This window comes from Populus trichocarpa, chromosome 8, assembly GCF_000002775.5.
Source record: "Populus trichocarpa isolate Nisqually-1 chromosome 8, P.trichocarpa_v4.1, whole genome shotgun sequence".
NCBI classification, from domain to species: Eukaryota; Viridiplantae; Streptophyta; class Magnoliopsida; order Malpighiales; family Salicaceae; genus Populus; species Populus trichocarpa.
In genome coordinates, this window is record NC_037292.2 from 14,330,234 (window position 1) to 14,402,322 (window position 72,089).

At 33.7% G+C, this 72,089-nt stretch overlaps 5 protein-coding genes across 9 annotated transcripts in view; 2 read left to right on the top strand and 3 right to left on the bottom strand.

The window, feature by feature from the left end:
- The window catches only part of LOC7481625 (endo-1,3;1,4-beta-D-glucanase), a 3,364-nt gene extending 2,635 nt beyond the window's left edge, over positions 1–729 (bottom strand). The window contains exons 1-2 of the mRNA XM_002312704.4: positions 466–729; positions 299–320 (exon numbers count right to left, since the gene is read on the bottom strand). Of these exons, the coding sequence (XP_002312740.1) occupies positions 299–320; positions 466–613 (170 nt within the window). The 5' untranslated portion in view covers positions 614–729. The remainder of the gene's footprint in view (positions 1–298; positions 321–465) is intronic.
- Positions 730–10,293: 9,564 nt separating this feature from the next.
- On the top strand, positions 10,294–15,749 carry LOC7481626 (ribonucleoside-diphosphate reductase small chain A). 5 transcript variants are annotated; one of them, XM_024606335.2, is made up of 10 exons: positions 10,294–10,659; positions 12,409–12,569; positions 12,862–12,910; positions 13,001–13,127; positions 13,264–13,329; positions 13,468–13,584; positions 13,738–13,900; positions 13,987–14,057; positions 14,693–14,811; positions 15,427–15,749. In XM_024606335.2, exons 1-9 carry the CDS (start codon positions 10,500–10,502, stop codon positions 14,805–14,807), a joined length of 1,029 nt encoding a protein of 342 aa, XP_024462103.1. In that variant the 5' UTR covers positions 10,294–10,499; the 3' UTR covers positions 14,808–14,811; positions 15,427–15,749. The 5 variants fall into 5 exon arrangements, 4 of the variants coding, with proteins under 4 accessions (XP_024462103.1, XP_052310792.1, XP_024462104.1 ...); XM_052454832.1 differs by lacking the exon at positions 15,427–15,749 and adding an exon at positions 15,269–15,383; XR_002983160.2 differs by lacking the exon at positions 15,427–15,749 and having other exon boundaries at positions 13,738–13,878; positions 14,693–14,771.
- A 3,612-nt stretch (positions 15,750–19,361) lies between these two features.
- Positions 19,362–29,184, top strand: LOC7454243 (mediator of RNA polymerase II transcription subunit 33A). The gene is made up of 12 exons (XM_024606539.2): positions 19,362–19,788; positions 20,580–20,690; positions 21,281–21,628; positions 21,975–22,300; positions 22,403–22,494; positions 22,859–23,219; positions 24,449–24,659; positions 25,274–25,388; positions 25,497–25,658; positions 26,384–27,044; positions 27,351–27,557; positions 27,803–29,184. Exons 1-12 carry the CDS (start codon positions 19,514–19,516, stop codon positions 28,906–28,908), a joined length of 3,975 nt encoding a protein of 1,324 aa, XP_024462307.2. The 5' UTR covers positions 19,362–19,513; the 3' UTR covers positions 28,909–29,184.
- A 1,371-nt stretch (positions 29,185–30,555) lies between these two features.
- Positions 30,556–35,688, bottom strand: LOC18108743 (uncharacterized protein At5g19025). The gene is made up of 2 exons (XM_024606017.2): positions 34,963–35,688; positions 30,556–31,247 (listed from the first exon to the last, which is right to left on the bottom strand). Exons 1-2 carry the CDS (start codon positions 35,616–35,618, stop codon positions 31,205–31,207), a joined length of 699 nt encoding a protein of 232 aa, XP_024461785.2. The 5' UTR covers positions 35,619–35,688; the 3' UTR covers positions 30,556–31,204.
- Positions 35,689–39,805: 4,117 nt separating this feature from the next.
- LOC7481627 (uncharacterized) lies at positions 39,806–43,734 on the bottom strand. The gene is made up of 6 exons (XM_002312706.4): positions 43,373–43,734; positions 42,320–42,556; positions 41,513–41,624; positions 41,256–41,430; positions 40,443–40,686; positions 39,806–40,340 (listed from the first exon to the last, which is right to left on the bottom strand). Exons 1-6 carry the CDS (start codon positions 43,557–43,559, stop codon positions 40,042–40,044), a joined length of 1,254 nt encoding a protein of 417 aa, XP_002312742.1. The 5' UTR covers positions 43,560–43,734; the 3' UTR covers positions 39,806–40,041.
- Between the last annotated feature and the right edge of the window lie 28,355 nt (positions 43,735–72,089).

Consider the following 72,089-nt stretch of genomic DNA (forward strand, 5'->3'; position numbering starts at 1 on the left):
CTGTATTTGGAATGTTTTGACACCAAATGGCCTTGGAAAATCATGACCACACAGAAAATCCATAATATATCCTTTTCTTTTCCGAAGTTTTATTTAATATTTCTTCTTCTTCAATAGATCCACTGTAACTTTAATAATTTAACTAGCATCAAGGTTAGCTTTGAGTCACAAGATTGACATACAAAAGAATTTGCAAAACAAATATTAAGCATCTCAAATAAATTGTGTTTTCTAGGTACTAAAAACAAGAGGGTTATGACACATCAAAAATAGAAAAGAAAAGGATGATCAACCATACCTCAAGTTCGGCGCTTCATATCCTGCAGATCAAGCCATAAATGCAGGATTAGATCACAATAATCAAGACAATGGAAGTCAAACCCTAAAACAACAACAAAAACGAAAAAAGAAACAACCTTGACGCAGCTTTAAACAAGATTTTCTTGGGGGGAAATCATAGCTTACCATAAACATCAGAGACAAGAAGAATGGCAAGTTTAGAGTCAGGAGAGCCAGAGACATAAGTGTCAAGGCCACCAACTTTCTCAACATGGCCAGCTCCAACGCTTGGGTTTAGGGTTGGTGGGTGAGCACAGCACTGAGGCCCTGCCATTTTTTCTTGATTCAACACAGCAACGGAGAACAGTAAAGAGATGATGATCAGTGACTGATAGAAGGCAAAGATTCAAGAAAGGTATGGATATAAAGTAATTGCCTTTTTGAGGTATAGGACCTTCCACTTGTCACTCTCAAATATTAATTATCTGAATATTTATTCGCGTCATCTCTTATGTTACTATTTCTTCCTTTTTCTTTTTCTTTTTCTTTTCTTTTTTATAATACTTTTTTTTTCCAACCTTTGAAAATACCCTCCTCTAGTGTTTTTGAAAAAAATTAATTTTTTAATTTTTAATTTTTGAATCGTTTTAATATGTTAATATCAAGAATAAATTTTATAAAATAAAAAATATATTTTTAAATAAAAAATACTTTAAAAAATAATATATATCACAATCTCAAACACTATATATATATATATATATACACACACCATCTCAATTGTACCACCAAACAATTTTAAGTATGATTTTAATTTCAAACTTCAAGAAATTCTCAATTAAGAACTTCCATTCATTTTAAGGCATTTCATCTATATTATTGTCCAAATTATACATTTTTTAATAAAAAAATAAATTTGTATTTTTTAAATGTGTTTTTTATTAAAAAAAAAATCTAAAGCATAAATTAAAAAGTTTATGAATGCATTTAATTAAATAAATTGAGAATCATTTATAACAAAAAAATACAAAAAACTATTAGCACATCTATTCAACTCAAGTCGGATAATTTTTTTTCAACGCAAAAAAATAATCATACATGTGTTGTTAATATATTTTTTGACATCAAGAAAAAAATATAACTATAAATCCAAAAGTTAATGCTTGAATATAATAAAACATAATGATTATCACATGTATACACTCTGCTCTGACTTAGGTCTTAAGAGTATAACAATCTTGTAAAAGTAAATCGGGATGGATTAATCATACAAAAACAAACACGAAACATATCAAAAAGATCAATTTAAAATAAACGAAATGATTTTGAAAACAAAATAAATATGACACTTTTTAAAATATATATATACACACACACACGACGATATATTAGATTGACAAAAGCTTTGTGGGTCAACCCGTCAAATTTGCAACTAGAGTCATGAACTCCATTGGGTTTAATAATTCTTTTACTAAATATATAATTAAAAAATGAAAAAATAATAAAACAGGGAAAAACTAATGGGAAAAGGAGACCATGCCTAGGCACGCTAACCTGGCTCGAGAGGCCCAACACTCTAGGGCCTTTACAAAACTAGGCTCATGCGCCTAAGCCTCTCCACCCATGCCGGCGTGACTAGGCCTATTTATTTTATAGAAAAAAACAGATTTGTAAGGGGTTGATGACTTGTCATCCACCCCTTTAAAAATATAAAATAAAGTAGATGATACATTGTTTATCAGCCCAGAATCTTGCTAATAACAATATTATTTTATTATCCCCTTTACAAGTTCACAAGTCTTTCCACTTTTATAATAATAATAATAATAATAATGTAGCTCCTCGTCAATTAATTTTGTAATTTGGTTCCTCTACTTAAACCCACTGCCATTAACATACATATTAAAATAATTAAAGTTTTTCCAGGTATTTCACTATTCAAATGAATGGTGAAACACCTCGGAATGTTTTGTTTTTATTTTGAAACCTTTTTTTTTCTTTTTCAATCGAGACATTTTATAGTCTAATTAGATAAATTCAAACTTGAAATTATAGAAAAATAACACCAAATTGAAAGATAGATGACTGAAAATTAAAACATGAAGAAAATACATAACTCACTCTAAATTTATGATAATTTTTATTTTGGTAATTTTTCAATCCTTGTGTTAGAGAGGGGATGGAGAAAGTCATGGGAAAAAAAAACAAAAGAGAAAAAAAATAGTTGGTTGTCACTTGTCATTGTTATTACCTATTTTTGGACCCCACATAAATATACAAAAAATACATAATACAAAAACAAATTAAAAGGTTGGAAAAAAAATATATATATACACACACACACACACACATCAATAGGAAGAATGGATAATGTTCATAAAATTGTCAAATACTAGTGAAGGAGGATCAAAATACCCAAATTTATAGTTCAATTTTAACTGATGAAAGCCTTATTAACAAGAAAAATTCAATTCAGGGAAAAACAATTTTAAATTAGATATTTAAGGACTCAATTGGAATTTTTCCAGGTTTAATTAAGTTTATCAAGGGCCTAATTGCAAGAAAAAATTGTTTTTAAAGTCATTTTAGGTTTTAATTGGAAGAAATTAAAGTTTGAGAGTCAAATTGTAATTTTAAAGAGTTAGTTTGGTCAAATCAATGGTTTAATTGCATAAATATTGAATTTTGATGAACAATTAGGAACTTGATTTAAGAAATCCAAAACTAAGGACCAAACCAAAAAAGCATGTGAATAAAAGGGTCGAAATTGATCAAATTAAAGACCAAATTTAAGAAATTGAAAGTTTGATGGTTGATTGAGGGTCAATTTTCATAAATCATGAACCAACGATCTAATTGGAAAAGGCGATAAACTTTAGGGTTGATAATTGAGTTTGTCAGGGATGAAATTGTAGAAAAATTAAAAGTTGAGAGGCAATCATGAGTGCAATTAAAAACAATTGGAAGAAAATGGATTAAATTGAAATTTATCAAAATCTCAAATTAAAAACTCTAATTTTTATGGTTTAGCCTAGATGATGCGTCGTTCGGGCACTGTGTATTTTTTTCTTTAGTAGTTTTAGTTGATCGAGTAGGCAGCTTCAAGCGAATGAATGTGATGTTTTTTACCACCTCATGGGTTGTAACCACCACCATTCGACTGAGAAACACCTCCTCTATAAACATCAGCTACTTCTATCAAATATTTGCATCCCATTTTCCCCAATGATCTTAGCAACATCTTGTCACTGATTAGCCTTATTACATTAATCAACCTCACTATATTAGCAGATTCTGGGTTGATCAAGTTGACACCTTCAAGCGAATGATTGTGAAGTTATAGGCCTCCAAATCGAGCAAGGTTGGATCCAAACGAAAGGTGTGCACCTCATCTACCAACTTTAGGTAGTCTTCAATGACGATGACATTAAAGTTGCTCCGACGAAGACTTGAAAGTGGTTGACTCAATCATCAATGGTTGTAATACGTATTTTGCAAAACCACTAATCTTTTTTGTGTGTTCACACTTCAAGTCTTCTTAATGAGTTCTTGTCAAAAGTTGGTCATGTTTCTCTCAAGATCAAAAAGCCAAAAACAATCTTTTTGGTCTCAAAGTTTGTGAAAACCATCAAAATCTTCAAAACTAAGTTTGTTACAAAACCACCATTGTAAAACCAATATAGGTACAGAGTTCAAAACTATAAAACGTACCCAAAACTCACATATTTTGATTAGAGGGCCAAGTTTTGATGAAGAATGATCAATCTTTGATTGAATCTAACAAAATCTTAGCTTGAAACCCTATAAATACCCCTAGAAAATCAAGACAGAGCGACAACAATGAGGAGAGAAAGAAAATGAGAGGAAGATAGGATAGAGAGATTCCAAGTGTGAAGGTTTAAGAGCTTAGCAAGAAGATTTCCTCAACTTTAAGAGAAAGTAGCAAGCTTGGGAAAGAAAATGCAACAACCATTGTAAGAGCTTGAAAGGTATAAAAAAAACTCTTCTAATCTAGCTGGTGATGTTCATGAGGCACACATCTAGCTTTCCATTGCATGTTTCAATGATGTTTTGAACTTGTTTTTTGTGATACACTGTGTTGCTCTTGTATTTTGATTAATGCATGAAATGTTGTATTTCTTTGCTTAATTTTGATCCGAGTTGTTTGTTATGGTTTACTGAATGTTTTGGAAATATTTTGATGTTTATTTTGCTGAAATAAAATGGTTTTTGTATACTACCGGCAATAGGTGTTTGATGTTTTTTTTTATTAGTGTACGATCTTGGTTCCTGAGCTTGATTGGGGTCCCAAGTTTATTTAAAGAGTCAGTTTTGAATTGAAATTTGATATTGTTGTTGACTGTCATTAGGGCTGCAATTATAAAGGTGGAATCTAATGTATAATTTTGATGATTTGATATTTTTTATTAGTTCTTTTGATTCAACTATGTTTGGTATTGGTAATGTGGTTCATAAGGACCAAAAACAGTGTTTGGAGGTCTAAAGGGTCATTTCTAAGGTTTAACAATGTATTAATTTGTTCTAGGTTGAAGGAGAGTGTTCTTTATGTTCTTGAAAAGAACATTGTCATAGATCTATAATTTGGATTAATTTTAGTCTATTTATTTGCACTAAACACTCTGTGATACTTAATTATTGATAATCTAGGGTTCATTGAGATCAATAACAAGTTTTTAATGGGTTTTAATTCTAGGATTTTGGTTTGAAACCATAATCCATTTTAATCAAATCGTGATGATTCTTTGATAATCGAAGTGAATGCATGATAGATTATTGATCCTTGTATGATTCACAACATGTTTGTAGCCTTGTTTTGATCATATCTGGTCTGGCTGGAGAGTCATGTTGCTGGAGTTGATATGAATGTTCTTCATTTTTTTCTGCATTTGATCCGTTTTTGGTCAAACATTTTTTAGTTTTTTTATTTTTTTAAGTTTAATTCATTTTAAGTTTTGGTTTTGTTTTTTGTTTGGTTTTCAGGTCAACCTAGTAGTCTTTCGTTCAGTTTATAGTTGAACCAAAGCTTTTGGGTCAACTTGATCGGGTCAAATGGCTAAGGCTTTGTCTGGCTTGCAATGTTTTTGCTAAAGTTTTTTTTTTTACGGGTGTGTTTGGAAAACACCCCTTAAACCAGTTTTAGGTAGTTTTATTTCAAGAAAAATAGGTTTTCGTCAAATAAAGCCTAAATAAAAAAAAATAAAAAGTAAAAAAAAAATATTTTCTTTTTTCATTGCATATGGCCAAAAATCCTAAAAATTATTTGAGTATTTTTTTAAAAAAAAATCTAAAACATTTTGGCATGTTTTAAAAATATTTCATGGATTTTACAACAAGTTTGTAAAATTCTTAAAGATGTTGGCCTATATTTCAAAAATATTAAAAACTTATTTTTGACAAAAAAAATATTATTCACTTTTAATATAAGGATAAAAAACTTAAAAGGGGTTAACATCTAAAATATTATTAGGGATAATAGTTTATTATTACTCACTTCAACATAAGGATAAAAAAACTTGTATGGGATTAATATCCAGAATATTATTTAGAAAAATACAACTCATTCACTCATAATTTAAGGATAAAACTATAAGGAATTTTATTTGAAATATTATTTGGAATGATGTAATAGCTAAATTTTTTTTTTTTTACCTTAAATAAGCCTCAACGATAATTGAGAATATTTCACCATCCTAGATCAAGTTCTTGACCTAGAAAGCTAGGGTTTGTTCATCGTAGCAAACTCGTCATTGTAGATTAGTAGAAATAGAAACATCATCAGACCATAGCAAAACAAAAAAGATGATGTAGCCTACCTTAGGTGTGGCCTATTAGGAGTGCTAATATATTCCCTTTACACAACCAATCACTTGCCTAGAATCTTTAAAAGATCAGTTGGGGTTTCTAATAACTATAATACTAGGTAACGACTCCCTTAATCAACCAAAGACCCTTCCAGAACACCGCTCGGAAAGTGTTGCCGCGACGTCGTGCCCCACGAAGAGGGTACAACAGTCATGAATTTGACAACCAAAAGGCCAAACTTGGTGTTAAAGGATTTCATTTAACAAAAGGAGTTTAATAATGATGGTTTTTTCCTCTAAAAATGTTAGGAATGGTAGAACATATTCAATTTTGATTTTTGATATTCATTTAGTTTTTATTTTTTTTGAGTAATTTTGGGTTTTTAATATGGTTTATATTGGTTATTACGATATTCTAGAGATTTTTTTTTTAATTTATCAAAATGGCTTGAAAACAGAATTTTAAGCCAAAACATCTCTCCCCTTGATTTTTCAGGCATCACTATGTTATCCAGATTATAGGAACAGTAGGCAACTTGTCACATGCTTGATTAAAAAAGATAGGACCTTATTTCTCCCATAAAAAAATAAACCAATTAAATTCAGCCATGTAAAAAAAAATGACATCAAACTCGTTAAAGAAAAAATAAAACACTTATTTCTCGCACTTTAATACAATTGGCTTTTCATATGGCTTTTTCTCATTGGAGTATATATTATAAAAAGCCATATTTGTACTATTCAAAATGTTATTTTATTAATATAGCTCTTACAACTCCTAAGGGAAAAAAAAAATCATATACATGAGCTTATGCTTTTTAATTTAGGTCAGCCTTAAGTGCGTGGCATTTTTTCATTGATTTAGATTTTTAAAAAATAGTTTATTTAAAATATTAACAATGTGTTAATTTATTAAATTCTTAAATTAATTAAAAATAGATTTTATATGTTATTTTATTAAATACCATTTACTTTTTTATTTGTTTTTTGATATAAGCATAGCATTCTTATTATAATATTAGCAAGATTCTTTTTACAATCCGATATTATTTGTCTTAAAATTTGTATCTAGTTATTTTTCTAATAGTGTATATTTTTATTATTATATAATTAAATAAAAATAATTTCAAAAAATTGATGTTATTAAGCCAAGTTAGGTCCATGACTTGAGTCGCTAATGCGACAGGTTTGCTTGAGTTAACTCAAGTTGATAAAAAATGTCGTTATCTTGATATTTAAATTTTTTTTACTTTATATACATTAAATTTTGAGGTTATAGTTAAAATTTCAATTATAAATAAAAAAAACAACATATACACTTTTTTTACATCTAAAAATAATGGTACTACTCAACGAAATTGGTTCCAATTACTATAATTTAGACATATATGCAAAATGCATAAAAGCATGCGAACTTGACATCCCATGAATAACAATGACAATAAACATTTAATGTAACACCCTATCTTCCATGACACATTAAGTCCATTAATCATAGTAATATGACTCCTTTAGAATTTTTTTTTCTTTTTTATTTTATAAAAGATTCACCTTGACACGTTATCATATTTGTATTCTCATATGGAAAGAGTCTACCGAAATTTCAGCAGAGTTTTCTTTATATTTAGAATGTATCAAGTTATCGACTAATTCATAATTATTCAAACCACCATCATTACATAGTCCAACCATCCTGAACTTACTTCTATCATCATTACTCAACACATCACACAATTCATCTATCCATCATATATACCTTATGAACAAGAACAATATAAAAGTAGTATACATATCATCAATTGAAGTCTAGAAGAAAGAAAATGGTACTCATGTGTAATATGAAAATTTAAAATACCGCACAAGAATTACTAAGAGTTATAAAAAGGATTATTTACAAGATAACTAATGAATTCTAATTAATACACCTAGGAATATACCAGTATAAAAGATACATAACACTACTAATTATTATAATAACCAATTAGCTTTATCATGCTGCACATGATGGTCCAACACCTATATACAACAAAACAAAATAAAAAATACATGAATAAATAATTTACTACTACTAAAGATTATCCTCGAATCATTTTGAAAAATATAAATAATTTAATAAGTATAAATATGTATATTAAGTACGAGATAAAGTCAGAAAAAAAAGCTCTCAGGCTATGAAAACAAAAATTAATGTTTAAAAAATAAAAATGAATTTCGATTTTTTTCTAAAAAAAAACCCAAAGTCCTCGATTACTGTAAAAACACTAGAGAAATTTCAAAAATCAGAAAAAATGGGTTTAGCAAAGGTAATTTTATGGGCTGGTGAATAACTCACAACTTTACTCGTGCTCTATTACAGGTCTTAGAAAATTAGTTTTTTAATGCAAAATAAAGAAGTTATGAGCATTGTCAATGCTTTTTATAACTTCAATTTTTATTTAATTGTGAATAGAACAGTTGATGAATGTATTTAAATAAATAAATCAATTAAACTGATAAACAAAATTTCTGCATAAAAGCCAAAACAAACAGAATTTATGAAGAAAAAAAATACAAATCACGAAGGACTATATAAAAAAAAAGTTTCCACAGAAACTGGTATTTTTAATATATTTAAAAGTTATTTATTTTTATATAAAAAAGAAAATAAATAAAGATATGCATAACATGCCCAATATACAGAGGCTAGGCTTTGTGCCTTTTGTTTTATGGTAAAAAAGCCAATTGACACGTAGTTTATCTTTTTTTAAAAAAAAATAAATTTGATGATGTGTTGGATTATTATAATAATAATAAAAAATAATAAAAAACATATTTATCTTGTCAATGAATCAATTTCTTAATTCAAAGCACTCATGAAACGGTTTAAAAACATAAAATCAAATTAAAAAATATTTCTCTCAATCATGATCTATCTTTTCTAGTAATATAAAAATCTAAAAACATCTTAATAGACATTTTATTATCGAATGAAACTTATTAACATCAAAATTAATATTTTTGTTACAAAAAATATGATCAACTAACAACTTTCTATATCATTTGTTGTTTTCTAGCAAGTTTCTCTCAACTTTTATAAGCCTAAATGAACAAAATAAATTCTTAAATTAAAATTAAAATTATAAAAACTAAAGGAATTTAAGTGAAGGAGAAAGAAAAATAAACAGGCTAGAAAGCATTTTTTCATTGATTTTGAATTTCCCCACTTTCTCTTTTAGTTTTATTTTGGGACTTGAAATTTTATCTCTTGAAATTAAATAATAAAAAATTAAACGAAGAAAAAAAAATTTAAAGAGGAAAAGAAAAATTATGAACATGAAGTTGATTGAATTGGAGGAGAAAGAAAATAGATGGGTTTAAAAATATTTTTTTCACCGACTTTACAAGTTTTTCTTCTTATTTTACATTGTGGTCCATTTTTTTTATAATTTTATTTTTTTAACTATAATGTAAATTCTAGTTTAATAAAGTTAGGTAATAAAATAATTAAAATAAAAAAATAAAAAAATAAAAAAGTAACTTTACTGTGTTTACATGAATATAAATGTTTGAGCGTTTAAGAATGTTGTAACTTTTATTTTTTAATGTGTTTTAAAAGTATGTTTTATTTAAAATAATATTAAATCAATACTTTTAAGTTATTTTTATTTTAATATTAAAAAAAATTAATATATTTTAACCCAAAAAACAGTAACTTGCACCCGGCAGCAAAGACACTTTATTATTGGAGTAACTAGTAATAAAAACTGTGAATATGTTTTACTTCAAAGTTCAAACGAGACTGTATTCCAAAATTCCCTGTTTTTTTAGATTAGACAAGTGTTTTTTATTTTTATTTTACATTGTGATATTTTTTTTTATAATTTTATCTTTTAACTATAATTTAAATTTTTGTTTAATAAAATTAGGTAATAAAATAATTAAATTAAAAAATAAAAAATGAAAAAAAAGTTAATAAAAAAGGGTAACCTTACTGTGTACATGAATAAAGATGTTTGAGTGTTTAAGAAGAGTGTTATAATTTTTGTTTTTGGATGTGTTTTAAAAGTATATTTTATTTAAAATAATATTTTAGTTTTTTTTTAATTATTATTAAAAAAATATTTTTAATATATTTTAACATGAAAAACAGTACCTTGCACCCGGTAGCAAAGACACACTAAAGTATTCGAGTAAATAATAATAAAAACTGTGAATATTTTTTACTTCAAAGTTCAAACGAGACTGTTTTCCAAAATTCCCTGTGCCTTCCCATTGCACAAAAACAAAGGAAGAAGCAAAAAGGTTAAAATCAGTCACAAATGACTTCTGACGGTGTCTCTTTGTAGGCAAGAAGGGTTTTTGTAGGGTTTCTCTTCTTTATTTTCCTTTCTCCACAAAAGAAAAACTGTAAAAAAGAAAATGGGTTCTTTAAGAAATGGAACAGAGAGTGAAAGAATCAGGGAAGAAGACAAACAGGAGCCAATACTGAAGGAACAAAACCAGAGGTTTTGCATGTTTCCAATCAGATATAAGGAGCTTTGGGAGATGTATAAGAAGGCTGAGGCCAGTTTCTGGACAGGTAATTCTCTCCTTTATTCTCTCTCTTAATTTGTTAACTGTCTCTCGCTCTGGTTTGGTTGTTTCTTTGTAGTGGGCATGTGCAATTGCATGGCTAGATAGTTTGATGGAAAGAGGGAGTTTTTATTTTTTGGAAAGTGGGTTTCCTTTGTTGTATTTTAAAAATGCTTCCTTTCATCAAATTTCTATTAAATTTGGAACCGTTTTCCGTATCAATTTATAGGAAAAACCTTCTTTCCTTTAAATACTATGTCTTTCCATAAGTGGGCTTTCGAGGATTGCTGAGATGGAAAATCCGAATGTGAACTTGTTGCTTCTGTATAAGAAGAAGCCAGCCAACCCCTTTATTTTATGTGCAGAGAATTGGAGAAGTGTGCACATGTCTTTTCTTCCTTATCTACTACTAGGTAGTTCAAATATTTGGAAGCATGGTTCACAGTCAGGGTGTGGTAATATATAATTAATCTGGATTCAATTCATCAACATCTGTCCTGCCAACTTGGTTTAGAGTGGTACATGAGATGTGACTGTCTCAGGTCTGATAGGAATGTGAGTTTATATGTAATTTTGCAGAGTTTACTGGATTGATTATAGAGATAGTGTCCTTTTGCTTTAAACAATGATTTGGCATGTTATTAGTTAGGATATCTGATGGCGCATCCAACTTGATGATGATGTTACACATGATTGGAGATGAGTGCTCAGAAGTTGGAGGTTTTACCCTACACTGAACTAAATGGTAATATATATGCATTTCAAATTTAGCGAAAACCAAGAGTTGAGAAAGAAATGGTGTTGGTTTGGATGGAACAGAGTTGTCTTATGGGGGCCTTTTTCTGTACTTTTGTTGCATCTCGCCAATAGAACGAGACAATGAAGAAGACATTGTCCATGGAATCAAAGCAGGGTGGTAGATATGGAGAAGATGATGTGAGCACTATGCGATTGAGAAGTCTCATTATGCTAAAGAGTAAATTCTAAAAATCTCATGTATATTAGCTGTGGTTTATGGTAATGGGTGAAGATGTTTTCTATAGAATCAAAGCAGGGTAGTAGATATAGGCAAGATTGTGAGCTATGCAATTGAGAAGTCTTGTCATGCCAAAAAGTAAGTTCGACAAATTCAAGTATGTTAGCTATGCTTAACAGCAATGAGTGGTAGGCAGTAATTTGTAGAAAGGTGGATGTGGTGAAGCTGATTTTTTTCCATTTCAGTACACAATAAGCTGCTTGTTCAAAAGTTAAATCATTTTGATTTCATGGGTACCCTCTGTCCATCCAACAATGTTGGAGGGAGCTGTATTGGTTACAATAGGTGAAGTTTGTTTTACTGCTGTGTGAAGAAGATCAATGCACTCTTCTGCAATGATAATGTTGGGGCTCTCATGAACATGGATTAATGAAGTATATTACAGTAAACAGGTTGATCGCTTCTGGCAAGACAATAATCATTCTACTGATATTTTGTAAGAAGAAGGCAGTGCCAACTGCCATGTTGTGAGTATTGTTAGTGTGTTGGTGGAAATGATACGAAAGAATGCTTTTGAGTTTATGAGAGTGATGGTATGAGAGAATGCAGCCCCTCCTTCCCCTCTCCTTTTGTGTTACTGATGAATGTTTTCTTGATATCTCTGTTTGTTGAAATTTCAGGTTCCCTACATGCTGTTTCTTCTTGAGAGCTCATTTTTTTATTTGCCTTGTTTACCTTTTATCATCAATTTGTTTAATTAACTTGTTAGTGTTATTACAGCTGAGGAGGTTGATCTCTCCCGGGACATGCAGCAATGGGAAGCACTGTCTGATTCAGAGAAACACTTCATAAGCCACGTGCTGGCATTTTTTGCTGCATCTGATGGGATTGTTTTGGAAAATTTGGCTGCAAGATTTCTATATGATGTTCAAATTCCAGAGGTGAGTTTATTGGCTAAGCTCCTAAGAATCTTTTGTTACCTTTTCAGTTATGGGTATATTCATGCTCTACCTGTATTTGGATCTCATTTTAAATATCATGCTTGCTTCAAGTTGTTTATTGTGTGTTGAATTCAATCACCCAATACTGCTTCTGACAATCTGTGACCACTTCATATTCATTTTAAGCTGATTCTTTGTGGTCTAGGTGTAGTCAAGGATGCATATTTTGAGCAATCAGCTTCTGGTTTTTCCAAGCTGACTGTCTAATAATAAGGCATTTTCTTTGTCTCAGGCCCGGGCATTCTATGGATTTCAAATTGCAATGGAGAACATTCATTCTGGTAGAGTTTTGTGAGTGAAGTTAGTGGAATTTTCTCTTATGGTGCATTACAAACATCGTGATTCGGAAAATTTATGTTTCTCATCTTTAGAGATGTATAGTTTGCTTTTGGAGACATACATCAAGGACTCAAGGGAGAAGCATAGGTTGTTTAATGCTATTGAAAACATTCCTTGTGTGGCTGAGAAGGCAAAGTGGGCATTGGATTGGATCCAGAGGTGTACAACATTCTTCTCTGATACTTTTAAAACAGTAAATAAAAACTTTGCTAAGAGGATTAGAAGTGCTTTGCGAGCTTGTGTTCCTGCTGAAACACATGCTTTCAATAATTTCTCACTCTTCTCCGTTTTTCAGTTCCATGGTTTTTGCAGAGAGACTTGTTGCTTTTGCTTGTATTGAAGGAATCTTTTTCTCAGGAAGGTAATGATCTTCAAATATTACAACAAAAATACTGCTATATGTTATTTGTGATATTTGATATTTGTTTCTTCATTCCTCTGTTGGCATTCATATCGCATATTAAGATTATATACGATGTTTGTATATTGTCGGTCTCAGCTTCTGCGCCATTTTCTGGCTTAAAAAGAGAGGCTTGATGCCAGGTTTGACATTCTCGAATGAACTAATATCTAGAGACGAGGGGCTGCATTGTGACTTTGCTTGCCTTCTTTATAGGTTAGATTTTTCTCTCTTGTTTGTTTTTCTTTATATATATATTTTAATTGTCGACTTTAATACTTGAGCCACATCGATGCACAGATCTCCTGGTGTTTCTAATATAATGGGAAAAACATTTACTGGAAACATCTATGTTTTTGTTGTTTACAGTTTGTTGCAGAGGCAACTTCATTGGCAAAAAGTTTATCATATTGTTGGTGAAGCAGTGGAAATTGAGACCAAGTTTGTCTGTGAGGCCTTGCCATGTGCATTGATTGGCATGAATGCCACACTGATGGGCGACTACATAAAGTTTGTTGCTGACCGTCTTTTGGTATTTCTTCATTGATATCCTGCCCTTCTTTTTCGTCATTCATCGTCAGAAAAGGAAATTTACATGTTTGTATTCTTTATTTTCAGGTTGCCTTAGGTTATCAGAAGAAGTACAATGTTGAAAATCCCTTTGATTGGATGGAATTCATATCCTTGCAGTGAGTATAGTAACCTTGTGAATGCATTGCAAAATGGCTGGGACATCCTCACCTGATTCCTTTGTCTTAACTTTTTGTTTCTTTGCCCTTTGGCAGAACTGGTTTATCATTTTCAACAAAGCACCAAATGCCTCTGCTCGGTGCCTCTTAGAAATTAGTCTATTTTAAAACCCATCAACCATGGAGTCCAAACTTCTATCATAAATTGCGTGGACAAAAAAAAGTGTTTCTTTTTAGAAGCATTGGTCCGTAGTGGGTCTGTGGTTTCAGCACATTAAGTGTGGGAGTGAGAAAAATAAGGAGTCTGACCTTGTAAAAGAATGGGACAGGGTAGTAATGGTCGAAACTGATATTGAAAAACAACTTGTGCAAATAACGTGTCTACAGATTGTTTCCACCATATTAAATGTTAGCCTGAGTTGTGCAAAAATGGGATTAGGTGGTAATGTCACTAAGGGCTTTTCACATATAAATTGGTGGGCATTTTAAAGAAAGAAAAAAAGTCCATGTTTTGACCTTGCACGTTTTGAATTTTGATGTTGTAGCTTTTGGGGGGGTGGGGATCAAGTATGGTGTCCTCTACTTGGAACTCAAATTTCACTGTTTTATTTTTACCTGCTTGTTTCATTGTGCAGAGGGAAAGCAAATTTCTTTGAGAGAAGGGTAGGGGACTATCAAAAGGCTTCTGTTATGTCAAGCCTGCAAGATGGTGGGAAAAACTATGTTTTCAAGATGGACGAGGACTTCTAGTCTAGTATGTCATGACTCCCTCAAGTATCATAAAATTTCGTTACTATTCTTTAGAAGTCCTCGTCTGTCATGACTCCCTCATGTATCATAAAATTTGGTTGCTATTCTTTGTGGTGACATTTTGTCCATAGTCTACTTGGTAGCAAATCCAAGGCATGTAGTCCACGGTGCAAACTGATATTGTTTATTTATACTGGGCCGTTTCTAAACTTGTCATATGTTTTATCATTTCTGGTTGGTATATCTTTTACTTTTAGTGGATGTCGTAATCCAGGAGGTGTCATGCCCTAATATTGCACTATTTTATGGTCTCAAGGTGGAATGTCAGTATCATATTTTGTTTGTTCTTTATAGTTCATCTAAACAAATTGAAATTATTACTTAAATCTTAGAGATTTTGAACTGTCATTGTGTCATGAAGCCTTCCCATATATTTTGACATGCTTGTGGACCTGTGTAAGTTTGTTAGTGAAATTCCTACTTGGAAGTGAAACTCTGCACCGCGTGTTGCGGCTCGAATGCAGCTGTATCCATAAAATTCTTGAACATGATAGAGCTTTTGAAGAATCAAAAATATTCAGAATGCATGATAGGAAATGTTGCCTTCTCCGTTTGCTAGGAGGGAAGATGTCAATGAGTAATTGTTCAATCAGGTGCCTTCTTCCAATCATGCTGCTAACCCACCACTTCACTATAAAGTCGTTTGATGTACAGGGTGGAAAGAGAAAAGATGCTGCCTAGATGACTCCATCAGAAGCATTCATGATCAAAGAAACACTTATCCACTGCCTCTATAACTGATGAATTGATGCTGGGGTGGTAGTGTAATCATGATTAAATGAATAAGTGATGTTTTATCATAATCTTTTAATCAATTTTCTTTTTGTCAAAGTAGTAATTATTGTAATCATGATTAAATGAGTATTGAGTTGTTTACCATTTGATCTGAGGATTTTTCTTTCTGCATAGCCTGGTAATCTTCTGGTCAATTATAAATTTGTAAGGAATTTCAAATCTGCAAAAGGACAGATGATGGGAAAAAACCAATTTTTTTGTTTGTTTGTGGATTGAACTATAGGGTTTTTCAAGTAATCAAAGTTAATTACAAGTTTAGCTTGTTTGGTTAATGAATATAATTAAATCAAAGACCTTAAGAAACTGAATCCTCATGTTGAGGGGAGTTGCTAGAGCCTTGTCTGGGAGGAGGCTTATGCTCAAGGTCTGGACTTCATCTCTAATGGAATCTCTGGGAAGGAAAACCAGAAAATTCTCAATAAGAGCCACATCCATTGCAGCCTTAGCCTTTAATCTATCACTGTCTGAAGTGTATCATGTCCCTCTCCTCTCCACTCCTTTCATCTGTCAGTTTGGTGTAAGGGTGTCATGTTTGGCAACAAGAGTGGTTGTGAGGTATAAACTTCTGTCTGGTAACCTATCACCATACCCGCACCAAAGCTGGGAAAGTCTTGGTTTTTTACATAATTTATTAGGGTGTTATAGCTGATAGGTTCTTCAATCATGTTTGCTTGCCTTGGACGTCAGATAGGTGGGGCTGGCAACTGTATATTTTGAGTTTATTGCGCTAATTGTTGTTTTTTAAAGTGTTTTTTTCTTGAAATTATATTAAAATAATATATATATTTTTATTTTTAATTTTAATACATAAAAAATGATACGAAAACAAAAAAAAAAATTAAATTTTTACAAAAGGACAAAGTCTCAACCTCAAGCATGTTAGCAATTTGTTACCTCTCTTCGAAGAGCCAGATTCTAAAACAAATTAACAACTTTATCATCCACTTAACCACTTCCTAATCAGATTACCAACCTTCATCTGCAGGAACACGGATGACTAACCCATTTCACCTACCTCGCTTTATTAATCAATACTATTGAGTATTGGCTCTTAGATATTATTTTATGAACTGTTTTTTTATATATTAAAATTATAATTTTTTATTATTTAATATTAATACATCAAAACGACAAAAAATACATTAAAAATATATTACTTTGAACTTAAGAGAATAAAATAAAAAATTCAAAAGCATAATTTGTAACAGCCCAGCCTGTCCGTTTTGGGCATTACCGTCCTCACGGTTTTGTTCCTAATGACGCGAGTCCACTTCTGAGTCTGACGTCCCAATACGCGTACAACATGTTAGCAACCAGCACTACTAATAAGATCAGCTATCAAACCCTCATCCGTCGATATAGGATATTACATAATTAGATTGTAAAGTTAAATAATCTCTTAGTAATTATGGGGTATGATTCAAATTATATTTTGCCTCGAGTGTGATTTTAAAACTATTGAGTTAATCAATTTATTTTATAATTTTATATGAATTTTATTAAAAACTCTTTGTTGGAGCATCGGTTATGAAAACTCTATAATTTATATAATTTTTTAAATCTATTTATTTTTTAAAATGAAACCATAGAAGCTAGCATGTGTTTACACAGTCATCTTAAACATCCCATAAGCCCCCTTTCTGCATGCTTTACCGTTTTCTTACACTGTAAGTCACCAAAAGTGGATAAACATCGAATTTGTTCATGCAAGAATTAAATGCCCTTTGAAAATTTACGTGAACCCTATTCGATAACAAACACTTTCTTTACTCTCTCTCTTTTTCGATAATATTTGGTGGAAATGTTGAGCCTTTGGACGAAGATTGTCCCACTTTTCATAATTAATAATACATGCTTGATAATTGTCCTTTCACTTCATTTAATATTTTTAAATACCCCTACAATATATTATCACATATGCTTAGTATGCTTGTCTTTTTTCGAACCCTAACTTTTACTAACTTGTTTGGATAATAAAGTGATTTAATTATGGGATAGCTTAATTAATCAGGTTTTAAATTTGATTTTTAATGATTATGAGTTTAAATTTTTTTAAAATCATTAAAGATTTATATAATTATTAATTTTAAAATTTATAAAATTAATAAAAAAAAACATACAAACTAGTACAAACATGCTCGTTAAAAAAAATCAAGTGATTCTGAAATCATAATCAATTTAAAAACAGAAACCGCGGATAATAAAAAAGGGAAGCCTGCAGGCAGGAGTGCTTACCTACCCCGGAGGGGATGCGCATCAATATCGGCGTAACATCAAGAGGCAGAAGCAGACAATAATGTTAGAGGACAAAAAGCAGCCCCCTACTGGCATTACTACCAAACTCCCCCTCGAAGTGGAACCGAAAAGGTTAACTGTCCAAACGTGACACAAAGTAGTACTGTGCTATGATCACATAACATGCTGTTGGGCCAACTCCTGGTGATGCGATGGGATCGGAAAACTCACCCCTTGTCATCATCTCCACCTACCCCCTAACCACTAGTTATCTTCTTCTTTTTTTAGGGTTTTTTCCGTCAAAATACCCTTGCCACCACCCCCCTCCTCCTCCTCCTCCTCTTTTCCTTCCTTTTTTTTTTTTAAAAAAAAAAAAACAAATTTGGAAACACGTGGATGGATGGGTTGGAACTTGGAGGTGATACGTCATCTTCAATTGGGATGTGAGTTTGGTGTTACAGTAGATCTTAGGGTTGTGCTTTCAAAAGAATTATAATTTATGAGAAAACACTTGTATTCAAAAAAAAAAAAAAACTAGACTGCAAATATTTTTTTTTATTAATATGAATGTTCAAACAGTTTATTTATACCTCGACTAATTCCACAAATCTTAAAGTTAATGGCTATATAAATATCCAGTGACCCTGAGAGGACTCGAACTCGTGACTATTAAGAAGCAAACTCAATGTCTGACCAGTTAAGCTATTCATCAGGTTAGACTGCAAACATATTTGATCATACATGTTATTGAGTAAAACAAATATATGAGAAAAGATACACAAATATATGTATTGAAAAATATCTGTTTATTGATAACTTTAAGGACTTGTAAGCTTAGTTATGACACGCAGGTCGGTTCGACTGATCGACTTCGACCCTGTTAATCTAAGTTGAAGAAAAATGGGTTAAAAGACTGACCTGATAAAAAAAATTAGGTCAACTACTCATAACCAGAGATAAAATTCATTGATTTTCTTTTTAAAAAAATAATCAAAATAACGTTATTTTGATATTTTCTAAATAGAAAATTTAAATCAAATCATATTAAACTCCTGACTTGTTATGAATTTATTTTTAAAAACACATTAGTAATAATTAAAAAAAAATTAATCATTAAAAAAATTAATCAACCAACAATCTAGTCCTTACTAAAGTCTAGCTTTCCATAAAATTTAATAACAGGATTTATCAGATTGATCACTACAATTCACAAGTGATTTTTTTTCAAAATATGATAATATCTACGTACATATATAGTATAGTACCCAAAATTAGGATTTATTTATTGAAAAAAAAGGTTAGGCCAATTTAGATCCAATGAAATTAAGATTCCTTTGGTGGGCCATATCTCTGAAGAGACGGGTTTAGTTGTCCTCACATGGACCCCAGATATTTTTAAATCTCCACCACTACCCCTATCTCTGTTTGACTTTTACATTTGTCACCAACTAAAACTCACACACCTCCCAACACGTCCACAGAGTTCAGTTTTCTAGTTTAAAAAGCCAAAGAAACAGAAGCTTAGCGGCTGCTGCTGTAATGTTGTTCAATACAAACCCATAAAGATTTCTGTTCCTCAAGTGAAAGAAAGAAATCCACAACAATACTGGCCCCAGATGGCCATATCTATGCAAAACACCATATGGGATAGTGTTTTAGAGATAACTAAGGTGGCCCAAGAAAAAGGCAGTGATCCTCTAATATGGGCTCTTCAGGTATCGTCTAGTTTGAGCTCCAGTGGAGTCGGTTTGCCTTCTCCAGAGCTTGCTAATGTCTTGGTTTCTTACATTTTCTGGGATAATAATATGCCCATTTTGTGGAAGCTTCTTGAGAAGGCCTTGGCTCTCAGGATTGTGCCTCCTTTGATGGTTCTTGCACTTCTTTCTGACAGGTTTTTTTTCCTTCTTGTTCCTGTTATTGAATTTGTCTGTGCCTCTCTTTGGTTATTGAATTTGATGGGATTTCCTTTCTTTGAGGTGATTAAAAGTTGGTAAAGTTTGAGTCTTTTCTGTTGTTGTTTTTTTTTTTTTTTGTCAAGAGTCAATATTCTGTTATTTACTGTACTTCAATGTCAAAAGCTCTTGCTTTTATGTTAGCAATCGCACACTCAATCCAGTTTTCTGAACATAGACTATTTCAGTTTGACCTTTACTCCTAAAATCGGAGGAGTGGGCTTTCTTTCTTTGTTTTTTCATTTCTTTTCTTTTTTTGGGTGGAAAAAACCTATGATCAGTGAAGGCTGGGATTCTTCTGGCATTCTATTTCTTGAAAAGTTTTCTGCTGTTAAGCAATGCCAAAATAAGATCTTGATGTGGATTTGATTTCCTGTTTAATTCTGGAATACAGGTCTATACATTAGGAATGCTTTGATTCATTATGGATGTGTCTGGCATTTAGCATTTAGATTAGTGATGTAGCCCTACATTGCCATCATATCTTTTTTGTTGCGTTGTGGTTCTTACAGAAACTAGAGATTCAAATTCTAATCAGCTTTGTTTTGGATTACTCATGTATTCATTTGTTGTTCTTTGACTGGGAAGTGCCATATAGGATGGATGTGGATTTGTCTGTTTTATATTAGTGTTGAATTGTATGCAATTCAGTGAAAATTTCTGGAATCTCTTCTTTATCCGGTATACATTTTTTTTTAATGTGAATTCATTGTATTGCTTGTTTCCACAGGGTTGTTCCATGCAGACGGTCTCGGCCAGTGGCATACAGGCTTTATATGGAACTCCTTAAAACATTTGCTTTTGCATTGAAGGGCCAAATTAATGTGCCAAACTATGAGATGTGAGTTCAAGTTTCATCTTCTGTACCATATGAGAACTGGAGACCTTGCTTGCTTTGGCAGTGTTAACGATTTAGATTGTGACTTCTTTTACCTTCTGGTTACCATTCAACAGCCAATGGGTTTCCTCATTTCTTTATGTGTCCTTGGTTGCTGCAAACTGTGCTGGTTTATGCCTTGTAAAGCTATATTCTTTATGTGTGCTTTGCAAGGGAAGCGGGGAAAAAAAGAACGAAGTAAGAAGGAAAGAAGGAAAATAACTTAGGGGTGTAAATTTCTGTGGAAGAAAGATCAAGAGCGTTTAAAGTTCCCAAGATGACATAGCTAAAGTCTAAACTGTTTGCATGCTTGAACAACAGTTGTTGCATGCCACAGTTAGGAAGTTATGTCTCGCATTGGTTTATTATTTCTTACAATTGAGCTCCTAATTGCATATGATTTCATTGTATATGCACTTCATGAATACTAATAAAATGGCTAGCATTCTAAAGCCAGGTAGTGATAAGTAAGGTAGCATTCCTTTAATTTTCTACCATAATTGCCTAGAGAATAGATTAGTTTACATATGTAATTTGTGCCTTCTTTATTGCAGGGTCATGAAATCAATAGATGGTGTTCTTCATCTTTCCCATAATTTTGGTCTCGAAGCTACCAGTCCTGGGATTCTGGTGGTTGAGTTTCTCTATTCAATCGTGTCACAGTTGTTAGATGCCTCATTGGATGATGAAGGCTTGTTGGAACTTATACCAGAGATGAAGTCCAGATGGGCAACCAAACCTCAAGAAATGGAAATTGATGCAAATGATAATTACAACCAGATGCAAACTGAGTATCACGAGAAATTGTATAAGATGAATACTATAATGGCTATTGAGATGATTGGAAAATTTCTCCAAGATAAATCAACTTCAAGGATTCTTGACTTGGTGCGCCAGAACTTGTATGTATCTTTTACCCTGTAAGAATTGCTTCTTAAAATTATCATCCAACTCTAGTTATGCCAATCAACCTGAGATTTAGATTTATGTTTGGTTTTTCCTGGCATTGAAATGAAGCTTGTTCATTGACCTTCAATTGAATATGGTTAAAATTGATCTTGGTCAAGTTTTCTCCTATTTATTTGTGTTATCACATGAATTATACTTGCCTCTTCCTCTTGGTCACATGTTTCAAATTTTAGCAGTCTATAGTCATTGTGACTCTTCACAAGTAGCTTGATTGAGTTCAGTTGGGCCTGTGGTTTGGATGTGCAATCACTCACACACACTTGCTTACTGCTTTTTCAGTCCCACACATTGGATAAGGTTCTTCCAGAGATTGCAGCTGCTTGGAACAAATTCATCAGCATTAAGAAATTCAAAAATTCTTACTGCTGAGGATCTTCTGCAGTTGACTACAGGTTCAGGTAGTAACATAGTATTGAGTCGAGAATCGAAGACAAGTTCACTGCAAAAGTTCCATTCAGTTATGGCTTTTGGTTCTCTAGTGTCTTCCTCTGGTTTGTGTCAAGGAGCTAGTCATTCTGCCCTATGGCTTCCTCTTGATCTTGCATTAGAAGATGCCATGGATGGGTATCAAGTTAATGCAACAAGTGCTATTGAAATCATAACCGGTAGGGCCAGAGTTGAGATATTCTTTAAGCCTGTATAATGTTATCTCAATTGTTACAGAACAGGTATAAAATGAGAGTGACAAAAGTTTTCATGTTGCGCAGGTTCAGTTAAAGCCCTTCAAGCAATAAATGGAACCACATGGCATGAAACCTTTCTAGGCCTTTGGGTTGCAGCTCTCCGTCTTGTTCAAAGGGTTAGGATCCATTTTCTGGATTTCAAATTTCCTCATAAATATATTTAAAAGAAATGTTGTGGAGCATAAACATGAAGTTTCACAAAACATTCAAGTCAAGGCTACACATGCCTCATGCTGACTACAATGATTCCAGAGGGGGATGGGAAAAAAAATTCTCTCTCTTGGTTTGTTAATTGTCCTTTTGGTCTGTATTTCATTGCATTCCCATCTAGGATTATTTTCATTGAATTAGTTTATTCTAGAGTCTTCACATTTGTTTACGGAATGGAATGAGTTTATTCCCTAGCTTTTCGAGAGCTTATTCTTCTTTGTTTCAAGAGGTTATTTATGTAAATCATTCACAATTATCCTTGATTGTCAGGAAAGGGAACCCATTGAGGGTCCTATCCCTCGATTGGATGCTCGCTTATGCATTTTACTATCCATCACAACTCTAGTGGTTGCTGATCTTATTGCTGAAGATGAGAACACACCTATTGATGAATCAGAATGTGGCTCAACAAATCACTGGAAAGAAAAAAAACTTTCAGGAAAACGCCGCATTGATTTAGTGTCCAGCTTACAGTTATTGGGTGATTATCAGACATTGCTGAGTCCACCTCAATCTGTTGTTTCTTCAGCCAATCAGGCTGTTGCGAAAGCCATGTTATTTGTTTCAGGCATCAATGTTGGGAGTACATACTCTGAGTGCATCAGCATGAAAGACCTGCCGATAAACTGCTGTAAGTCATGTTTGGTCCTCATTGAAGTTTTTCATTAGTGCATTAGGCAATTGTTCAAAGCTGCAACTATGTAGCAGGTTGGCATCTGGGCTTGTGATCTTTCACAAATAACCTGTCCAATAAAAGAAAATGGGATAACTTTCTGAATTCCTCAACAATGTTTTGAGCAACACTATCTTTGATTGAGGATCCAAAAAATCTTTTAGGAATGTAGGATAGATGCAGTAATAAATGCTTAAGGGTCTCCTTGGTTCAACAATGCACCCCAAACATCTTCCCAGAAACCACAAAGAATATCCTTACAACTGAATAGAATTGTGAATAGAATGGAAGTGGATCGCACATGTGAACACATAAATATGCATTCAGAGATGGATCCACGAGGGGCCAGCCTCCCTTCCAATGGATGAAAACGCAGCCTTTTTGGTCCTCTTCCCTGTTCAATCCTTGCAAGTAAAATGCTTCTTCCATTTTTTTTTGCTTTGAAATGATTTCTTTCATTGTATTTCATTCTCATATGGATGTAATTTTTCCTCCCTTTTAAAATTGTTATGCATGCACTTTCTTTTCTTTCAGTTAAATGCCTAAAAAGAAAATAGTTGACATGTTTTAAGTATAATCCCTTTCACTATAAAGAAAAAAAAAAGAAGAATTCTTGGTCCCTCGAGTCTTCAATCCTAGATCCCTCACTTTCTGCATGCGTGCAGTCAATCATAGGCAATAAGAAGCAAGGAGGCATTGGTATCAACTGGCTTTGCTTTCTAGAGAAATGCAGAAAAGTTTATATCTGCACTGCAACAGTCATCTGGAGAAAATCTTTTACATAAGCAGGAGTCATATCTGTTAAATGACAACAAGGCAAAATGACATAGTATTAATGTACTAAGCAATGGTTGATCTAAGTGAAGTGACCTCAATACTTACAGAAGGGGGAAGTTCCCTAGTTTTATCATGTTGAACTTTTTGAACGACTTTTTTATTTATTTATCATGCACTCTTGTAAACTTTGCAGTCGTCTGTTTGTCTTAATGATAGGAATCTTTTCTTTTCCCAACATTCTGTTAAGTGTTTGATGTTTGGCCAAGATCTCTCTGTTACTTTTATATAACATTCACTCCAATGTACCCAAAGCAGCAGCTTTACAATGTTTCATTCATCTGGGCTATTGCTTACTCTTTCAACACATTGTCAAGGTTTCCTAATTGTAGGTCTTGTGCTCTTACTCTCAGCTGGAAACATGAGACATCTGATTGTTGAGGCTTGCATTGCAAGAGGTCTATTGGACACGTCAGCATATTTCTGGCCTGGGTATGTCAATGGATGCATCAACCAAATACCTCACAGTATGCCAGCTCAGGTGCCTGGTTGGTCATCATTCATGAAGGGGGTCCCACTTTCTCTGTCGATGGTCAATGCTCTGGTTTCAAGTCCCGCTTCAAGGTATACTCACACTTCATCTTAAAGTTGCTGCTGTTAATTTATCCAGATCGTATTTCTGTTTTTGAAACTTTATTTATGCAAAGCTAGAGAAATAGTAGTCCATTGGATCAATTCATTCCTCAATCTCTTTCACAATGCCCTACCAGTTCAAAACTTTCTCCCTATTGTACCTCTTTTTTTGGATTCTGTAGCTTAATTATAAAAGAAGAAATAACTAGAGAGATTGGGAGGCTAGGGTCTTTTTAATGGAGAGATTATTTATAATGGAAATTTTAGGTGGGACCCTTCTCTGGTGAATTCCAACTTTTAAGACCCTAAGTAGTTTTCAGGCTTGATGTATTGGTTTGCAAAGTGAGATAAATGAAATCTAATAACATTAAAGAGTCGAGAGATGATTCTTTTAGCTGCTACCTTTAGTATGTGGATGCTTCCTCCAACACAAAAACCAAGGATGAAGTCTCTGTAAATAAATTTTCCTTATCCTTAACTTCTTCGATTTTGTCCTGGTCTTCAGTACTTTTTTTCTTTCCTGAAGCCAGGTATGTCAGATGCTCTTTTTTGTAAATTAACCAAGGGTAAAGCAACTGAATTTAAGATCATGGATTTGATGGAAGCTTAGCAGAGCTCGAGAAAATATTTGAGCTTGCGGTCAAGGGATCAGATGATGAGAAGATATCTGCTGCTACAGTTCTTTGCGGGGCTTCTCTTCTCCGGGGTTGGAATATACAGGTAAGCAGATACTTGGTAACTGTGAGAAAGATTTTGTCAAGTGAACTGCTTTTTTGAAACCTCCCCCAAAACCATTCAAAATATTCCAACGTCTTAATTTTTATGCAGGAGCACACTGCTCATTTCATTACTAGATTATTGTCTCCTCCGGTTCCTGCAGAATATTCTGGGAGTGAGAGCCATTTGATACGTTACGCTCCAATCCTGAATGTACTAATTGTGGGAATAGCAACTGTGGATTGTGTTCAGATTTTCTCCCTACATGGCTTGGTGAGTGAGTTCCCTGATTACTGATGCTCAATCTTCCACTGTTTTGTTAAGAAATGATTTTATTGTTGGTTTGAATATATTTTGTTGATTTTGAAGATACTTTGTGCTCGGTTAATTTTGTGCAATACACCATGTAATTAGGTTGGCTTGAAGGCTGGTTTGGCCTCTGAGAAATGAAAAAGTAGCTTGAGCACCACTGAACAATGTGATTGAAGTTGAAGGTGCTTGGGTGTATGTAGCAAAGCTTCAGAGATTGCTAATTTAAAATTGGACATAAACATGATACTTGATAATTTGGCATGATGTTTCCTGTTGAAGGGGAATAAACATGCAAGCCTCTTGTTGGTGGCCCATTGTATTGGTTGAAGGCTTTTCTTTTGGTTTAGTTGAGCTACTTTTCAGTTCTTGATTGGAGCATATTCTGAAATTGGAAAACAGGAACAAGGTAGTAAAAAGGATGAGATTGATTGACAAAGCTACAATTGGTATAACAGCTCATATCATCATGATATAGTATGCTTATGAATTTTATTGGATTTGGAATTTATAATGAACACAGCATATCTATCAAGTGGATTTGTTTTTCTTAAACAAGAAATTTATTTTGCTTCTTTCGATTCTTCAATCATTTCCCTTTAGGGGCATTTTTCGTTAGTGATTGGGATATTGATTTCATCCACAAGCTAACTCCTTTCTCCCCTTGTTTTTTTTTTTATGCTTTCCAGGTTCCACAACTTGCATGCTCGTTGATGCCCATCTGTGAGGTTTTTGGTTCATGCGTGCCTGATGTCTCATGGACTCTGCCCACAGGAGAAGACATCTCTGCCCATGCTGTGTTTTCGAATGCATTTGCTCTTCTTTTGAAGCTATGGAGGTTTAATCATCCTCCTCTTGAACGTGGAGTGGGAGATGTACCCACAGTTGGATCCCAGCTAACTCCTGAATACCTCCTATCAGTACGAAACTCCCACCTAGTCTCTTCTGGAAATGTCCTCAAGGATCAGAACAAGAGGAGACTTTCAGCAGTTGCGACTTCGTCATCTGCACAGCCCATATTTTTGGACTCATTTCCCAAATTGAAAGTCTGGTATCGACAGCATCAAAAATGTCTTGCTGCAACTCTCTCTGATCTTGTTCATGGAACTCCTGTTCATCAGATTGTCAACGTGCTTCTTAACATGATGTTCAGAAAGATTAATAGAGGAAGCCAGTCATTAACTACCGTTACTTCTGTAAGTAGTGGTTCATCTGGACCTGGAACTGATGATTCTACTCCAAGACCTAAATTACCAGCTTGGGATATCTTGGAAGCTGTTCCTTTTGTGGTTGATGCTGCTTTGACTGCCTGTGCTCATGGGAGACTTTCTCCTCGTGAACTGGCTACAGGTTGGTATATGCCTGTCTGATTTCATCTGTAGAGTGGGGTCATATAGGGAACCTGAAAATTTGTAGAGTTTCTGTTCAGAAAACTTATCCTTGAGGAACTGGAAGTTTCTGGCAACACTTACCTATGATGCCTTAGATTTTCTCAAATGGCATGTATTTATGTGGCCTGGTAACCTAAGCAACCAAAGACAGTCTTCTGATGGTGTTTGTTGATACATGACCCTTATATGATAAAAGTAAATTATTTTCCATTGTAGCCTTGGCCAATTGCATGCTGTTATAACTTTATGATTTTTGAACTCTCAGGCCTTAAAGATTTAGCTGATTTTCTTCCCGCATCTTTGGCAACCATTGTGAGCTACTTCTCAGCTGAAGTGAGCCGTGGAGTGTGGAAACCAGTATTTATGAATGGTACAGACTGGCCCAGTCCTGCAGCAAATTTGTCCATTGTCGAGGAGAAGATCAAGAAAATATTAGCTGCTACTGGTGTTGATGTCCCAAGCCTTGCTGCAGGTTTTTTCTTGCTAGAATTACAAGTTCCAGATGCTTTTATTATAATTATTACTTCAAGTCAGAAGCATTATATTAATATTACTTAACTATCCTATTTCTTTGCTCTACATGTGCCAGATGTACATTATACCATCATAGGCAGTATAGAAACATGGTTCTGCAAAAAGACTGCTGTAAAATCTTTCCTTTTTGTGCTCTAGAAATGGTTACTTAGATATTCCAACTAAGACTTGTCATTCTCACAGGTGTGAGCTCTCTGGCAACAATTCCACTGCCCCTGGCTGCTTTTGTGAGCCTCACCATAACCTATAAAATTGACAAAGCCTCAGAACGATTTCTCAATTTGGCTGGTCCAGCATTGGAATCCCTTGCAGCTGGTTGTCCTTGGCCTTGCATGCCAATTGTGGCGTCTCTGTGGACCCAAAAGGCAAAGCGATGGTTTGACTTCCTTGTGTTTTCTGCATCCCGTACCGTCTTCCTTCACAATAATGATGCAGTGTTTCAACTTCTTAAGAGCTGCTTCTCTGCGACACTTGGTCCGAATGCTGCAGCTATCTCAAGCAATGGTGGTGTTGGAGCTCTTCTTGGCCATGGGTTTGGTTCCCATTTTAGTGGGGGGATTTCCCCAGTTGCTCCAGGAATTCTCTATCTGCGTGTTTACCGAAGCATCAGAGATATTGTATCGCTAATGGAAGATATCATTTCACTCATGATGCTTTCTGTGAGAGAAATAGCATGCACTGGCCTTCCAAGGGAGAGGTTAGAGAAGTTGAAGAGATCAAAAAATGGACTGAGGTGTGGACAGTTTTCGCTCACCGCAGCAATGACCCGAGTGAAACTTGCAGCTTCACTCGGGGCCTCTTTAATATGGTTATCTGGTGGCTTGGGTTTGGTTCAGGCATTGTTTAAAGAAACTTTACCATCTTGGTTTATAGCTGTTCACAGGTCTGAGCAGGAAGAAGGGTCCAAGGGGATGGTCGCTATGCTTGGGGGTTATGCCCTGGCATTCTTTTCAGTCCATTGCGGGGCACTGGCATGGGGAGTTGACTCATCATCAAAACGCCGTCCCAAAGTACTTGGTGTGCACATGGAATTTCTTGCGAGTGCACTTGATGGGAAAATATCACTTGGCTGTGATTGCACTACTTGGCGGGCCTACGTGTCTGGTTTTGTGAGCCTAATGGTGGGCTGCACGCCTTCCTGGGTGCTAGAGGTGGATGCTGATGTTTTGAAGAGACTTAGTAAAGGATTGAGGCAGTGGAATGAGAAGGATCTTGCCCTGGCTTTGCTGGAAACTGGTGGGGTGGAGACTATGGGTGAGGCTGCTGAACTGATAATCGAAGATCAATGATTTCCAGTCGTTTTCTAGTCTTATAGGTTAGCCAGTTTTCTAACATCTAGTTGGTCCCTCCCAAATTCTATTCAAATGTAAGCTTCTTTCAACTTTCAGAAACGGAAAGGGGATGTCTTGTACAAAAGGCTTGTTGTCTGTAACATAGGGTCCTAGACCAAGGTTGTCAATTCTGTTCTGTTTCACCCGGAATGGTCGAAATATTTCATACCAATTCAAAAAACGGAACAAAACAGAACAATTTTCATCTCATTTTAAATTTGGGTTTGTTTCAAATTTTTCGGCTAAATTTCAATCGGAATATTCCGGTTTTATTCTACATGTTGCATTCTGCTCTTAAAAAACTATTGAGTCAAACTTGTTCAATTTGATTAATTAAACTATCAAAGAATAAAAAAAAATTTTTCATTACTATTTTCAATAACAATTATATTAATAATAATATTGAAAATTATTATTACTATTTTCATTAACAATGATATTAATTTTTTAAAATTAGATTTATCAGTAATATATATGGTTTATATTCATGTTGTTTTTTTCATGTTTATACTTTGTAGGAATTTGAGCAAAATAAGGAATGATTTAGATTTCATTAGCTTTGATAACATTGACCTAACTTTATATTTAAAATATGTGTTAAAATATTTTTACTTTCATTATATGTTGATATTTTGTTCAAGTTCGAATTATTTTAAGTTAAAGAACTATTTAATTTTGACTATTTAGAAATATTTTAAATTTTAAAATTATATTTGTTTGACATTGTGTTTGTATTACATAATTTATAATTAATTTATCTTGAATTTGAATTATATTTGTTGAATATATATAAACAGTAAAATCCTGAAATGACACGTTAAAACACTCCGAAACTAAAACATTTCATTCTAATTAAAAAACCAAAATACCTATCGAAATGGAATTGTGACATGAACCACTGAGGAGCATGCTTAGTAAATTGTCCAAGCCTTTTCACAAGGACTCTGGTTAGCCAATGGGTTTGAACTTCCTAGCATGATTCGAGGCTGTAATCAATCTCTAATGGAAGACTCAACCACAAGTCCTCTGCCTAGGGCGGTTCAGGACGTCCCAAAACTCCCCCATTGTCTGCCAGTGTATGTATTAAAAGGATCCCATCGAATGCCTGCAGCATCTCACCTCTGTGGCTTGCACAAAACATTGCATGTTTTTATGATATGTAAAAAACATTCACACCCTTCACAGTGAATCAAAATATAAGAACATGGTGAACCATGTCAATATAATATAAGGATATAAATAGAATAATAAAAACGTTTGATTCGTTAACTCAAGAACATAAGAAACCAAGAACTTAATATGAAAAAACCTAATAACCCAAATTTGTTTTTACAATGATGTAATGAACCAAATCCATATAGTATAGACACACATTCAAGCCTTACCTCGTTAACATATTAGCATGTCTGTGTTGTATAAACCTTTTACGTTAATATTGGTAATATTTATGCCTGGCCGATCTAATGAACATACTACAGATTTCTGCATGGGAAAGAAATGTTTCATCATGATCCATTAACAAAAAGAAGATAGCAGAGGAAAGTCGAGAGACAACATCATCTTAAAGGGCCAAAGGTTTTAATTTTGAGCCCCTCCAATTTCACGTCCAGAAAGAAGGCCTAGGCTGACCATTCTATAAAATCATCAATGGCTCAAGTCTAGTCGAGAAATTATGAGCGCTAAAAGATCAATCCTGTTCAACAACGATTGTATTATATACAGGTAAGAAGGTTTGGGGATTTCCCGGAAGTCTAATCTCATTCTTCATTCAATCCTCAAATTGGCCTTCGCAGAGCATCGAAAAACAAAAGTCTTCGATTCGGCTCTTTCCTTGTTGACCTTTTCTAACTCCTCACCCGCATCAAGGTCTGTGCATATCTAAGATAAAGCTAAATTAGAAGAGCATGGCAAACAAAAGAAGCTAATTATTAAAGCAAACAACCATTCATTTGGAAAATCTACTATATATTTATTCCCATTAAATTTGTAAGTCCTTCCAGGAATGGAAGTCACTAGTTAAATCTGTATGATTTTTCAGAAATGAGGAGAATTTTTAATGAAAGTTCATGTAAAGGCAAGAGTGTTTCAGACATGTTGAATCCGAGGCTCGGCCAGATCATAGGATTAGAAAACTGTCCTGATCAAGGAGTGTATCCTTCTAGAAAGAAGGAACATCCAAAATCTGAAAGGTAAAGGAAATAGTATAGAGGAGGCATATAAAAGGACGGCATGACAACGAAACCATCATGAATTATCAACGATGATCTCCTCCATTAGCAGCCACATTAGCCAGAGCCCTACAAGTGCCAACAAATCCAAAAGTTAAAACCATAACAACCAAGTAAATTGTTTAGATTAATATTACACCACAAGGGTTTAAATAGTACTATAAAAGTATCACAAGTAGCCTAATAATGTTTTGTCAATGTAAATGAATTGTGTAAAACATGAAAACTATAGATGACTAAATAGTTGCACAATGGTCTTGCCATTTCCTCCTGCAATCCAAACAAATGCTGAAACTAAAACTTGGTTTATAATTGACTAACATCACCCCAACACTAAACATGTTTCTATTATAAGAAAATCCTGCCAAATCCAGTAATTCAGGGAGCGAGAGCCCTTGAAAAAGAAGCCATGAGAAGTTCTGAAAGAAGTTGATTGCTAACTTACAAAGAAATAAGGATGATTAGCATGTAATAAAAATAAATTAGCGAGACAAAGTGAAGACAGCCAAATAGCCATGTGATGCTGTATGAGATGCCAAAAGACAGATAAATATATTGCAATCAAGAGATTACCTTGACTAAATCAGTATTAATGCTTAAACAAAGATTCTCGAGAGAGACTAAAAAGGAATTGATGTAGATTTATCAAGATTAACTAGCAAAAGCCATTTTCTCATTTGCATAATAACATCAATTAAACATGGTTGACATTTTAGAATTTGCCTAAATTTGACATTGAGGCAGTCTGTCCATCTCTGCCAGTAAGAATCAACTCACTCCAGGAACAGAAAATTAACTTCTATCCATATTGAAAGGAGCATCCCTTGGATTATGCATGGTTCAAACTTATCAGTTCTGTTCAACAGGGTGAGTTTAAATAATCTTCCACAGCACTACCTAAAGCACGGAACAGTCACCAGAAGCTCAAGTACGTTCCCAGAGAGACTCTAGACCATACAAGGAGTTTGCTGAAATAAGGTAAATACTAATTGCTGCTTAACAAGTTGCTGCTAACAAGTAGCTGAAAAGGTGTTTCTTTATGGGATACTGCTATTTTAACAGACAACAGAAGTGGTGAATTGTGTCAGGAAGAACTATATAAAACACAAGAAAACAAATACTAATAACTTTCAAATAGGGTAGGACCAATTGCACAGAGCAGATTTTACTAATTAGAAGCTTGCACATTTGGAACAGGGAAGTAACTCACTGCTCTCAATGATGACCATCAAGCAAATGCTTAATGCACAAGATCCAACAATACCTTTTAAGCAGAAAAAGTTGCGCAGAACTTTGGCAATGCTAGTGGCTGTTTTAGAACAGTTGCCACCAGGACCAAATTCTTTTGAAGCCTAAACTTTTTGACAAGGAAGCTTCCAAAGCCTAACCTTTGATAGAACTCTATAAGACTCCCACAGAGAAAAGATGAGAAAGAGAGGATGAAAAAAAAAAGGCATGGAAACACTTAAATCACAAGTCAACTGAACACAAAATGATATTAACAACCTCACACCCCAACTCCTCCAAAACTCTACACCTTGGAGGAGTTTAAGAACCTGAAAATTCTACCTAGGAGGAAGCATAGGATAATTTTAATTATGTTTAAGCAATTGCCAGCTAGTATAAGAACTAGAAGATTTTGAACCTAATGACAACAGATAATATTTCAGAATTGCAGGAGCTTTTTGAATGTTGTTGTATAATTACATCCCAGAGAAAGAAAAAAAACACGAGGCTTGCGGGGGGGATTTTTCATCCTTAACACTAACGGTTTCAGAAGGCTATACACAAGCCATGAGTTCACTTAGCTCAATATGGTTAAGTTTATGAGATTGTTTATCTACATTCTAGAATTACGCTCCAGAGCTCAAATTCTTATTTTATGTAATTTAGCTCCAGCAGCCATCCATCCTCATCACTTGCACTTATCCACCACTATGTTGATGCTCATCAACAGCCCTGTCTAGCTCTCACACAAATCTTTCAAACCAACCCAATACTATTTATCTTGTTGCAACCATGAAACATACTTTACTACAGGCACTGAAGATCTCTTCTCCTTGAACTTCAAATATTCCTTCAGTCAAATGAATTAACCATAGCCCAGTGAATCATATCCTTTCCTTTCCTTCTATTACTCCTTTTCTTTTCTTTTTCAACTTGGGAGGTGATTGGGGCATAATATAGCCAGTCAGACATTAAAACTTGAGCAGCCAAGGACAAGTACAAGAAAATCTAATTCAGTATAACTACAGCATATATTAGAAGCAGGCAAAGCCTCTCTTGATCAAACCTTTTACACTCCTATTACATAGACTAAGTTAGCTGGAAATTTTATTGGGAAAAATAACAGGGAGCCAAAACCTCTAACTGTAGGCAAATGAAGCACTTCAGAGTCATTTTATAATTGCATGATTAGTAAGTAAAATCTCAGCCATGGCTTCTATAAGCAAAGATTTATTATATCAAACCTTCTATCACTCTGTGCCCCCACAATGAAAAAGAGACTCAACAAGTACCCAAGTGTGTCAGGAATACAGAATATAGAGATTATTGACCAGCAACTAATACTTAACCAGTATCAACTGTATGCCTATTGTTCGACCAACCTAATCAGCATTAAGGTCCTAAATGTTCCACTCCAACTGAGCATGATTCACCATGTGACTTGCTTAATTCAATATTATACACCTCCACTCATCCACAGAAAAATCAGTTTGCATTCAGTCCACAACAGTTAAATTCGCAAACTTCACCTAATTTGCACAGCCTATATTTGTCTAGATGCCAGCAAAACAACCCAGCTAACAAAAGAAAACAAATGAGCTCCAAAGTGCAAACAGGACCATTCTGGAGTGGTCAACATAAAAAAGAACTTGCATGTTATCTTTCGAACAGAGACAAATCAAATTCTGAAGCACATGATGGTCTGATCAGGAAAAGCCAAAGGACCACCAGTCTTGAAGATATTAATGAAAAGGGAGAGCTCAACAACTCAGTACTCAGACAAATAAGCCAGATAGTACCATCCCCTCGAATAATCAATTAATCTACGCATTCCTAACCAAAGTTTCTTGAAAAATAATGAATATGTTGTTTCAATCAACATCAACTACCATCAAGGCCAAAACATTTACAGTAGAGTTTAGATATCTCAGACATAGCAGTATCAAATCCAAATGCGCTTGAGAATGGTTTGGCACATGACTCTTCAACAAAAGACCACATTATGGAAATGGAAAACAAAGTGAAGCAGATAACAGCTAAAAGTACCTATTCCCAACCGAGAATGTGTTCAAGTAATCCATTTATTTCCCGAGGATAAAGACAAAAAGCAATCGGAACTCTATAAGTATAATGCAATTCCTAGATCGAACATATACAGATAATCATTACCTCAACCCTAAATAAAATACTTTTCACAGAGTAGAACATGTACCATAACAGCGTCGACTAGATTCAATCAGACATATAATTAACACCATTTGCGTTCATTGTAAACTTTGAACTACCACATAATTCTACCGACATGGACATTCTAAAAAAAGCATCAAAACATTTGACCGAAGCACGTCGAATGTAACTACCAAAAGTACCCACAAAACAACATCCAGTGATCATCAGACACAAAATTTGGTCCCATCCCATACCAAATTTTCACACATAACTATACTATAAATTCACATAAAAAAATAGCAAAGAACATGATCTTTGATCTAATAAAAACAAGAACACGAACCGGATCAATAAAAAGCCCCAAAAAAGATCGGTGAAAAAAACTCACTTTTTATGCCGGCGACCACGTTTAGGCCCCCAACCTTCCAACTTAGCAACAGGGCATCCACACTTAGCACGGAAAAGTAAAATAGCCCTCCCATTAGGCGGAGCCATCTTCCTCAATTCAGCTCTCAAACACTCATAATCAGGATTGGATTCAGTCCCCCCTTTCCAAGGCAACTTATCAACGTCATCACCAGCAGTGGATTTAGCACAATCTTCAGTCTGCAATTGCAAATCAAACTCAATCGCTTTCTTCAAGCCTTTGCAGCCAGGTTTGTCACACTTTCGAGATCTGGGTCCGCAGCAGAACTCAATGAAAAGGACGGAGAGGATGAAAAGAGCGAAGAACCCACAAATGTAAGGGAAAGGGGGGAAGTGGAGGGAAAGAGAGGTGTTGGAGAGGAGGAGAGAAAGGGAGTTGAAGATGTAAGAGAAGTAAGAAGTTAAGAGGAAAGTGCCAGAGAAAAGGACTAGAATTAGGATGAGAAGGTCAAGAGTTGCTGATGGCGAGTGTTTGCAGGGGAGGGTGCTTGGGTTTGGATTGGAGTTAGTGTTTCCAGTGTTTGAAGAAGACGAAGAGGCAGCAGAGGATTTGAGGGGTTTTGGGGTGAAGGAGGAAGAAGGGGGCATGGTGATGAAGAAGAAGAAGAGATGGTGCATGTTAACAAGGGATTTGGGATTTTTAGGACATACAAGCACACCCTTGTGTTTTGGTGTGTTTTTTCTTTCGTTGTTTTTTCTTCGACATTGAACCTTTGTTTTAAAACCGGATTGACCGATGAATTAACCGGAGACTCGGCTGATTCGAGATTTAGATTAAATAAAAATAAAATAAAGTTTATTCAGTTAAAATCCTAAATTGATCTAGTGTTTTAAACGATTTGAGCTTGATGCGGTCAAAACCTGATTGTTATTTCATTGAATTTTTTTAGTTTAAATAATATTGTTTTGATTTAAAAAAACAAAATTAATCTTTTCATCTCGATGGATTTTAAAAATTATAATAAAAGTTAAATAATATGGGGAAATCATTATAGATCAATAGACCTTTTACTGTGGATTGTAATAGTAATTTTACTTTTAATTTCTCATCTTTTCACAAGATATTTTTTTAATTTTCTTTTCTTTGCTTCTTCTCTGCTATTTTAGTGCCTTGGGTCTGATTTGGTTGCCGCAACTAGCAAAAATACTAGACTCACAAGCGCCATGAGTATGGCAAACAATTCAAGACCTAAGAGTTTTGGGTCTGACAGACCCGTGTCTGGGTCAAAAAATTTAAATTTTTTCAAAAGCATGAATGGATTACGAAAACAAGCATTGCCTTATTTAATTATTATTTTTCATTCATATGCAATAGAACTTAACTGCAAACTCTTTTTTATTTGTGTAATTTATTTTATAAATTTGTTATATTTGAAAATGAAAAAATATGTAAAAAAAATGTTGAGTTCTAAGTGATTTATTTCAAGTCTTCAAAAATAAACTTTCATCTTTTGTGTGCATTATGGATGAAAATATGTATAATGAAACTAAACACATATAGTCCAGTATTGTTATAAAATAATGTTGTCGTCGGTAAAAAATTACAAAGGACCACCCATTAAATAAATATTTTTTTGCATTGAGTTTAATTAAAAATATATAAAAAACAAAATTCATAAAAAGAGAGAGAGAAAAAAGAGAAGATAGAATTTCTATGGAAGGAAAAAAAATTCATAAATATAAAAAATAAACTATTTTAATAGGAAGATATGATTTGATTTTTTAGATATAAAACGTTAAACTAGATTTTTATGATAATTTATTGTTTATAAATAATTTTTGAACTTGAATTTCTGTTTAGGATTCAAAGATAATTTAATTGTTTTTTATAAAAAAATAAAAAAATATAAGTCTCAACATTTTAATTATCATCTGCTCAGACTTGGATCTGGCATGGCCACCAAACCCCAAGATACTTAAAATATTATCTATACTCTTAATATTTTTTTACATTTAAAAAAATTATTATTAACCCGCAGCGGAGCATAGACTAATATGATAGCATTCATTAAAAGATCTTCTTTTCTATTATCTTTAAAAACAATTAATACTAATTTAAAATCTTAGCTGAATAACTAAAGAAAAGTGACATCCATCTAGATAATTTTTGGATTATTTTTTTATTTGATAATAAAAAATAACCTATACCAAATTTATATATTAATCCATATATGTTAAATTTATTCTGATTTAGCATGTTGATTTAGAAAATTTGTAACTTAAACTTGACTTGAAGTTAGTTTTAAATTGAACTAAAAAATATATTATCCTTTATGAGTTTTTAAAGGAGTGTTTGGTGTAGTAGTTGGATAATATTTTTTGAAAAAATAAAAATTTTATTTTATTTTAAATTAAATTTTTAATTTTTTTATTGTTATCATTTAACGATGTCAAAAATAATTTTTAAAAAATAAAAAAATATTATTTTAATATATTTTCAATTAAAAATCACTTTAAAAAATAATTTTCACTAATAACCCAAATACGATGTAAATCAGGTGTAGCACCCATGCATTAAATAAAAAACTAGCTCACCTAACCTTGAGGGGTGTATCTTAACTGGTCAGGTTCTAGGTTTGTTTTTTAGAGGTCACCGGTTCGAGTTTCACAAACCTCAGGGCCACTGGAGATTTACATAGTCGTTAATTTCAGGGTCCGTAAAATTAATCTAATTATATATAAGCTGGCCGAATATTTACATTAATAATAATAATAAAAAAGACCAGCTCGCTTTCTTAGAACATTTTTAAGAGGAGCTCTATTCACTTTTCCATTTTCTTTTTCTACTAGAAGACAACTGGTAAGTATCTGCACGCGCCCGTACTGCCAAGCCATTACACATTCGCACAAGGCGACTCTCCTGCAACAATACTGATCGTTAGAAGTGTGTGTGTGTATGTATGCATGCATGCATGCATGTATGTGTTATTCACAATAGATAGAGAATGGGAATGACGAGGGGGATAACAGGTTGGGGAGGGAATGTGTCGGCTTGGGCAGTGGGAAGCACGTTCGGGGAATGAGAATGGGAGAATTAAGGACTTTGGCTTTTTAAAAAATAAAAATAAAAATTCATGTCATTTTTTTTTTTGAAATTTTCTTTTTGAAGAAAAACAAAAGGAATTATTCGTTTCTTCAACAGAGTAATTGCTGACAATTGACGATAGGAAACATGACCCCATTTTATGGGAAACTCGGGTCTGATTATATATATATATATATATATATATATATATATATATATATATTAAAATTCAGTATATGCATGAATTTAATTTTATAATTACAAAGCCTTAATTTTAATTTTATTAATCTACTCCATATCGAATTGGAAAAAAAAAAAAAATAATTCTTCCCTCGCTCCGATTTTACTTGGCTATGATGCTAAATCTATGATAAAAGGCGTTTTTAGCATTTTAGCTTTATGAAGCCTAATGTCCCATCCATGTGGAGTCACTTCCATGGAAAGCATGGAATGGAATTGGCAATGAGAAAGGGATTTTTTTTTTTTTTTTAAGGTTGTGCTCAAGAATGGGATAGTAATTTTAGTTTAAAGTATTTTTTATTTAAAATATATAAAATAATATTTTTTTTTTATTTTTTAAAAGTATTTTTAATATTAGCCCATTAAAACAATTTAAATTTTTTAAATTAAAAAAAAAACATAATTTAAACGATGTTTTCAAACAAGCATTTAGTTATTAGAATATCTATAACCATCATCCTTCTTCGAATCTGATCCATAGAGGATTTTGTCCAACCATTTTGAGTAATAAATTTGTCTTAAAGAAACATTCATCACTTGAATTGTTCATATCTTAGAAATTTAAAGCATAAAATTAGAAAATTTTCTCATATAAATCACATAACGTAAAAGCTATAAATGTTTGGCCAGGCAATTTAACTTATTTTTTATTAATGTTTTTAGATTGTTTTATTATGGTAATTTAAAAAATATTTTTTAAAAATAAAAAAATATTATTTTAATATATTTTTAAATAAAAAAATATTTTAAAAATCAACCCTCCTCCAACAAATTGAAATATCACCACTGACACATGAATGAATCACATTCAACAGGAACAGGACAAAACGACCATGGATGCAACAATAAACTGACCAGGAGCAACGTAGGTCGACACTTGTCATTGATGTCCATGTCTTTCCAACACGTACTCCCCGTAGAACCTGACAGTCGTTTGATGTGATAAAAATCCTCCGACATACGACTCCCGTGAAGTTGTTCAAGAAAGATGGCCGTTGTTATTTCTTGAAAAGAAAACAAAGAAAGATGAGTAGTTTCTTTAAAACTAAAATGGCCTCCAAGAAGATCAATCACATGATTGGCAGGGAATGCTAATAAGAATTTCTCCATCCATAAACATTCGAGGAATCTGTCATACTTGGAAGTGAAATTAGAGAGGAATAATCACTTCAGTAAATTTCAAACTTTAAATGTAACTAAATAAGGTTTCATATTATGACATTCTTAACAAATAACATCGAAAATAGACATCATCAAACAAAGTATACACATGCAGTTCTTAAGCCTTGTGTTGATTCTAGTGGTCTTAATGATCCAAATTATTCTTGGTTCAAAGCTTCGAGTAACATGAATCCAAAGGGATTTTTAAGTGGTGGTAGTCCTGGAAGATATTTTTGCAGGTTTGACAGACGTTTCAGTTTCTTTCAACTGACGATCAAGATCTCCAGGTTGGAGCTTGTGCTGCTGAATCCATAGGGGAGTTTCCATGTTAAGTAATGCACAACAGAGGAAGTAAACGGAAATTCGATGAAACACACGGTTGAAAGTCTCCAAGTGAAGTAACAATAAATTCATCAATTTCCACTCTATACAGACATCCTCTTCGTTTCTTCTTTTGCATTGAAAGTCAGCTTAAATAGAGGCTGTTACAGCATTAAACGAAGCACATTCAGATGATAAAGAGAAATACAACCAGCTTTATAAACCAGCAAACAACTCACTACTAACAGTGTTCTAGGACTGTCCACCAAACTTATTATCAACACATCATGATACCTAAAAGAACTCGCGGTCGGGGAAAAACAATGGAGCAAGAAGGGTCCATGTGTAGAGTAAACCAGTGATCCATTCTGTGCAGATTCGGACCCAAACCGAAGTCCAGCCAACATCTATTAGGCTAGAGGACTCAGATGTGTCAGTCCATCCAGAAAGAAGCATAGCTGAATACATGCTAGCCAGTGCAAATATCAGGTGGAAGAAGGTATAAGAATAACTGACAGGCTGGCCTTCTGCTTCTTTCTTCTTTTCTTTCCCTTCTTCCAGTTCTTCTGCTTCTAGGAGCGGTTTCTTTCCAGCTGCAAAACAGAACAAGATTTAGCAATGTACAGAAACAATAAGTATGCAAAAAGACTTGCTTCTAAGAAATTACTATTTTCTTTTCCAGCTATAAATATCACCTGATGCCTTGGGAGAGGATGGCGGTGACAGAAATGTTGTTGAAGACCCAGCACGAACAGCAGAATATAGAACTGAGAGAATTGTCGTGAGCATCCCAAGGACAAGCGTACTTGTGGACACTGCTTTTGATTTGTTGTGCAGACCATTGCATGCATAGTCATGGGGTTCGCTGGAGAGACCCGTGTAGCAAACATATGCACAATAAATTGATATCACCGAAGCAGGCAAGAGGCTGCCATTCACCTGTTTGTAGTTTCCACTCGTGATCATATTCACTAAAAGTAACAAAAACTTCTCTGGTTTTAAAATTTGAGGTTCTGTTACTTCCTCAGTGAGTGCACAAGATTCCTATCTTGGACAAGTACAATTTTTAAGAAGACTTGTGTGAAGACACTTAAATCGCATGCCTTTTGGCAGAACCAAATGCTATAACAAATTGTGACTGTCTAGCTGATAACATAGGACTCAGAGTTTCACATTAAGGAAATTTGGGTCAACTTGGCAAACAGCAATTATTGGTATAACTAAAATAATGCCTTGTTAGTAATAGAATTGCAAATGGATGATCGAGCTTTCTCTAATATGTCTCTTTAAGTACATTATCTTTCATGATTCTATGGCTTCAGTAATAAAACAATCAATGCTTTAAGAATCAACATAACATACAATACACCATATAATTATGCAATCAGATGGTTATATCTAATCAGATTGAGCTCCTTTTGAATATTAGATATTTTGACTGCCATTAATGAATAATAAAAAACACACATGTTCACTTGCGTAATTAGAAAACACAATCTTATCCTTACCGCAGGATGTAATGCTATCACAGCAAAAGCAAATGCGAGAATCATGGTCATGACAATGAAGAAAACATTGAGGCCACAGTCATGTCCAGATGGATTGAACCACATAAAGAGAATGCCAGAGAATGTAAATGCTGCTAGGTAGCATCCAACTGATACAGAAAGTAAAGCAATATACCTGAAAACATGCAATGGCAACTTAACAGATCCATCAAAAGCAATCAAATGGAAAATTAAGAGATATAGGAATCTGGGCAGACCATTTCTGTTCATCTTTCTCGACCCATGCATCATTCCATGTATGGGTAAAGTCCAGCAAAATAATCACTTGAACCAATAAGAATAACCCTGCCCCGAATTTGGATAAAATTCCTGCAGGAATATTTTGTTTGCGTTCATCAAGTATGAATTTTGGAATCAAATAGGAGGAAAAGATCAAATACATGTAACAGTTCATGAATCCAAGTCAAGAAATGGCACTGCCACAGGCCTAAAGGTATCTTCATCATCAACATAGGACACAAATTAGGACAAAAGATTATCTAAGGTTCCAAGAAAAAAAAATCCTTGGTCTCATGCATAGCTGATCAGATTTGACCTGTTAGCAAGTCCTACATGAACCTGTAAGATGATGGAACAACAAACCCCAATATCTGTCCAATGTAAGTTAAAGTTCTTCACAATGGAACAAGCTCATTACAAGAAAGGAACAATGATTAAAATGCCAATCAGAAAATGTCCTTTCTATAGAAGTTCTTTTAAGAGCCATTCAGTGCAATTTATCAATCCAAGCACCACCAATTTTCCTTAGTCTTACGCAGATCTGACCTATCAATGAGGCCTAAAATGAACCTATAAAATAATGGGTCCTTAAATCCCAAACCGTCTGCCCAATGTAACTTCACAATAGAACAAGCTTGTTCCAAGCATGGAAAAATAATTAAAATTCCAACCAGAAAGTCGGTCCTTATCTATATAATTTCCCGCTCAATTCTTGTATTGGATTGACAACCAGAGATATGATAATTGATTTAAATTGATATTCCAACCATGAGAGTAAAACTGACCATAGACTGAGATGACAGAATCAGGAAGGAAAAACATGAGCACAACAAGCAAAAGCCAAATGACCATCTTTGCTATCCAACCACCATGGTGCCATGAATCACGTCTATCATTTTGATCCTTCACACCAATCATTATTAGAGCAAGTACTGCAAAAAACAAGAAGTTCCCCATGCTTACTCGAAGCACCGCTTGTATTTGATACCATTCCTTTGGATGAGTACCGGAAGACTTTATCCCTACATGCATACATCAGAATAGATTCGGTGAATGTTTAAAAAATCTCCATTACCAACTGCCAAAGGTTATCAAAATACATATTTACACAAGCATTTATGATGCAGGCGGCAGCTAAATACAGTAACAAACAAAGAAAGAACACAGAAATTTTAATGAGCGAAAGGGGCGGCCCAAGTTCGCAGATGTGAACCCCAACTACATCAATTTAGCTTGGCAATTAAAACTACATCTGCTTCAAAAGACCCATATTTCCTCAGTTCACCACCAACAGACAACCCAGCAATCGAAAGATGCCAATCAGCTTGTCGCTCAACTGGCATTAGTGTCCTCCTCCTCTCAAGAGTTCTTGAGTTAGAGCCTCGAAAATTGCCAAATTTTCTTAATATCAAACAAAACAAACCTTTGTCAATTTTGAAGGAAGTCCAAGCACAATCAACTTGTACAGGGTAGATCAAAAGATTTTGGCAAATTAATGTGAAGGACAATGAGCACATCACAGACTATAATCATCCATTTTTGTCAGAAGAACATGACTGCATAGAAATCCATAAACTTTGACGACCCATTTTTGAATTACGATACTCCCCCAACTACCAAGAAACTACTAAATAAAGAAAACCCTCTTGCATCTTGAACAACCATCAAAACTATTGGAAAACACAAAAAAAAAAGAAGAAAGAAATTATCAATTGACTTCGCAAATTCTGTAATAATGTAATTCCAGAATCATTAATAGCTAAAAGAATCATACTTTGTCACACAAAAATGAAAAGTTGAGAGATAAAATGAAGAGGGCAGTGAAAAATTGGACTAACAAGGGATTTTCTCCAAAAGAGGAGCAGCAACTTCTCTGAGAATCCAAGAAAGAATCAAAGAAGTACCAAAGAGACCACAGTAAGCAAGTCTTGCGGATCTATTAGAGATCCCAGAAGCCACTGAAGCGCAGAGGCCACATGTCAGAGATGCACAGCAAGATGAGAAGCACGTCAACAAGCACGACATCTTTCTCTCTCTAGATTCTCGACGATGATGTCAGGTAAAGACTGGTAGGAGAGGACAGGATAGTAGAGGAGAGTTAAAACAAAAATGTCTTTGTTTTCGTTGCGTACGTAATCTTGAAATTCATGGTTTAGCTAGAGATTTTGTTATCCACGTTCGTGTTTAAATTCCACACATTGCATGACTCCGTCGAAAGTCCAGGTTATGCGTTGGGTAACTGGATAGAAATTAAAATAAAATAAAATAAAATAATATGATTTTAAAATAATTTGTTTTTATTGGATTGATTATGTCATAAATTAATCTACTTTAATTTAAAACATCATCTGAGCTGAGTTGATAAATTATGGAAATAATTTTTTAGAATGAATTCAATAATACTATTTGCTATCAATTAAAAAAATTTATTAAATTTATTTTTATATATTATAAAATATTTTTAACTCGGAAATACATTAAAATATTTTTTTTAATTTTTTATATTAACACATTAAAATAATTCAAAAAACATAAAAAAATTATTTTTTAACAAAAATAAAATAAAATAAATTTTAATAAAATGCCATTTGAAACACAAGAGATTTACTCTTGGTTTATACACTAATCTAAAAATATCATTTATGATAAAATTAAAAAAAATATTTTGTTTTGAAATTTATTTATTAGTTAGAACCTATTTTTTATTTAATTAATTTTAATGTATTATTTTAAAATATCTGTTAAGTATTATTTGAATGTATTTATTATACTTTAAAATGTGTTAAAAAAATAAAAATAAAATATTTAAATAAAAATTAATAATAGTACATTAAAATATTTCATATGATAATATTTCTAAATATGTATAATAAACTTTAATAAAAGAAAATATACGACTTGATTAAAGGACATTCGCAGCCGCACCCTTCATTTCCTTCCCTTGATGACGTGTTTATACTTTGTATCATCATAAAGGCTGGACTAGTTGGTGTTATTTGCTATGGCAAGTGTGGAATTGGGCTTGATCTTCCATAATGCTACTTGCTAGGCCTGTCGATTGTCAATTGAAATGCATAGCCCATCCCAAATCTGTTTGGGCCTCTTAGCCCAATTTAAGCATACTCTCTTCCGTGAGAAACTTCATGCCAAATTCACTTTTCTTGTGCGGAAAGGTTGCGATGGCAGTAGTGTTTGTGTTAGTATTATATATACATATAATTATTTTGATATTAGTATATTAAAATAATTTAAAAATATAAAAAGATTAATTTTTTTTAAAATTGAATTTTGACCGACCTCTATTTGGGTCGCAATTCCAAATAGAGGCATAAACTTGCAAAAAAAAAAAAATTAAAAAAATAAATCAAATTATCCAAAACATTAAAGCTGCCGGTGAAGTTACTGTCTCAAGATACATTTTAGTATTCATTACAATTACAATAATGTAATTACTATATCGCTCCTTGGTCATTTAATCTTTTAACTTGGCTTCGAGGGTAATTTGGTCTTTTCACCATAACATAAATTTCTTTTGAGGATTGTGTGGGGTTATTTTGGTAATTATATTTTTGAATGCATAGTAAAATTACTTATTTAATCATTGAATAAAATAATCCAATATCTACTACTCAAGGACTTTTGTGTCATTTTGCTTTGTTTTTATATTAAAACTCATGGATCCTAAGAGGCATTATTGTAAATTATATTTATTAAATATAATTAAAAAAACTTACGCACGCGCCAACATGTGGATGACCACTGTGCCATTATGGCAACGTGTGAGGGGTCGTCCAACCACCAAACACCACATTCTGGAGCAGTGTTTGGAAGGTCTCGGCGTCCCCGACCTCATAAGGTGGTATGTGTGCCACCATTCATAGCGGTATGGCACCGACAACCATTTCCCTCTTCTTTTCTCTCTCCCTACCTAGGTTTCCATGCTAACCTTTGCAAAATTGAAGAACAACCCTTTAATTTGTTGGTTATTTAGATTTGGTCAATTTTTCTTTTATTATGATTTTTTTATCTTGGATGATCTATAAAATTGATGTGTCTTTTCAATTTTACCCCTATTATACTTTTTAATCTTTCAAAATTGAAGAACAACCCTATAATTTGTTGGCTATTCAAAAATTGGTTTTGTTTTATGATTTCTTTCTTCTTTTTTTTTCTTATCAAATTTAATCCATGTTCTTTTGATTGCTGAATTTTTTTTTTGCTTTAACAAGTTTTTTAAATCTATAATTTTAAATTAGCTCATAATAAAATTCTTGATTGGACCCAGATCTAGGGTTTTATAGGTTGCGAGTTTTTTTAGATTTGACTAGGTTTAGAATGTTTGTTCGAGTTCGCTTGGTTTTCACATGTGTTATGATTTCTATTTATATTAAATTGGCTTATAATAAACTTCTTAATCTTTTAAATTTGATCCTTATTATTTTAATTTTTATTTATTTTATTTGTGATTATTGTTTTTCATTAAATTGCATTTTCCTTGGGTTTTTTCTATCAAATTTTATCCTCATTTTTTGTTGTTTTTTTTATCGTTTTTACAGGTTTTTTTTATTAATATTTTTCTATTGATCTCATCCTTCAAAATTAAATTGGTTGAGAATTATGCTTATTGATTGAATATGGGTTAAAGATTTCACAATATATAACTTTTAGAGATTAGATCAGGTTTAAAAGGTTTGTCCAATTTTTTTTTTTTTTTATAAATTGATGTTTTCTTATTTCTTATCCTCTTTTTTAACTTTTGTTTTGTTATTTTTTTTGTTTGATTTTATTGGGTTAGCCCTCAATATTGTTTTTTAATTTCACCCACACTATTTTTTAATCTATAAATAATCTACCATATTATAAATGATTTTCAATTTCATCCTCCTATGATTTTTTATTTTTTTCAAATTTGATCCTAATTCTTTTAATTGCAATTGTTTTTGTTTGGGATTATTTTTTTAAAATTTCATCCTCATTGGGTTTCTTCTTGTTAGACTTTAACCCCATTTATTCTTTTGTTGTTCCTTTTCTTTTATAAGTTTATTTATTTATTTATTTATTATTTTTTTCAACGATTCCATCCTTCAAATTTAATTTGGATAACATTTAAGCTTATTTATTGAACTCATGTCTATGATTTAATAAGTTGTAGGATTTTTATATTAGGCTAGGTTTATGAGGTTCGTCTAAGTTTGCTTGGTTTTTTCCTTTTTTTTTTAAGTTGAAGTTTTCTGTTTTTTTTTTTTTTTTTTAAGTTTTACTCTTTTTTTGTGGTTTTCCATCAATTAGGTTAACATTGAGTTTGATAATCCGAATAGGCTCAGGTGTGGTTTTTTTTTCAATATTTTTTTTGTATTATTTAAATGACTACTTGAACCAATAACTTGGGACTTGATTTTTTTTTAACCTATCACTTTTTTAATTATAATATATTGGATATAGTGTAGTTCATGGTGAATTATATAGACCTTCAAAATTTTTTCTAAGGCTATGCTCTACAAACTACTGCTTACCTTTAAAAAAGAATTTCATCAAACATAAAAAAAAATTTGTTCAGCCTGCGGCCAAGCGCAGACAACATATCTAGGGATTTTCTATATAATGTTTCAATTATTTGATTGATGAGGGATAGATAGTTTTCCAAACTTTATTAATCATATTTTGAAGTTTTTGTTTTTTTTTTTTGTGTGGAGAATAACATTTTATACATTTCGTGTTGAGATAATCTTAGTTTTTTTTTTATCATATAAAAATCTCTAATCTTATTAGAAATAGTAGAATCAATGGTAAAGAAAAGGCCTATCATGTCTAGGAGGGGCAAGATAGGTTTTAATTGAGGAAAGGCATAACAAATTTCAAAAGTTGATGTCGGGGGTAAGATCAAAAAGAAGAAGAAGAAGAAGAAGAAGAAGAAGAAGAAGAAGAAGACAATACTGAATTATAAACATGTCTTTTGGTATCCGTGATAAAGTCTCTAGTGTTTTTAAATGATTATATTGGTTATCTATTAAAGGAAAAGTTAGAGTTGCTTTATAGCCTCTGTTAAGAGAATATTGATCTTTTAAGTGAAAATGGAATATGTGGCACGATTATATGCCATTCTTTTACAAAAATAGTGAAAGGAAAATGAGGAAATGATGAGGATAATAATTGGCAGTGAACCTTGACCCTTCATTTGAATTGAAACGTGAGATAAAAAAAAAAGATGGAGTATTATGAGATAAAAGATGGGCAATGAGCTTTAGTATTCTCTTTAATTTTGAGATTGACAATGAAAGGAATAACAAGGTTATATGCCAATGATTGATAAGAATAAAACTTCTTGAACCATTGATTAAATGAGGTGAAAATTTCTATTGAGAAGAGTGTCATAGTTATATGCTAATGTTTGACCTTCATTGATAACATTAAAAGTTTTTGGTTGATGAAAAGTCCTATAAAGAGGTGAAGCATGATTATATGCCTTTATTTGATTATGATTAATGGAAATGGAGTTTCCTGTCCAGGTTTAGAAAACATGACTTTTTGATGAAATGTATGGCATGGTTATATGTCATTACAAAGATAACAAAAGAAAGAAAGTGAAGTGAATAATTGATGGTGATCCTAGGTCTTTGAAACCTTCAAACACTTTTTGAACCTAGGAATTTTCCTTTATTTCATAATCATGAATCATAGCATGCATTACGTGTTTTTAAAAAGTTTTTTTTTAATCAAGTAAAAGATTTGAACCAATAAATGATGCTCTGAAAAATATAAAGAGCTTTTCTATAAGGGTCGTAGCTTCATGAACTAAGCTATTGATTATTATGTATGATGATAAAATGGATGCTCAAAAGAGACAATCTTTCTTGATAGTGCCTTGAGTCTTGACTCAAGCCTCTTGCTGTTGAAATCAATAAAAGGTCACTTCGTCACATACTATCAAATGATATACCCAAAATGAGAGATTAAAATTGATACAAAGAACCATAGAAGATCCAAACAAACTATTTAAATCTTACAACAAATCAATTTCTGTTTTAAAATATAAGATAATCAAAGGACCATATGTATTAAATGACGCGTGTTGGATCTTTGACCAAAAAAGCTTAGTTTTCAAAATATTGTCAAAACCAACATCTCTCTAATTTCATTTTAACAATTGGACTTGAATGGACATGATCCTTGAAATTTACAATTTTGATTCCAGAAAAAGAAAGATTTTCAAACAAAAAAGAATATTATCTGAGTTTGCAAAATTATTGACAAAAATGACATTGACACTTCTTATAAGTCATCCTTGAAAAGTTGAACAGCTAAGGGGTAATGCAATGGATTTTGAGAGGAAAAACAAACATTCAGATCAGCCGAGGGAAAAGAAACACATAATCAAATGATGATTCAGTGAAACCCATCAAAGCTATGATTAACATCTGTTAATGAAAAATGCCTCTTGATGATAGGAAGATGAATGAACATAACTATTTCAACCGAGGGTAATGTTGCCTAAAAAGTCTATGGATTACTCGATAAACTCAAATAGTAGTTGAGAGAAACATCGTATTTGCGGGGTATCTTCATATCTAAAAACTTGATTTATTCTTTGAAATATGATTATGACTCCTAAAAGATGTTATCACATGAGTGCATTTAGATAAATGTTGAAAGGATGCATGCTACCTAGACTGTCCAGGGACAATCTGCTTTGAAGCCCATCGATTCAAGGTGTATTTCACCATATGGATGAATGGTGATAAAAAAGAACATCATTTATGATGATAATGTATCTCTTTTCATGATTAAGTCTAGATGATTTCAAAGCCTTGAAATGAGGAATAATATTTGAAGATAGATTTGGTCTAAAGGGATGAACTTAACTGTATCAGCTAAAGAGATGTTGAAGATCATTAGTAAAGGATGACTGTAATGGTTTTCTTCAAGAATCTAGGAAATGCTGTCATATTTGGGAAGCATGGCCCAATTGAGAGACAACTTCATATTTACATAAATACCTGTAATGGTTGCTAGAAATGTGCAGGAGTTGTTTGATAAGATTAGATGAGCTGGAGGCCATTTGCTATGAAGAACACTGAGCATACAATGACGAGCCTTTACTATAAACAATGAGATGCATGGTTAGATGACTTGAAAATTCCATGAAATTTGATGATAACATATGCTTGAAGAATATGGTTCAATTGAGGGCAACATCATAACTGGTTTGCAATCTAAGAGGAAGTCGACACCAAAAAACCTTTAGATAATTATTGGCAGAATGCACACAACTAATCAAAGGCGGTTTTTGAAATAATCCAAGAAGTAGAATGATTTGTTAAACTCCTTCACGACGAAACAAAAAACACCACACTCAGGGGTTTAGTCAGGCTTGATAAGCAATGAGAGCAGTAATCGCGGTGAGCACTTACATCCAAGCAAAGGATTGACATATGGTAAACTCAAATGAGCTTGTGAATCAGAGGATTCAAAAGGTTTTATATGGCAAGCCAATGCATCCTATAGTGATGAAACATCAAAGATGGAGGGCTTATATTTCAAACCAAGTAAGGATGCATGCATGTCATCTAACTTCCAAGCATTGCATAAATATGTTTTAAATTTTACAGGAAAATCCACAATGAAATTAGTTGAAAAATAATCAATGATAGCAATGGATCTCAGTTTTATCCGTGTAATCAAAAAGAGGAGGAGAAAAATCCTGCCATCAGGAACTTTTCAGTTCTTTGGCATCGAAGAATGTTGAAATGTTCAAACCCCTGCAATTGAAGGTATCATATGTCAATCCAGTAATCAAAATGTTTTGGATTCAATCAAGATGTCTTTTCTAGGGAATCACCAAATCAAGATAATAAGACTCTGTTGGAAAAGAGTTGCATAAGAGAATAGTGTTGAGAATACGAGTCTCTTAAAAAAATAAAGATTTTGATTCTGGTTAAAGGGGATAACCAAATTGGGATCTCAGGTTAGTCGAGCTGAAGACAAATAGTTTGGGTTTTGGTTAAAGGGGATCGCTAAATTGGGATTTCAGATTAACTGAATTGTAGTTGAAGGAAATCGCTAAGATACAAGAGTTCAGGTCAATTGAACTGAAAAAAAAATCATTGGGATGATAGAATTCATTCTTGATTAGGATAGTATTCGTCATGGCCTAAATACTCATAAAAAGAGAACGCTAGAAAGGTAGCATGACGCTTAAGATTTGAAAGTAACTCACATGAACTTGGTTAGGTAAACTAGAAGATGAGCCGATAAAAGTGACCACCTCAAATTACAACCCTCAACAATAAAAAGAAGAAATAAGGGGCTATATTTCAAAAAGCATTGCATATGGTTTAACTCAATTTTGAAATAGTGTTGGTGCATGATTTGTTAATTAAGAGGAAAAACGGAGAAATCAACATGAGTGAATGGAAGTCGAGAAATGACAAAGAAATCCCATCTATATGATGTGGACAACTAAGACCATAAAACAAGACACTCATTTTAAGAGTTTACCTTTAGAGGGTATTTTGTTTTAGGAAATTTTTGAAGGATTTTGATGAAAATCCAGATTTGAATTTCAAAATGGGCAGGTCACCTGTGAAAATAGACTAGTTTTTGAATTTCAAAATGTATAGGTCGTTTGTGAATATAAACCAATTTCAGGGAAGCATGGACGCTTGCTGAAGTTTTTTTTTTAAAATTTAAAAGGGCAGCTCGCTCATAAAAATAGACCAATTTTTGAATTTCAAACTGGGCAAGTCTCCCATGAAAAATAAATCAATTTTAAGGAAGCATGGACGCTTGTTGAAGTTCTTTTTGAAATTTGAAAAGGGCAGGTTGCCCGTGAAAATAGACCAGTTTTTAAATTTTAAAATGAGCTAGTGCCCGTGAAAATAGACCAATTTAAAAGAAGCATGAACGCTTGCTGAAGTTCTTTCAAAATTTAAAAGGGTAGGTCGCCCATGAAAATAGACCAATTTCAAAGAAGCATGGACATTTGCTGAAGTTCTTTTGAAATTTAAAAGGGCAGGTCGTCCATGAAAATAGATCAATTTCAAGGAAGCATGAACATTTGCTGAAGTTCTTTTAAAATTTAAAAGGGTATGTCGTCCATGAAAATATACTAGTTTTTGAATTTTAAAAAGGGGTAGGTTATCCGTAAAAATAGATCAGTTTTTTAATTTGAAAAGCAAAGTCTGTAGATGGGTGGATCACCTAAAAAGTTAGATAAACACCTTTTCTTTACAAACTCACTATGCAAAACCTTGATAAGATTTCGCTTCGTAAGCATTAAAGAGGGGACATTTGTTGTTATTTATTTTTGACCCTATAAAAAATCAAGAAAATAAGAAATAAAAAGAAAAAAAATCCAAAAATAAAAGAGGATACACATGAAGAAAGCCTAGAAGATTGCCCAAAGTTAGTGATGAAGGACCAAAATACCAAGTGGAAAAATTGAAGGACTAGAATGTACAAGATTGATAAAATTAGTGACTCAATTCTGATGGATAAAAGACTCATTTGGTGAAAATATTTTACTTAGGGTAAAGAAATACAATTTTGATGAGTAAGGACTCAATGAGGATTTTGGAAGGCTTAATCAATTTTATTTAGGACTTGATTGAAAGGAAAATCAGTTTTTTTGGAGTTAATTTAGGTTTTGATTGGAAGAAATTAAAATTTGGGGACTGAAATTGGACTTTGGAGAGTTTAATTGGTCGAATCAGGGCTTAATTGTAAAAATAAATTAAAGTTTGATAGCCAATTAGGGGTTCGATTGAAGAAATTCAAAACCAAGAACCAAATCATAAAAGGCATGAGACTTCAAGGGCTAAGATTGACCAAATCAGTGGCCAAATTATAGAAAATTAAAAGTTTGATGGTCAATTAAAGGTCCAAATGCACAAATTAGAAATCAAGGACCAAGATGAAAATGACGCTAAACTATAAGGTTGGTGATTGAGTTTGACATGGGTGAAATTGTATGAAATTAAGAGTTTGAGAGTAAATTGAGGGTGCAGTTAAAAGCAATTAGAAGAACAATTTTTAGATTCTAGGCTGATCGAGTTGGTACCTTCAAGTGAGTAAACGTGGAGCTATAGACCTCTAAATTGAACAAGGTTGGATAAAAAAAAGATGGGCACTCCCTTTATCAACTTCAAGTGGTCTTCAATGATGATGACATTGGAATTGCTCCGACAAAACCTTGAAAGTGGCCAACCCAGTCAGCCTTGATTGAGAGACCTATTTACATAAAACCACCCAATGTTTTTGTGTGTTCAGATTTAAAAATTCCCAGAAGGTTCTTATCAAAGGATGAGAACACTTCTTTCAAGATCAAAGGGGCTGAAACACTTCACCTTGGTCTTCAAGGTTGATCAAAACCACTTAACTCTAAAACCATCTATCCTGTGATAAAACCATCCTAGTTTTAGTTTGTTAGAATCCTAATAAACCCATATGGAAGCTCTGAATCAACCTATAAAATGATAGGTAATCTGACAAAAAGAGGAGAGAAGAGCGAAGAAATTTGGTTAAGGTCTGAAGGATTCAATACTGAGTTCAAGAGCTTAGAAAAGGTTTAAAAGTTTGGCCTTATTAGGTTTAGAGACAAGAAGAAAGAAAAGCAGCAGCAAAAATCTACCCCCATTGAAGATTTCAAGCTTGGAAGGCAAACTTTTACAAACTTTGAAAATGGAGTCCATGAGACCTACTAGATTCAAAACCCTATGTTTTCTTTATAATGCAATGTTTTTTTTGAATATATTGATGTGAAGATTGATGTTAAGGTATGTTAAGCTTGCATTTGGTTTGATTGAAATATGCTAAATATGATAATAAGGTGTTTAATGTTTCTATGGTTTGTTAATGCATTGTTCTAGGCTTCTGAGTTTTGTTTTAGTTCGATGAAGTGTTAAAGTGTTAGTTTTGAACCTTCGATTGGTTAAACATGCTTGTTGTTTTAATTTGGAAGTTTTGGAAAATGGAACTTCATGCATGTTTATGATGATTTAATGTTTTTATTAGTTTTTTTTATTCAACTATGCTTGGTATTAATAATGTGGTTTGTGAGGACTGAAAACAATAAGTTTAGAGGCCTAAAAGTCTATTTTCTAGGTTTGATAGCTTCTTCAATTCTGCGTTTTTGCTGGGCAATATTCTTTATGTTTTTGGAAAGAACATTATCTTAGCCCCATGATTTGGACCAATTTTGGTCCATTTCTTTGCAGTAAACCATTCGAGTAACTCGATTAGTCAATAATCTAGGATTTATTTGCATCATTAACAAGTTTTTAGGGGTTTTAATCCTAGGGTTTCAGTTTTGAACCGGAACCCATTTTGATCAAATCCTAGCTTTTTAATGATAATGAATTGGTTTTGATGCTTGATTCTTAATCTATGCATGTTTACGAATAAAAAGAATGCTTTTGTTTGTTTGAAATCTGGTATGAGTTGGGTTTCACGTTGTTGGGTTCGGGTTTGAATGTTCTTCATGTTTTTTTTCTTTGTGTTTGATATGTTTTGTCTAAGAAATTTTGATTTTTTATGTTTAATCTATTTTTGGCCTTGGTTTTTATTTTTGGTTTGTTTTTGGGTCAACCTGGTTGGGTCAAACTGGTCGGGTCCAAATTAGGTTAGATATTTAAGGCTTTGTTTGGTTAGGTATTTTTTTTATAAAAGGATTTTTGGCCTAAGGAGGTGTTTGACAAACACACTCTTAGACCTGTTTTGGTAGTTTCTAAGGAAGAAAAAATAGCTTTTTGCCAAACATGGCCTTACTAAAAAAGTTTTTTTAAATAATAAAATATAATAAAAATGATTTTTTATCTGTTGCATACGACCCAATCCTTATAAAAAAAATGTATTTTTATTTAAAAAAATGAATTCTTTTTTTAGTATTGTTTTAGAAAATAACTGTGTTGATTTTCCTTTGTATTTTTTTTTGGATTTTGTAACAAGTTTGTAAAATTCTTTAAGGATTTGACCAATATGTCAATAACCCTAAAAATTTTAATTCATGAAAATTAATGGTCAACACCCTGTTATAAATACTGGATCTATAGGTAGGCTGATATTTAAATACAAGGAGTTAAATTGAAAATTTTCAGAATTATTTTTAGATATTCATTAATTTTAATTAGTAGTATCTTTCACCACAATATACGAATTGTGAAAAACTCTTTCGCTTTCCAAGATAGGTCAACCCTGTCAGGGTACCTACGAGAACCCTTTTCATATGAATTTATCTGGGCATAAAAGTCATAATTAATTTGAAATATCAAATTCATTCGTAATAGTAAATGTTTATCCTAAGCCATAGACAAACCACTAGTTAGGAACCCATTAAAACCTTTATATCATATCTAGACTATACAATGCAGTTTATCTCAGGTAAGATATGCTAGGGGTGCTAATACCTTCTCTAGCCATAACCAATCACTTACCTTTGAATATCTCTGATAAGACCCAGTTGTTAAATAATATATTTATCTTGTTTTATTTATTAAGAGTAGAATAATATTTTTAGCTTAACCTATATATAAGCTCTTTGTATTTAGGTTAAAGCAAGTACAATAATGCAAATCAATTGAGGAGAATTCTAGCCTCCTTCCCTTTCATGTTCGTATTTATTTTTGTGTTAATTGAATTGTTTTAATATGATATCAGAGCTGGTTTTATGGAACGATGCTTAATCCCAAATACAGCTTTCGCGGATACGCTTCTGTAATTTTGGTATTTTGTCTTCTGCAATTTGGTATTTCTGTTCTGTCTCCAACATAATTTTTTTTGGAGTGATATTTTGTCTTCCACTTCTGCAAAATCTGGTATTTCGACTTTCCTTCAGCTTCTGCAATTTAATATTTCTGTTCTGTCTCTGTAATTTTTTTGGTATTTCATCTTCTACAATTTGTGTTGTATTTTAGAGTAATCGTATAATTTCGAGAAGATATTTGTTGAGTATCTGTGATATCTGTTCAGTTTCTACAATCTAGTACTTTGTCTTTCGCTGCTTTTGCATTATGGTTATGTTTGTTGGTTAATTATGGTTACCGAAAGAGATGATTCGTTTCAGTCTATGAGTGTGAGGTTGGATGGAAAAGAATTATTCGTACTGGAGTTATGTAATGAGAAATTTCCTTAAGGGTAAGAAGATGTGGGGGTATGTTAGTGAAACTTATGTGATACCTAAGAAATACTGAGGAGGGGGATGCTGTTTTGATAGATACATGGGAAGCAAACAATGCAAAGATCATTACTTGGATCAACAATTCTGTTGAGCATTCTATAGGTACGCAGTTGGTGAAGTATGAGACAACAAATGAGGTTTGGGATCATCTGCAAAGGTTATTCACGCAATCAAATTTTACAAAACAGTATCAATTAGAGAATGACATACGAGCTCTTCATCAGAAGAATATGAGTATTCAAGAGTTTTATTCTTCTATGACAGATCTTTGGGATCAATTGGCTCTTACAGAATTAGCAGAATTAAAGGCATGTGGTGCCTATATTGAGCGTAGAGAGCAACAACGTTTGGTACAGTTTTTAACAGCACTTTGCAATGATTTTGAAGGACTTAGAGGTTTAATTCTGCATCGTTCTCCACTACCTTTTGTTGACTTTGTTGTCAGTGAGTTATTGGTTGAAGAAATACGTCTTCAGTCTTATTCTGAAAAAGGAATTCTTTCTGCTTAAAATCCTTCTGTACTAGCAGTACCCTTTAAGCCATCCTCTAATCATCATAATAAGCCTTACACAAGAGTTGGCTTTGATGAGTGCAGTTTCTGTAAGCAGAAAGGTCATTGGTGTTGTAACCCAATTTTTGCCCATTGGCTTTTTAATTTAATTTTACAGGTTTTAAAATGTAAAATTAAAAAATCAGAGATTTATTTCGATGAAAAGTGTGATTTGTCAACTTGCATGAAAACTAGGGACTACAATGTGCTTTTGTCATTCTATCTTTATCTTCAAGATAATCCCTATCTTCAAGATAATCCTTGTCTTCAAGATAATGATAGTTATCTGCTTTCAAATTTGATTCTTAATCAAATTCAAACTTCAAAGAAGAGAATGAGTTTGATTGAAACTTTGTTTCTCACACGCGAAGGGACTCTAGCACTATAAATACAGATCTTAGTGTATGCACAAAAAGGAGGGAGATGATATAGAGAAAAAAAACAAAGAAAAAAAACAAAGGAGAAAAACAGAGAAAAAAACAAAGGAGAAAAACAGGGGAGACGACAGAAGTGAGAAAACAGAGGAGATAACCTTAAAAAAAAAAAAACCAAGAACAGAGGGAGGAGAGACTGAAAAGAGGAGAAGGAGAGCATTCTCCAGCCGGTGCTGCACTGTTACCTATGCATTCGGCTTCACTAGGTAAAGTCTTCTTCTTCTCTATGTTTCTGTGTAAAGAAAACAGTGCGAAGGTAATTTAATTACCTTCGCACTGTGCAGTGCACACGTGGGTTGAGCCACGCGTGCCTGCTGCCCAGCCCAGCCCATGTTGGTTGGGCTAGACCCAGCCAAAGAAAAGAAAAGAAAAGAAAAGAAAAGAAAAGAGAGTGGGCCGGATCTGGGCTTTAGGCCCAGCCAGCCCAAATTATGTTTATTAAGGGTGTGTTTGGCAAAACACACCCTTATGCCTTGACTATAATTTTTATGCTCATTTTAGTTTGATATTTGGCCAAACGAGCCCCTTTTCGATATCAGAAAATTCCAAAAATATTTGGGGATCTTTGTTGATTTATTTGTGGCCCCCTCGCACTTTGATTTATTTTTTTTCTTTGCGTTTTGTATTTTTTTTAAGTTATGTGCTCAATCTGTGGCCTATTATTGTTAAATGCAAATATGTCGTGCAATGTTTTTTTACTTCCATCTAAAAAGGGCAAATAATAATAATGGATAAACAAGAAAAAAATGACATAGAAAATTTCTTCTTCAAATTCATTTTTTGCGAAAATATTCACTGACGTCAGAGTCAGGAGTATCGTATTTTTTTTGGATTTGTGCGATATTTACCAATGCCAGAGTTGGAAATATTCGTAGGAATTGTTCACTGACGCTAGAGTCAGGAACATGAAAGGAATAATAAAAAAAAGGGAAAAAGGAGAACAAATTCTTAAGCAATTTTAGACAAAACCAGCAATGCAGACTGCCTCAGGAAGGATGCTTAGGGGGTGATAACATCTTTTCTTTTGCGTAACCAGTCCCGTACCATAGAATCTCTGTTGACCAGTTAGAGTTTCTAGTGACCATAATACTAGGTGGCGACTCCTTGAACAAGATATTTTCCCCTAGAAAAACAAGATGCAAGATATCTGTTCTTTTTTCCAATCGAGTGATAATTTTTAATCGGTCGCCGCGATGTCCGAGTGTGATAATTGGAAGTCTCAGTGTCCCAAGTTGAGACAACATAATCAAGCTTGGAAGCATGGCAGCCAGTCACAATCTAATGCTCATAGACCACCTCAGGGTTATAAACCACCACACCACAATACTGCAACAGTAGATTCATCAAGCTCTATCACCGATCCTAATACTCTTGCTGAGCAATTTCAGAAGTTTCTCTCTTTATAGCCACAAGCAATGTCTGTTTCTTCTTCCATAGGTCAGTTGCCTCATAGCTCCTCAGGTATGTCACATTCTGAATGGGTCTTAGATTCTGGTGTTTCCCATTATATGTCTCCAGATTCTTCATCTTTTACCTTTGTGTCCCCTTCATCCTCCATTCCTGTTATGATTGCTGATGACACTCCCATGCCTTTAGCAGGTGTTGTTGGTTCTGTTGTCACACCTCACTTGTCTCTCCCTAATGTTTATCTTATTCCGAACCTCGAATTAAATCTTGCTTTTGTTGGTCAAATATATGATTCTGGTGATTATTTAGTCATGTTTTCTGGTTCTTTTTGTTGTGTACAGGATCTGCAGTCTCAGAAGCTGATTGGGACAGGCCGTATGGAGAATGGACTATATATTTTGGATGAGTTAAAAGTGCCAATTGCCGCCACCGTCGCTGCTACTACTACTATTGATTTATCTTCCTTTCATTTGAGTTCTTCATCTTCTAGTTTTTATTTATGGCATTCTCGTCTAGGTCATGTTTCGTCTTCTCGTTTAAGATTTTTGGCATCCACAGGAGCTTTAGGAAATTTGAAAACTTGTGATATTTCTGATTGTAGTGGATGTAAACTAGCAAAATTTTTCGCTTTACCTTTTAATCAAAGTATTTCTGTTTCTTCTTCACCTTTTGATTTGATTCATTCTGATGTATGGGGACCTTCTCCTATTGCCACAAAAGGAGGGTCTTGATATTATGTTTCATTTATTGATGATCATACTCGTTGTTATTGGGTTTATTTAATGAAACAACGTTATGAATTCTATGAGATATATACAGCCTTTCGAGCTCTTGTGAAAACTCAATATTCTGCTGTAATCAAATGCTTTAGGTGTGATTTGGGTTGGGAATACACTTCTAATAAATTTTGTCAGTTGCTTGCCTTAGATGGAACCATTCACCAAACTTCATGTACAGATACTCCTGAGCAAAATTGTGTTGCTGAAAGAAAACATAGGCACATTGTTGAAACTGCTCGTTCTCTCTTGTTGTCTGCTTCTGTTCCTAGTGAGTTTTGGAGAGAAGCTGTCCTTACTACTGTAAGTTTGATTAATACAATCCCATCTTCTCATAGTTCAGGTTTGTCTCCTTTTGAAAATTTATATGGGCATGTCCCTGATTATTTCTCCTTTAGAGTTTTTGGTTGTACTTGTTTCGTTCTTCGTCCTCATACAGAACGCAGTAAGTTGTCCTCTCGTTTTGCTATTTGTGTCTTTCTGGGTTATGGTGAAGGTAACAAGGGGTATCATTGTTTTGATCCAATAACTCATAAACTTTATGTGTCTCGTCATGTTGTCTTTCTTGAGCATATACCTTTCTTTTCTATTCCATCCACTACTCATAGCTTGACTAGACCTGATATTATTCATATAGATTCTTTTTTTGAGGATTCTGATAATATATCATCACTGTTCCTAATACCTCAGATACCCTTTCCCATGTTCGACCAATTTGTACTCATCATCCCGCAGGTACTGACACTTTACTCTCTAGCACACCTGAAGCTCCATTCTCATCTACAGCCCCCAAGCTTCGTCTGAGATTGTGGATCCACCTCTACATCAATCCATACACATTCGCAAGTCCACAAAACTACTAGATTTTGCTTATTCTTGTTATTCTTCATCATTTACTTCCTTTTTAGCTTCTAGTCATTGTCTCTTTGAGCCCTCTTCCTATAAAGAGGCAATTCTTGATCCTCTTTGGCAGCAAGCTATGGATGAGGAACTTTCTGCTTTGCATAAGACAGATACTTGGGACTTGGTTCCTCTACCTCCTGGTAAGAGTGTTGTTGGTTGTCGTTGGGTGTATAAGATCAAGACTAACTCTGATGGGTTTAATAAGCGATACAAAGTTAGGTTGGTTGCAAAAGGATACTCTCAACAATATGGTATGAATTATGAGGAGACATTTGCCCCTGTTGCAAAAATGACTACTATTCGTACTCTTATTGCTGTAGCTTCGGTTTGTCAATGACATATCTCATAACTTGATGTTAAAAATGCCTTCTTGAATGGAGATCTTCAAGAAGAAGTTTATATGGCGCCTCCTCTTGGTGTTTCACATGACTCTGGGTATGTTTGTAAGCTCAAGAAAATGTTATATGGTCTCAAACAACACCTCGTGCTTGGTTTGAGAAATTTTCTGTTGTGATCTCATCTCTTGGATTTGTTTCTAGTAGTCATGATTCTGCTCTTTTTATTAAGAGCACTGATGCAGGTCGTATCATTTTGTCCTTATATGTTGATGACATGATTATTACTGGTGATGATATTGATGGCATCTCAGTTTTGAAGACAGAGCTGGCTAGATAGTTTGAAATGAAGGATTTGGGTTCTCTTCGATATTTCCTGGGTATTGAGGTAGCTTACTCACTTAGAGGTTACCTTCTTTCTCAATCGAAATATGTTGCAGATATTCTTGAGCGGGCTAGACTTACTGATAACAAGACTATAGACACTCCCATTGAAGTTAACACAAGGTATTCTTCTTCTGATGGTTTGCCTTTGACATATCCTACTTTATATCGTACTATTGTTGGGAGCTTGGTATATCTCACCATTACTCGTCCAGATATTGCATATGTTGTTCATGTTGTTAGTCAGTTTGTTGCTTCTCCTACTACTGTTCACTGGGCAACTGTTCTTCGTATTTTACAATATCTTCGGGGTATAATCTTTCAGAGCCTCTTACTTTCATCCACCTCTTCCTTGGAGCTGTGTGCATACTCTGATGCTGATCATGACAGTGATCCCACATATCGCAAATTGGTTACTGGTTTCTGTATCTTTTTAGGTGATTCTCTCATCTCTTGGAAGAGCAAGAAACAATCTATTATTTCTCAATCCTCAACCGAAGCAGAATATTGTGCTATGACATCTACTACAAAAGAGATTATTTGGTTACGTTGGTTACTTGCGGATATGAGAGTTTCACTTTCTCATCCTACTCCTATGTATTGTGACAATTAGAGTTCTAATCAGATTGCTCACAACTCAATTTTTCATGAACGAACTAAGCACATTGAGATTGATTGTCATCTTACTCGTCATCATCTCAAGCATGACACCATTACTTTGCCTTTTGTTTCTTCTTCCTTGCAGATTGCAGATTTCTTTACCAAGTCGCATTTCATTTCTCGTTTTCGTTTTCTAGTTGGCAAACTTTCGATGCTTGTAGCTGCCGCATCGTGAGTTTGAAGGGAGATGTTAAATAATATATTTATCTTGTTTTATTTGTTAAGGGTAGAATAATATTTTAAGCTTAACCTATATATAAGCTCTTTGTATTTAGGTTAAAGTAAGTACAATAATGCAAATCAATTGAGGGGAATTCTAGCCTCCTTCCCTTTCATGTTCATATTTATTTTTGTGTTAATTGAATTGTTTTAGCACCAGTATACCCGGGTCTCCTAGCAATCCCGAACCAAAAAACTAGATGACGACTTCTTAATCCCGACACCACTCGCCACGTACGCAACCAATATTTTTGTAAAATTCTTAATCTTTTCTCATGAAGTCTAACGAAAAATTTACGCGTTTAGTAAAATTAAACTACAAGATAGTACGCGGGATTATATTACAAAGTAAAAAGAGAGGATGCAAAGTGTTACTACCAAGACTTTAGATAATTTATCCTTCTCTATTCGTCACAAGTACATGATTCTTGACAGAAATGCTTCCCTAGGGAATGAAGAGTCTTTGTGGTGCATTGAAAAAAAAAACAAGAACACCACGTTTTAGAAACGAGTTCTTATGTTTTTGTTTGAAAACTGAACATGGCATAGAATTAATCTCCAAGCAAGTGTTGTGAAATCACAAAGGATGCACATCTTTGCCACAAAGTGTTGTGCAATCACGACAGTACACACATAGGATGTAACTTACTTTCCTTTTCTTTCTTTCAATCCATAACTATGTACTTATCATCTACTTCCATATTGTTTCTTTAAAGGGAATGTCGTGATCGACTGATCGTGGTGTCCCAATGACTTAGTCACATCCTCCTCCTAACTGGCTAACTCCACATATATATCAACAAGAACTTCCCTAATTATTGAACTTGAAAGCCCCAACCACAATTGCAACATATCAAGAGAGCTCCCCACCGGCTTGGAATTTTCCTCTTTTCCCTTTTCAGTTCAATAAAGCATGCACAACATGCTAATAGTTGATAAAAGTTGCCTCCTCCAAGCTTCCTCTACATTCTCTTTCGGCTATCTTCCATGTGTTGCTGTTAGTTGGTCATTAAGAACACAATGTCCACGTGTGATATCCCCATTGGCCTCAACTCAAAGAGACCAAAACCTTTCCTTGCCATCAGATTAGTCCTCCAAATAGCTGGCAATCAATACACCAATCTTATAGGTCCACACATGGATCTATGTGCTCGTTAAAATCTTATCCTTCGATTTAAGATAAGGTATAGGACCTTTCCTTGCCATGCTTTAAGATGGCACACGGAACATGATTCGACAAGTGAATTATGACCCGTGATTAAAATCTTCTACATGACTATCTAAGCCCAAGAACTTATCGATGACACTATTAGGCTACAGCCTGTGTGAGGTTCTTGATAAATTTGATACATATATGTGCCAAACTTAACGGGGTCTTGATAAAGAAGTCCTTCCCTGTCCCCTTTAGTTGCTCCAAGAACATCAAAAGAGTAGTGTTCAAAAAAAGATAATGAGGTGGGGTTGTTTAAGTGAAGCAGATAAGATACTTCATGCTTGATAGTTGTAAATTACTACTTACTTTAGGGTTGGAACCAGTGATCAGTGGCCGGCAAGGAAAAATGTTTTGACTTGAAATTTGAAATTAAGGGAATGGGTGCATGTGGCATATGTTAAAACAATTCAATTAATATAAAAATAAATACAAACATGAAAAAGAAGAAGGCTAGAATTCTCCTCAATTGATTTGTATTATTGTTCTTACTTTAACCTATATACAAAGATCTTATATATAGGTTAAGCTGAAAATACTATTATACCCTTAATAAATAAAACAAAATAAATATATTATTTAACATCTCCCCTCAAACTCACGATGCGGCAGTTACAAGCATCGAGAGTTTGCCAACTAGAAAACAAAAACGAGAAATGGAATGCGACTTGATAAAGAAATCTGCAATCTGCAAGGAAGAAGAAACAAAAGGCAAAGTAATGGTGCCATGCTTGACATGATGACGAGTAAGATGACAATCAATCTCAATGTGCTTAGTTCGTTAATGAAAAACTGAGTTATGAGCAATCTGAATAGAACTCTGGTTGTCACAATACATAGGAGTAGGATGAGAAAGTGAAACTTCCATATCTGCAAGTAACTAACATAACCAAATAATCTCTTTGGTAGTAGATGCCATATCACGGTATTCTGCTTCGATTGAGGATTGAGAAACAATAGATTGTTTCTTGCTCTTCCAAGAGATGAGTGAATCACCTAAAAAGATACAGAAACCAGTAACCGATTTGCGATCTGTGGGATCACTGCCATGATCAGCATCAGAGTATGCACGTAGCTCCAAGAAAGAGGTGGATGAAAGTAAGAGGCTCTGAAAGATTGTACCTTGAAGATATCATAAAATACGAAGAATAACTGCCCAATGAACAGTAGTAGGAGAAGCAACAAACTGACTAACAACATGAACAACATATGCAATATCTGGATGAGTAATGGTGAGATATATCAAGCTCCCAACAATAATACGATATAAAGTAGGATCTGTCAAAGGCAAACCATCAGAAGAAGAATAACTTGCGTTAACTTCAATTGGAGTGTCTACAGTCTTGTTATCAGTAAGTCTAGCCCGCTCAATAATATTTGCAACATATTTCGATTGAGAAAGAAGGTAACCTCTAAGTGAGTAAGCTACCTTAATACCCAGGAAATATCAAAGAGAATCCAAATCCTTCATTTCAAACTGTCTATCCAGCTCTGTCTTCAAAAGTGAGATGTCATCAATATCATCACCATTAATAATCATGTCATCAACATATAAGGACAAAATGATACGACCTGCATCAGTGCTCTTAATAAAAAGAGCAGAATCATGACTACTAGAAACAAATCTAAGAGATGAGATCACAATATAAAATTTCTCAAACCAAGCACGAGGTGCTTGTTTGAGACCATATAATGCTTTATTGAGCTTACAAACATACCCAAAGTCATATGAAACACCAGGAGGAGGCACCATATAAACTTCTTCTTGAAGATATTCAAGAAGGCATTTTTAACATCAACACTACCAGAAAATTGATAAATACAAACGGAAATACCGAGGGAATTACAGTGGGAAAAAAATTAAAACAAAGAAAAAAAAATGATGACATGTCATTTTTACCAACGGAATTACCGATGGAATCACCGACGGAAAAATTTCGTCGGTGATTTCGTCGGTAATTCCGTTGGTAAAAATGTGAACACTGTTCATCATGTCAATTACAAAGGGAATCACCGACGAAATTGTCCGTCGGTATTTTCTAGAGAGCTCCAGAACTGTTCACTTTCCAATTGCACTGTTAATTGTTGTTCTTTACGGACAAAATCACCGACGGATTGAAAAGTCGTCGGTGTTATTTGGTGGTTTTTTGAAAAAATTCAATTAATTTAAAATTTTCATTTAAATATTACAGACGGAATCACCGACGGATTGAAAAATCGTCGGTAATTTTTTGGCGGTTTCTGTAAACTTTTTACGAAATTGAAAATTTAAATTAAATATTACTGATGGAATTACCGACGGAATAATTAAAAAATATTAATATTCAATTATCCGTCAGTAAATCCGTCGGTAATGCGCCCCAATAAAAAGCCTGAATCCCCTTATTTCACAAGAGACAGACCCATTTCTTATTCTTCTTCTTCTTCTTCATTATATGTAAAAAACATCATTAAGGTATGTCTTCTTCTTCTTCTTCACTATATGTAAAAAACATCATTTCTTATCTATTTCTTTCTCTTCTTTTCTCTCCTCATCTCCTTCTCTTTTCCTCCATGCTTGGGTATGTCTTCTTATTCTTTCTTCTTTTATCCTCTTAGTTTTTTTTTTAATTAATATGCTTAACGAATTTTTTCTCTCTCCTTAGCTTCACTTGCAACTACATTAAGGTAAGATTTTTCTTTTTTCTTCTTTTTTCATGATTTTTTTCACTATATTTGTTTTTTATTTTATTTTTAATTGTTTTTGTTCTTAATAATTGTATAAATGTTGTTGTGAGATTTTTTTTTTTCATATGAGATCAATTTTTAGTAGATTTATTTATAAGATTTTTAAATTTTTAGCAATTGCAACTTTATTTTTTTCATATGAATTTTTTTAATTGAATTTATTTTTTTGTTTTATTTTTTTGTTGCAAATTTGTTTGAGTTGATTTTCTTATTCTTTTTTCCAAGCATTTTGAGTATATATTATTATGTGTTAATTTATGTTAATTTAATTATTTTATAATTTTATAAAATGAATTTTTTTTAAAATGTTTTTAAATAATTACCGATGGAATTACTGACAGAAATTCCATCGGTAATTCCGTCGGTAAATCCGTTGGTAATAAAAAAATATTATTACCGAGGGATATACCGATGAAATGAAGCGGATAAATTTATTTTTTTATTACCAACGGACAAACAATTACCGACGAAAGATTCAATGACGGATCATTTCCGTTGGTGATTCCGTTGGTAAATTAATTATCGACAGAATATGTGTCTTACTCCGACGGAAAAATTCCGTCGGTAAAACTGTTAAATCTCGTAGTGCAAGTTGTGAGATATGCCATTGACGAACCGAAGCTACAACAATAAGAGTACGAATAGTAGTCTTTTTTGCAACAGGGGCAAATGTCTCCTCATAATCCATACCATACTGTTGAGAGTATCCTTTTGCAACCAACCTAGCTTTGTATCGCTCAATAGACCCATCAGAGTTAGTCTTGATCTTATACACCCAACGACAACCAACAACACTTTTACCAGGAGGTAGATGAACCAAGTCCCAAGTATCTGTCTTATGCAAAGCAGAAAGTTCCTCATCCATAGCTTGCTGCCAAAGAGGATCAAGAATTGCCTCTTTATAGGAAGAGGGCTCAGAAAGACAATGAATAGAAGCTAAAAAGGAAGTAAATGATGAAGAATAACAAGAATAAGCAAAATCTGGTAGTTTTGTGGACTTACGAATGCGTATGGATTGACGTAGAGGTGGATCCATAATCTCAGACGAAGCTTGAGGGGCTGTAGATGAGAATGGAGCTTCAGGTGTGCTAGAGAATAAAATGTCAGTACTTGTAGGATGATGAGTACAAATTGGTCGAACATGGGAAAAGGTATCTGAGGTACTAGGAACCTGTGATGATATATTATCAGAATCCTCAAAAAAGGGATCTATGAATAATATCAGGTCTAGTCAAGTTATGAGTAGTGGATGGAATAGAAAAGAAAGGTATATGCTCAAGAAAGACAACATGACGAGACACATAAAGTTTATGAGTTATTGGATCAAAACAACGATACCCCTTCTTACCTTCACCATAACCCATAAAGACACAAATAACAGAACGAGAGGACAACTTACTGCATTCTGCACGAGGACGAAGAACGAAACAAGTACAACCAAAAACTCTAAAGGAGGAATAATCAGGGACATGCCCATATAACTTTTCAAAAGGAGACAAACCTAAACTATGAGAAGATGTGATTGTATTAATCAAACTTACAGCAGTAAGGACAACTTCTCCCCAAAACTCACTAGGAACAGAAGCAGACAACAAGAGAGAATGAGCAGTTTCAACAATGTGCCTATGTTTTCTTTCAGCAACATCATTTTGCTCAGGAGTATCTGTATATGAAGTTTGGTGAATTGTTCCATCTAAGGCAAGCAACTGACAAAATTTATTAGAAGTGTATTCCCCACCCAAATCACACCTAAAGCATTTGATTAGAGCAGAATGTTGAGTTTTCAAAAGAGCTCGAAATGCTGTATATATCTCATAGAATTCAGAACGTTGTTTCATTAAATAAACCCAACAATAACGAGTATGATCATCAATAAATAAAACATAATATCGAGACCCTCCTTTTGTGGCAATAGAAGAAGGTCCCCATACATTAGAATAAATCAAATCAAAAGGTGAAGAAGAAACATAAATACTTGGATTAAAAGGTAAAGCGGAAAATTTTGCCAGTTTACATCCACTACAATCAGAAATATCACAAGTTTTCAAATTTCCTAAAGCTCCTGTAGATGCTAAAAATCTTAAACCAGAAGATGAAACATGACCTAGACGAGAATGCCATAAATAAAAACTAGAAGATGAAGGACTCAAACAAAATGAAGATAAATCAACAGTAGTAGTAGCAGCGGCGGCGGCGGAAATGACACTTTTAACTCATCCAAAATATATAGTTCACTCTCCCTACAGCTTGTCCCAATCAACTTCTGAGATGCAGATCCTGTACACAACAAAAAGAACCAGAAAACATGACTAAATAATCACCAGAATCACACATTTGACCAACAGAAGCAAGATTTAATTCGAGGTTCGGAATAAGATAAACATTAGGGAGAGACAAGTGAGGTGTGACAACAGAACCGACAACACCTGCTAAAGGCATGAGAGTGCCATCAGCAGTCATAACAAGAATGGAGGATGAAGGGGACATAGAGGTAAAAGATGAAGAATCTGAAGACATATAATGGGAAACACCAGAATCTAAGACCCATTCAGAATGTGACATATCTGAGGAGCTATGAGGCAACTGACCTATGGAAGAAGAAGCAGACATTGCTTGTGGTTGTAAGGAGATAAACTTCTGAAATTGCTCAGCAAGAGTATTAAGATCGGTGATAGAGCTTGATGAAGCTACTGCTGCAGTATTGTGGTATGGTGGTTTATAACTCTGAGGTGGTCTATGAGTATTAGATTGTGACTGGCTGTCATGCTTCCAAGCTTGATTCTGTTGTCTCAACTAAGGATACTAAGCCTTCCAATGACCTTTCTGCTTACAGAAACTGCACTCATCAAAGCCAACTCTTGTGTAAGGCTTATTCTGATGATTAGAGGATGGCTTAGAGGGTACTACTAGTACAGAAGGATTTGAAGCAGAAAGAATTCCCTTTTCAGAATAAGACTGAAGACGTATTTCTTCAGCAAATAACTCACTGACAACAGAGTCAACAAAAGGTAGTGGAGAACGATGCAGAATTGAACCTTTAAGTCCTTCAAAATCACTGCAAAGTGCTGTTAAAAACTGTACCAAACGTTGCTGGTCTCTACGCTCAATATAGGCACCGCATGCCTTTAATTCTGCTAATTCTGTAAGAGCCAATTGATTCCAAAGATCTGTCATAACAGAATAAAACTCTTGAATACTCATATTCTTCTGATGAAGAGCTTGTATGTCATTCTCTAATTGATACTGTTTTGCAAAATTTGATTGTGTGAATAACCTTTGCAGATGATCCCAAACCTCCTTTGTTATCTCATACTTCGCCAACTGCGTACCTATGGCATGCTCAACATAATTGTTGATCCAAGTAATGATCTTTGCATTGTTTGCTTCCCATGTATCTATCAAAACAACATCCCTCTCCTCAGTATTCTTAGGTATCACATAAGTTCCACTAACATACCCCACATCTTCTTACCCTTAATGAAATTTCTCATTACATAACTCCAGTATGAATAATTCTTTCCATCCAACCTCACACTCACATACTGAAGCAAATCATCTCTTTCGGTAGCCATAATTAACAAACAAACAGAACCAGAATGCAAAAGCAGCGAAAGACAAAGTACTAGATTGCAGAAACTGAATAGATATCACAGATACTCAACAAATATCTTCTCGAAATTATACGATTACTCCAAAACACAACACAAATTGCGGAAGACGAAATACCAAAACAATTGCAGAGACAAAACAAAAATACTAAATTGCAGAAGCTGAAGGAAAGTCGAAATACCAGATTTTGCAGAAGTGGAAGACAAAATATCACTCCAAAAAAAAAATTGGATCCGTGAAAGCTGTGTTTGGGATTAAGCCTCGTTCCATAAAACCAGCTCTGATACCATGTTAAAACAATTCAATTAACACAAAAATAAATATGAACATGAAAGAGAAGGAGGCTAGAATTCTCCTCAATTGATTTGTATTATTGTTCTTACTTTAACCTAAATACAAAGAGCTTATATATAGGTTAAGCTGAAAATGCTTTTCTACCCTTAATAAATAAAACAAGATAAATATATTATTTAACAGCATCTACGTGTCTTGAATGTACAAGTGGACCAGTGAACGCCCCCCTAAGCCTACATGTGGATCCAATACATGGCTGGTAAAGTCTCTGGACACATATATGGGATATGTAACAGATTGGTTTGTCCAAAGTGCAAGAGAGACGTGCTGTTAGAAGATAGTGATATCTGAAGGATCAAGAAATGGGAAGGAAATTTGGTAGGTTGAAGAGAATGGTGAAGCAACAGAGAGGGAAGCTCTATCTTACGAGGGTGTGCATTACCATGCTTCTTTGTTGGCACAAGAACTCATAGAAGCTAGCCTAGCTAGCACATTTTGCTGTATTTTTACTGAGACTCAAATGACTGTCTGTGTTGTTAATTAATATTGTTTTCCTTTGATTTGATGTCTCTCATAAGCTTTTATGATGCCTTGTATTCACTCACATTTTGTAGCTAGTCTTGACATAATGTAAGAAATATTGCCTTCCACAAGTTTGTCTTTCTCTCTCAATTCATGGCAAATGTTTCTTTTGTAATTCAGTTGAACCAACTCCTCGAGGGACATTGCATTATAAATGTCTTATGTGCATCAGTGTACGTGCTTGAATGTGTACCATGAGTACAATATTGTTGTGGGAGCTTCCATGCAAGCATCCTTGTCTTAATTACTTGCCTTGCATGCCTTGAATTAGAAGCATACCAGTTTCATCTTTGCTAAAATCCTTGTACTTGAACAGGGAAAAACTTGCTGCAATGGATTGATTTTGAATACATTGATATTAAGATAATATTTAATTCGATATATAACCATTCACAAATTGAAGTGTACTTGATCATGTAGCAAATCTTGCTGCATTGAGTTCATCAAGTTTGATTTCCTAATATAATAGTTGTCAGGTTCCATCGTAAAGGATAAAAAAAAACTGTATAATGTAATCACACTTTGTATTTGTAATAACAGTAGAGATTATTTTGTAAAATATTTTTTTTGTCTAGAAATATATTAAAATAAATTTTTTATTTTTTTATAATTTACAACATCAAAACAATTCAAAAATATAAAAATAATAATTTAAAATAGCTTTTTTTTGTTTTTTTTGAATACTCCAGCTCAACCATAAGGCTAAACACCTCCTTTAATAAAACCAAACCAGTGTGAACCCATGTGAGTGTTTCTACATTAGATCTTTTATTTTAACATATGCAAGGAGCTAGCACATGGGGCGCAATTAATAGCATCCATGCAAATTCCAAACAGACCCGAAAATAAGGGTGCCTTAGAGCTATCTTCCACGGAGATGGACAAATTACAACCCAAGTGAGAGACAGGGATGGCCTTGAAAACTAGGATTAGTTCTGACAAGTTCATTTTCAGGTGATTTATCAAGGAGACAAGCTGATGGGTCTGCTTCGTTATCTTCCTGTTCAAAGAGGGGCCCTTTCTTTCATGGTCCAACTCAAGGGGGCCGATACTTCACACCCACCACGCATTGTCTCTCCTACACAAATCTTCACAAGCTTTGTCTATATAAGGTCTTGCTTCACCAAGCTAATTTCTTGTAGCACAACCGCACCTTGACAATTACACTCAGCACACACTTTTATATGGCAGGAAACTTGGCCTCAATGAGATTGCCAAAGCTGCGATCATGGCAAAGGTGTTCAAGGATGGTTCGAGAGCAGAGAACGCGTTTGTACATCATTTGGAGGTGTACAGTGATTCTCCTACGCTGGGATGAGTGAATTTTTTATAGTGAAAACCAGTGTTGCTAGCGAGGTCTTAGTCTTGAGAACTTGGTTTGATCTTTTTTGTTTTGTGGCAAAGGTTTGATGGTCAGTAAAGCAGCTGATCTTGTGTAATTATAGCAGCTGATTATCTTGTGCAATCATCAGGGTTTCAACTTGATGATAAGTCCAAGGATCATTTCAATGAATTAGTATGGAGATAAGAAATGGGTTAATGAGATCGTGTGTTGTATTTGATAAATTATATATATATTTTAAAATAACACAACAAGATAATTTATAAGAAATGTTTAGTTAAAATTTAGACAAGTAAGGAAATATATTATAAGTTAGAAAATTGGTAGAAGTGAGACAATAATGATTTAACACAAGCATTAATAAAGAAAAGGATTTCGTCAAATGAAAAAGTATTATATTAAAAACTGTCATGGATTTTGTACAAGCAGGTTAATAATATTAGATTACCAAGGGGCGTGACTTGATGACAATGGCAAAGAACTTGAGATCTGCACAGCAGGTCTCGAGTTCTAGTCAGGGCATGCACTTCTTGTAAGAGCCTGGGACAGCCGGAGTTTTACTCGCTCACCTAAACCCACAAAATACGCTTTCCGGGGAGTGGAGTTTTCTTGAATCCAAAAAAAAAATATTAAATTGCTAATATATATTAATAAATATTGGTCATTATAATTACTTAAATGTCTATTAAATTCAATAACCTTGCATGTGTTATAAGAAATTATCTTAGAAGGTATATGTGCTTCTCAAGTGTTAACAAATTATTTAGTGTCTTTGATAGACAGGTCATTGTAATGGCTAAGAAAAAATTTATAATCAAGATGTTACATGTAATATCAAAGTGTTGGAAAATTTGTGAATATAAATTGTATATCCTTATATACATGATAATATATATAAAAACTACCCTGTTTTTCTTCCGAGTTCAAATCTTCAAGTGATATTCGATGTAGTG

Bases quoted from the DNA above. Each gene is read 5' to 3' on its own strand.
- LOC18108743 (XM_024606017.2), bottom strand. From the start codon at position 35,618: ATGCACCATCTCTTCTTCTTCTTCATCACCATGCCCCCTTCTTCCTCC. The intron at 31,248-34,962 runs GTGAGTTTTTTT...TGGCACTTGTAG, and splicing joins CGTGGTCGCCGGCATAAAAA to GGCTCTGGCTAATGTGGCTG.
- LOC7454243 (XM_024606539.2), top strand. From the start codon at position 19,514: ATGGCCATATCTATGCAAAACACCATATGGGATAGTGTTTTAGAGATA. The intron at 20,691-21,280 runs GTGAGTTCAAGT...TCTTTATTGCAG, and splicing joins AATGTGCCAAACTATGAGAT to GGTCATGAAATCAATAGATG. The intron at 27,045-27,350 runs GTTGGTATATGC...TTGAACTCTCAG, and splicing joins TCCTCGTGAACTGGCTACAG to GCCTTAAAGATTTAGCTGAT.
- LOC7481626 (XM_024606335.2), top strand. From the start codon at position 10,500: ATGGGTTCTTTAAGAAATGGAACAGAGAGTGAAAGAATCAGGGAAGAA. The intron at 12,570-12,861 runs GTGAGTTTATTG...TCTTTGTCTCAG, and splicing joins ATGATGTTCAAATTCCAGAG to GCCCGGGCATTCTATGGATT. The intron at 13,585-13,737 runs GTTAGATTTTTC...TGTTGTTTACAG, and splicing joins TTTGCTTGCCTTCTTTATAG to TTTGTTGCAGAGGCAACTTC.
- LOC7481627 (XM_002312706.4), bottom strand. From the start codon at position 43,559: ATGTCGTGCTTGTTGACGTGCTTCTCATCTTGCTGTGCATCTCTGACA. The intron at 41,625-42,319 runs GTCAGTTTTACT...ATATTCCTGCAG, and splicing joins TTCTGTCATCTCAGTCTATG to GAATTTTATCCAAATTCGGG. The intron at 41,431-41,512 runs GTCTGCCCAGAT...GCATGTTTTCAG, and splicing joins GAGAAAGATGAACAGAAATG to GTATATTGCTTTACTTTCTG.